The 72089-nt window shown below is 36.4% G+C and overlaps 1 protein-coding gene across 1 annotated transcript; it reads right to left on the bottom strand.

The window, feature by feature from the left end:
* Nucleotides 1-44376: 44376 nt before the first annotated feature.
* LOC107030197 lies at nucleotides 44377-48935 on the bottom strand. The gene is made up of 2 exons (XM_015231566.1): nucleotides 48823-48935; nucleotides 44377-44692 (listed from the first exon to the last, which is right to left on the bottom strand). The coding sequence occupies exons 1-2, from the start codon at nucleotides 48933-48935 to the stop codon at nucleotides 44377-44379; spliced, it is 429 nt and encodes a 142-aa protein (XP_015087052.1).
* Nucleotides 48936-72089: the final 23154 nt, after the last annotated feature.

Below are 72089 nucleotides of genomic sequence, written 5' to 3'. Positions count from 1 at the left end.
GTTCTTGGGAAACTAGCGTCTCTTTTGTCTGGTTTTTGCTATCACTTTGGTTGACTTTTGGGGAATCGGGATTCAAGGTATGTCTGATGAAGTTATTCGTCCTAAAAATGATAAAATTATGTATTTTAGGAAGTAAACGATGTAGTTTAATTTCCCAACACATATGGGAAAGGGCCAAAATGATCCAGACTGAAATTTGACGAGTGTCACCTACTAATGATGTGATGGGCCATCGTTTGACCTACCAGCCATTTTTAGGTGTAGTATGTTATACTCTACCTCATATTTCTTGACTAAAATGAACAAAACTATTTACTACAAGCTTGTATGTTTGCAAACTCTTTGGTTTCGGAAAGACTACTCAATTATCTTTCACTTGATAAAGCATGGGTGACCTAGTTCATTTTCTGCTAAGCTATATGATTGTTTTTGAAGTTGACCCAACCTCAATTTTCCTCAAATTGGATTCTACCGCTCAACTATGGTCCATAGACTCAACCATTGTAACAACCCTAAAAATTGATAAGATAAGAAATGCTTAATGTGTCAAGAAGGCCTATGATTAGACCAGGGTTCACACGGATTGATGCGCGTTGAACCAGACCTCAGAACCCTTGCTACAGCCAAGCCAACTAACTTGGGGAGTTATTTGAGCTTGGAAAGTTTGGATCCAATCATGTAGGGCTCTCGAATACGAAGATTTACTCGAAGGAGTCTTTACCAGACTTAAAAAAAGGAAATCTTAGGTTTGGAGGGTCTAGGGGTAAAATGGTTTTTTTCCAGGCTAAGGGTAATATCGTAATTACCCTAAACAAATAAATAATTATTTAATTAATAAGTTTGAGGGGAAATTTGGTTAGAGAGAGCTGAAACTGACCTCTTGAAGTGAGGTCTTGCTTCACCCGGGTTCGAATGTAGGTGGAAGCAATGAATTAATGTGATTTTTATTTAAGCTATTGAATTAATATAATTAATTAATAATTATTATTCATTAGCTGATTTAAATAAAATGAAAATCAGATTTTTAATAATTAAGAAACCTTATTTGACTAAGTCCTAAACTAGACTCTAAGCCTAATATAACTCCTACTCTCTCTCACGTTTATCTCTCCGTTCAAACGCTCAATCTCTCTGGCTCTTTCAAAAAAAAATCTCTGCCAAAATAAGATACAAAAGCATAAAAATAAATCAAGTTCTTCACACTTGAAGAAGTCACACGAAAATATAAGAAATCAAGCTAAGGGAACACGCTAGAAAAAGAGAGGGTTTTTCCGTCAAAAGTTTTGTGTTGAAAACGTGGCTTGGACGTGACTTTTGGAGAGGGTTTGGGCAGCAAATTCAAGGTTTGAATGTCAAAATAAGGAATGTGTTTTCTTATCTCTTGGTCCCTTTCCCAAGAGACCCCTTAAGGTTTAGAATATTCATTCCGAAAACTAGGATTGTTCCCCGTTGCATGTCCCTATCACTAGCTCCCATTGAATCATAGGTTGGTTATGTTTGCCGGTAGAAACTAGGGATAAAACGTGTTTTCGTGATGATTATGTGTTTATATGTATATTTGGATTATGTGACTTATGTTGATGTTTCCGAAAATGTAACTACGTGTGTATGTGTGTGTTGCCGTGGATATTGTTCATGCTTTTGGACTTGAAATGGCATAATAGTTCTTTATATTTCATGTAAACATGTTGATGTAAATGTGATGTTCATATGAGTTGAAATGTGGCTGATTTGAGGGATAATGTCTTGGCTAAACGAATACATGAAGACGCACCTAAAATGTTCTAAATGCACTACGAAATTCCCCAAAGAACTAAGGTGTAACTTGATGAAAGGATGCTGAAAAATTAAAAAAAAATTCCAGCTTCTATTGATGAATTTCGGTTAGCAAAGAGGGTCCAAAATGTTGATAAAAATTAATTAAAACAAGTGAGGTCATGTAGGATTGAAACCGTGACCTCACCATGTTAAAAACTGTGAAAATAAAGAAGTAAAAGGGAATGTGATGAAGGGGATTCGAACCATGGTATTGGCTGGAAAATGAAACTTAAAAGAAAAAAAATAAGAAATGAGAGGAGTGGTATTTGAACACACCACCTCTCAATCAGATTTAAGGAAGAGTAAAAGAATAATAAAACAAAATGTGAGGCGTGGGAATCGAACCAACAACCTCTAGGCAGTGAAGTAGAGTAAAGAAAATGAAAGAAAAGAAATGAGAGGCATGGGAATCGAACCCACAACCTCTAGGCAGTGAAGGAGAGTCAAAGAAAATGAAAGAAAAGAGATGTGAGGCGTGGGAATCGAACCCACGATCTCCTAGGCAGATTTAAGTAGAAAAATTAAAAGAAATTAAAGAGGGCCTGTGGGGGTTCGAACCCACAACCCCTCGTCCAAAGGAGAAATTTAAAGGCAGTGAAAATAAAAAGTAAATGAGGTTGTGGTGGTTTGACCCCACATCCTCTTAGTTACATTAAGCAAAAAATGAAGAGAGAAAGTAAGGGAAAAATAAAATGAAGGCATTGGGGCTCGAACTTGGGTCCCCAAGCCGTATGGATCAAACGAAAATGAATAAAAAAAAGTGTAGGTTTGTTCAAGAGATCTGAAAATCGGGTTCCCTTGCCCCAATACCGTATAGATGCATAAGTCATACCTGAATTAAATCTTCAAGAATAATGCTGCCCACTTAGATCGAAATCGAGATCTTGGCATACATACAAGATGCATAAGTTTGGTACTACATAATCTTAGGAAGATATGAATCACATAAACGAACTATGAATGAAGCCTCATGGTTTGTATGTATAGACCCATAAGACTAGCATACGTTTAAAAATAAGTGAACCTAAGATGTATGTAATGAAATGATGTAACCCTCAAAAGGTTATGTACGAGTGTAAAACACACTAAATGGCCAAGTGCATTGGCATAAGATGAAATGATTATTATGTAATGAAATGGTGAAACCCTAGAAGGGTTAAGTAAGAGTGTGAAACACACAAACGGCCAAGTGCATTGTCATATGATGAAATGAACATTCACGTAAAAAGGGGTGGGTTGATTATGAAGAGAAAATGTGCTAATGTTGATGAATGTGGTGACAACATGATATGAGGCTAATGTAAAAGATGAGAGCAATCTCAAATGAGCCAAAATAAATGTTACCAAAACGTACTCATCTATGAGAGTGTAAAGTTAATGAAGAGACCAGTCTCAATGAACACTCTTAATGAAAGTATTGAGATTAACACACTTAATACTAATGATTAGATGATAAATCATCTATTGAGCTATGATGTCCTCTTACTAGAAGCCAGCTTCCATGACGTATGAGTTGAATGTAATGGAACATTATACTGAGCAACGACAGACTAGCTATGAGCGGTGAATCCTTCTTTCGGGAAGGGGGGAGGTTCACGTAACTCTCATGAGATGAGAGTGTCCGGCATGCCAGGTATGGGTCTCCTTATATCTCCTAGTCTTCGAACACATATTGCCAATATAATGATTTGGCGGGGTTCAATTCCCATGTACGCTAACATATTTTGGGTCACTTTGGCCGGTGATTCCACCTCTTTTCAGTGTGTGGTTACATGACACTGGATTTGATGATGCTCACATGATCTATGTCGGTTAAAGTTAATGTTCCCAATTAATGAATGAGGCCAGCCTAAAATAATGCACATAATGAAACGAATGATACCAAAGGTGTTAGGATAGGATAATCAAGAGGTGAGTTAGATTCAAGTAATGACATTAGGTCATTCTTGGTCATTGCACAACGAACCTGATGAAAGTCTTAAACTACATCCTAGGTATAGCTGGTGTTTACACTGGCCCATGAATGAAATGAAATGAAGTACGTATGAATGAATGAAGCAGACTCTATGTTTGCTAAATCAGACTTCCTAGTTGAGGTCCCATATGTTGAGCCCTCATTTTTGGGAAGTCTTAATGTCAAGTCCATGATTCTATGGTCTCATGGCATAAAAATGAATGATATGAACAACATTATGTTTTATATGAATTATGATATGTGCTATGTGTACGTTGTTGTGTGCTGTGTGCAAAATGTTAAGTATGATGATGCATGTTACTCTCATGGAATAACTTTACTAATCAAAATTTGGAAAGTCATAAACTTTCCTAATTCAAATTTGGAAAGCTCACTCACTTTCCTAATCTCACTTTGGCAAGTCCACTAACTTAACTTTCTACAATAATGTTGTTAGGAAAGAGATATTTTTACTCATGCATGTCCTTGGTGTGTGCTTTCATAAACCCATACTTTGTACAAGTGTATACTAACCCTATACAACTATACAATTGTAGGTGTAGGCATAGGTGGACACTAGAGCTTACAGGTGGACGTTGCAACGATCCAGACGTGGAGCTTTCATCTGGACATGGTAGGCCCTCATGCTTTCGAGGCTGTCTACTGTTATTATCTAGCTTAGATGTTGGTTTTAGCTAGTGGAGCATGTTCCATTAGTTTTTCATTTCCCATTTCATTCAGACTTTGTATTGGTGTCGTTTTGGCAAAAATACTTTTAATTCAATTATGAATTGTTTCTTTCATTTGATTATCTCTATATTAGATTGTTAATTTGTGAACGTGTATGATGTTAAGTTCAAAATGTTTATCATTAATTGAGAAAACAAAAAGTTCAATTTTTCTACTAAAATTGACCTAGATGAAGTAAGAATGACGTATGTAGGCTTGTCTGCGACCTCTGATAGGTCAACGACGCCGGTATCGTCTGGGATCTAGATTCCAGTCGTGAAAACCATGGACTATATACGTAAATAGTGGGTAGGATCAGAGAACATATAAATCTGGACCCCTATGATAGAGCCATTATAGGGTTCTTCAGCCAATAAATTGACCGTAGTTCAAGGACATAAGTGTCATCTTTAGGTTATGAATTCCCCTAATTCTTTGACTGAACCACGGGACCCCACCTACGGTATGTGGTTCTACCTATGGTTCGTGGGGGGTTTCGATTGGCTTAGAAACCAGATTCTAGAAATCTACATTTTTCTACTTTCATGAATCAGAGGTGTTACACTATGAATGTTGTACTTTATGGTAGTTATGTGATGGTAGGGTAATGGTTTGTTATTTCCTATTGTAAAAGTTCTAGTGTGTTTATTCCATCTAACATTATAAATATGGATGAATTTGGAGAGAGAGGTCCATAATGCACTGTCCAATTTTAAAAGTCTTTCCATAAGTGTTAGGTTTCAAAGATAAATTTAAGTATTGGTTTCCATTCTCAAACTTATGGTCAAGTAGAGCGTATGATTCAGACTTTAGAAGATATATTGAAAGTCCGTGTGACCGATTTCAAAGGTTATTGAGATGATCACTTACATCTTATTGAATTTGCTTACAACAACATCTATCACTCTAGTATCTATATGGCTCCTCATGAGGCTTTTTATATGATAAGATATAGATCTCCTATTGGATGGTTAGAAGGTTGAAAACAACGTAAAGTCATATGATATCATATGAAGATGTTAGGACAAAAGAATTAAATTTTTGATGGAGTATTGGGTTTACATGAAGGTTATTATGAGACTTTTCAAGAAGAAGAAATTTAGTCCCCGGTATATTGCTTCTTACAATATATCCAAGAGGATTGGAAATGTAGCTTATAAGTTGGAGCTACTGCCAGAGTTAGGAGTAGTCCATCAGGTGCTCCACATTTCTTTGTTCAACAAGTGCATGGGTGACCCTTCACTTATCATACCTACTAAAAATATTTGTATTCAGGATAGCCTATTTTATTAGGAGATACCTATTGATATACATGATCATCAAGTTGAAAAGTTGAGAAACAGAGAGATAACATTAGTGAAAGTCTGATGCATGAATCAGTTTGTTGAGGAAGCAACTTTTGAGGTTGAGGACGTTATGAAGAAGAGATTGCCACATATCTTTTATTACGGAAAAATTCTAGGCCAAGGTAATGCCTCTTTATCTTGATATTCTATGTTTTATTATATTGTAAGTTTGTTTTCTTAGCTAGCTGTTAGATCTTTGCACCCTTAGTTCTACTTAGAGTGACCTCATTCGAGAACGAATAACACCTCATATTAGAAAGATCTAATCTTAGAAAAATGTAAATTTAAAGATCTAATTTGAGGTTTGTGCAAGTTAAATTTGAATTGTGAGATTTGGGTCAACATAAAATGAGTATGACTTCAAACAAAGGATAAGGTAGGTGACCAACGTAATATCAAATTGACGGTCATTGGTGCTTTTCCAAACACCACTGAGTTTTCTAAATTTCTGAGTTTGGATGAGGGTGACATACCCCGTTTGAATACAGTCTGTCTAGTTAAGGAAATTCATCCTAACTAAGGAGGGTGTTTTTGTCTTTTTTTACCCCCACTAGCCTAGACTTCTATACCTTTTAGGGGTCGAAACTGATTGGATTATGTTTTAGTCATTCCTAAACACACTTAGGATTTTAGAGAGAAGTTCAAGAGGAGAAATACAAGAAGTTCAAGCATACGTTCAATATTATTGATTCTTTCAATGTATGCAAGCTTTCATGGTGAAGGGATAGTTCACCCTCACGCAAATCATGAGTTTCCTACTAATTTCGTTCATCAGTTTAATATATTGAGAATCTTGATGAATTATTGAGGTGGGGGTATTATTTTTAGGCTTGTTATTGTAACGACCCTAAAAATGGATATGCTAATTAATGCTTAATTTGTCTAGAATGCCAAAGATTAGATCGGGTTCACACAGATTGATGCGCGTTGAAATAGACCTGGAAACCCTTGCTACATCCAAGCAAACTAACTTGTGGAGTTAGTTGAGCGAGCAAAGGTTGGGTCAAACCATGTAGGGCTCTAAAATACGAAGATTTACTTGAAAGAGTCTTTATCAGACTTAAAAGGGGAAAATCTTAGGTTTGGAGGGTCCATGGATAATATGGTCTTTTTCCAGGCTAAGGGTAGTATCGTAATTACCCTAAATATATAATTAATATTTAATTAATAAGGTGGAAGGGTATTTTTGTGAGAGAGGGCCGAAATTGGGCGCTTAAAGTGAAGTCTTGCTCCACCCGGGTTCGAACCTAGGTGGAAGCAATGAATTAAATTGTTTTTAATATAAGTTGGTAAATTGATGTAAGTAATTTATATTTATTATTTATTAGAGGATTTAAAATAAAAGTAAATCAGATTTTTAATAATTAAATAAAAACCTTATTTGACTAAATCCTAAACTAGACTCCTAATCCTAAGAAAACTCTTCTCTCCCACACTCATCTCTCTCACGTCTCTATCACTCTAACTCACGATTATCTCTACCAAATAACTTCAAAAAACAGTAGGTAAACCAAAGTTCTTTACACTTGAAGAACTCACAATGAAAATACATGAAAACAAACGAAATCAATCACGTAGGCAAAGAGAAGTTTGTCCGTTGAGTTGGTGTTGACTTTGAGGGGATTTGGACGTGATTTTTGGAGAAGATTTTGGGCAGAAAGTCGAGGTTTGAACTTCATAAAAGGTATGGGTTTTCTTACTCTTGGTCCCTTTCCCAGGAGACCCTTAAGGCTTAGAGGAATCTACTCGAAAACTAGGGTTGTTCCCGTTCTTGTCGAACTCCTTGACCCTAGTATCTCTTTGATCTCAATGTGAAATAGGTTAGAGATAATGTTGTTGGTATGTGTGCTGGTAGTTTATGTATGAAGTTTGATTTGTGTGATAATTTGTTCTTGATTATGTGTTTGGAATTGTAAGCATGTTAAGTTATGTCAACCGAAAGTATGTGAAAAATGATATGTTTTTATGGTTGAATTTTATGTGTCAATGTTTGTGTAAATCATGAGTTGTAAACGTGGTGTAATGTTGCTGGATGAAATGGTAATTCTTGATTGAATATAATCATAAAAATATTACACTTAAAGATCCACCGAATGATCCACGAAATGCCTTAAGAATTAACGTATGAATGATGATAAAAAGAAGCTGCAAATAGTGAACAAATTTCCAGCATTTGGTAGGTTGGGTTCGGCCAAACAAAATGGTAGAAAATACAATGAAAAATTAACGTAAAATAAGTGAGATCACTAAGGGTTGAACCCAATACATCATTACATGAAAACTACAAAAAAAACCAACAAAAGATTAAGACAAAAATGGATTGGAAGAGACTAAATTTCAAGTCTGCGTGAAATTGTAGTCTCGGCCAATTTTTAATAAAATGAGCTTCGATTAAAATTCTTTTTAAATGTGAGGTCATTGGGGATTGAACCAATGACATCACTAAATGAAAACTTCATAAAAAATCGTGAGAAAAATGCAAGGAAAAATAGATGTGGTGAGTGGGGATTGAACCCACAACCTCTTGAATGGATGAGAGAGTTAGGAGAAAAATAAAGGAGAAAATAAATGTGGAGAGTGGGGATTGAACCCACAACCTCTTGGATAGGTGAGAAAGTTAAGAGATAAATTAAAAGAAAAATAATGAGCTTTTGGGGATTGAACCCACAACCTCCTTGACTTAAACGAAAAAGGAGAGGAGAAAAAGAGAGGAAATATTATGGGGTTGATGGGGATCGAACTAGGGTCCCCCAAATCTGAAAAATGTAATTATCAAGTTCAAAATAAGATTAAGTGTTGTCAAAGGGATTCGAAATCGGGTTCCCTTTCCCAATTCCGTATTGACACATAAGTCATACGTAAGTAAATATTTAATGAATGCTACCTCTAAAGATCGAAATCAATATCTTGGTGTATCTACAAGATGCATAAGTTTTGTACCACATAATCTTGGGTAAATATATATCACTTAGAGAAGCAATGAATGAAGCCCCATGGCTTATATGTTTATACTCATAAGTCTAGCATACGTTTAAAAGTAAGTGAACCTAAGATGTATGTGATGAAATGATGTAACCCTAAAAGGGTTAAGTAAGAGTGTGAAACACACTAAATGGCCAAGTGCATTAGCGTAATATGAAATGAACAATGAACTGATCAAATGAATAAAGATATGATGAAATGAACAATGAAATGATGAAATCCTAGAAGGGTTAAGTAAGAGTGTGAAACACACTAAATGTCCAAGTGCATTGGCATATGATGAAACGCATTCTCGTAAAATAGGGTGAGTGATTATGAAAAGCAAATGTACTAATTTTAATGCATGTGGTGACAACATGATATGAGGCTAATGTAAAAGATGAGAGCAATCTCAAATGAGCCTAAGTAAATGTTACCAAAACGTACTCACCTATGTGAGTGTAAAGTTAATGAAGAGAGCAGTATCTATATGAACACTCTAATGGAGGTATTGAGATTAACACACTTAATACTAATGATGAGATGAGAAATCATCTATTGAGCTATGATGTCCTCATACTAGAAGCCATATTCCATAACGTAGGAGTTGAATGTAATGGAACTTTATACTAAGCACCAATAGACTAGCTATGAGCGGTCATGCCTTCTTTAGGGAAAGGCGGAGGTTCACGTAACTCTCATGAGATGAGAGTGTCCGGCATGCCAGGTATGGGTCTCCTTATATATCCTAGTCTTCGAACATATATTGCCAATGTAGGGATCTGGCGGGGTTCAATTCCCATGTACGCTAGCATATTTTGGGTCACTCTGGCCGGTGATTCCACCTCTTTTTGGTGTGGCATTTCATGACACTGGATTTCATGATGCTGACATGATCTATATCGGGTAAAGTTAAAGTTCCCAATGAGTGAATGGGGACAGCCTCAAATGATGCACATAATGAAACGAATGATACCAAAGGTGTTAGGATAGGATAATCAAGAGGTGAGTTAGATTCAAGTAATGACATTAGGTCATTCTTGTACATTGCACAACGAACCTGATGAAAGTCTTAAACTACATCTTAGGTGTAGTTGGTGTTTACACTGGCCCATGAATGAAATGAAATGAAGTACATATGAATGAATGAAGTAGACTTTGTGTTTGCTAAAGCAGACTCCCTAGTTGAGGTACCATATGTGAGCCTCATTTTTGGGAAGTCTTAATGTCAAGTCCATGATTCCAAGGGCTCATGGCATAAGAATGAATGATATGAACAACGTTATGTATTATATGAATTATGATATTTGCTATGTGTATGCTGTTGTGTGCTTTGTGCAAAATGTGAAGTATGATGATGCATGTTACTCTCGCTTTGTGCAAAATGTGAAGTATGATGATGCATGTTATTCTCATTGCATAACTTTCCTAATCCAATGTTGGAAAGCTCATAAACTTTCCTAATCCAAATTTGGAAAGCTCGCTCACTTTCCTAATCTCAATTTGGCAAGTCCACTGACTTGACCTTCTACAATCATGTTGTTAGGAAAGAGCTATACTTACTCATGCATATCCTTGGTGTGTGCTTGCATATACCCATACTTAGTACAACTGTGTACTAACCCTATACAACTCTACAACTTTAGGTGCCGGCACAGGTGCATGCTAGAGCTACAGGATCAACGCTGCAACTATGCGGACTTCGCGCATTCATCCAGTTTTGGTAGGCCCTCATGCTTTCGAGGACGCTTCCATATTTACGTCCTATCTTGGTTTTAGGATTGAGCTAGTGGAGTATGTTCCACTAGCGTTTTCTTTCCCATTTTGTTCAGATATTGTATTGGTGCCATTTTTGCTAGTACATCTTTATTGTTATAATAAAGTGTTCCTTTCATTTGATGATCTTAATGTTAGATGGTTGATGGTGAACAATTACGTATGTATTAGAATGTTTAGTAAGCATTTTAAGAAACAAAAATTTTCAAATTTTCTGCTAAAATTAACCTACACGATGTAAGAATGACGTAAGTAAGCTTGTCTGCGACCTCTGAGAGGTCAATGATGCCGGTTTGGTCTGGGGTCTATATTCCAGTCGTGATAAAGTTGGTATCAGAGCACTAGGTTAAATTCCAAGGATAATAAGTTCACATCCACCACATTCAGTAGTTCCTAAGTCATGGTAGTGAAGTGCACCACTATCCTGCATTAGAGACTGGATAATGCGTAGGAAAATTTCCCTTCTTCTAATATTATTGTGCCTTCTCTAATGTTGGATATCATAGTGTTAAGAGAGTATCTAACATCAACTCTTGAAGTTTCCAAAATATGAATACAAGGAGAAAAGAAGGCGTAGAGATAGGAGGAACAACTTCTGGAGTAAGTTAGGTTCCTTCCCAGGCTCCAGCTGCTGGAATAGAGATTCCTGTTAACCCATATGGGTTGACATATGGAGAAGTAAGGACAAATTTTCTACAGATGACCCAAGCTAGCAATTTACAAGCTCAAGTTATTGGGTTTGATTGATGTGGAGAAGTCTGAGTTGGCATCCTACCAGCTAAAGGATATAGCTCAGTCCGGGTATAAGGTGTGGCAGGATAGAAGAGCCTTAGGAGGGGTTCCATTTACTTGGGATCTTTTCAAGATGACTTTTCTAGGGCAGTTCTTTCCCAAATAAATAAAGGAGTCTAGGGTTGAGGAATTTATCAACCTTAAGTAGGGATCGATGTCAGTCAGGGATTACTCCCTGAGGTTTGTAAGACTTTACAGCCCAGGAGAGGCCACCTTGTAGGAAGTGTGGCATACTGCATGGAGAAGAATGTATAATGGACTCTAACGCTTGTTACAGTTGTGGCAAACCGGGTCACATGATGAAGGATTGTCCTAATAGGAGAAGTCAAGAACAAGGGAAGGAGAGAGTTCAACCTAATGGTCCAAGTGAAGAGGCTCCAAGGAGGCAACGATTCTTTGCACTCAAGTCTTGGGGTGCAGGATAAGGCTCCTCTGGTGAAGTCTGGGGTGTGTGGCCTTAATTAGTCTTTCATGTATTTGACAATGTATGGTGTTTATGCACTAGTATGAGGTTAATATAATTTAAGTCATCATGTTGGTTGCTGATTTGTATGACTTACATGTTTACTTAGGTTGTATTCATTGATGAGACTAGTTTAGGAAAGAGTTCCTTAGTCTATTAATGTGAAGCTACTAGTAGGTTTCAAGGATGTGCACCATCATGGTAATATGTGAATCAGATATTCACCAATGGGGTGTATTGAATTACCTATGTAGGCATACATTCTATAGATCACTTACTTATAGTTAGTAGAGAGTAGTGTAATTTGGGGACAAATGTTCCTAAGGGGGGTATAATATAACAACCTTAAAAATGGATATGCTAAGTAATGCTTAATACGTCTAGAATGCCAACGATTAGACCGGGCTCACACGGATTGATGCGCGTAGAAACAGACCTCGGAACCCTTTCTACATCGAAGTCAATTAACTTGAGGAGTTATTTGAGCTAGGAAAGGTTAGGTCCAACCATATAGGTCTCTCCAATACGATGATTTACTTGAAGGAGTCTTTACCGGACTTAAAAAGGGAAAATCTTAGGTTTGGAGGGTCTAGGGGTAAAATGGTCTTTTTCCAGGATAAGGGTAGTATCTTAACTACCGTAAATATATAATTAATTATTTAATTAATAAGGTATAGGGGCATTTTGGGGAGAGAGGGCCAAAATTGGGTTCTTGAAGTGAAGTCTTGCTCCACCCGGGTTCGAACCTAGGTGGAAGCAATGAATTAACTTGTTTTTAATTTAAGTTGGCAAACTGATGTCATTAATTTATATTTATTATTTATTAGATGATTTAAAATAAAAGTAAATCAGATTTTTAATAATTAAATAAAAATCTTATTTGACTAAATCCTAAACTAGACTCCTAATCCTAAGAAAACTCTTCTCTCCCACGCTCATCTCTCTCTCTCACGTCTATATCACTCTCACTCACAATTCTCTCTGCCAAATAAATTCAAAAAACAGTAGGTAAACAAAAGTTCTTCACACTTGAAGAACTCACAACGAAAATACAAGAAAACAAACGAAATCAATCATGTAGGCAAAGAGAAGTTTGTCCGTCGAATTGGTGTTGACTTGGAGGGGATTTGGACGTGATTTTCGAGAAGCTCTTGGGCAGAAAGTCGAGGTTTGAACGTCATAAAAGGTATGGGTTTTCTTACTCTTGGTCCGTTTCCAAGAGACCCTTAAGGCTCAGATGAATCTACTCGAAAACTAGGGTTGTTCCCGTTCTTGTCGAACTCCTTGTCCCTAGTATCCCTTTGATCTCAATGTGAAATAGGTTAGAGATAATGTTGTTGGTATGTGCGCTGGTAGTTTAAGTATGAAGTTTGATTTTCGTTATAATGTGTACTTGATTATGTGTTTGGAATTGTAAGCATGTTAAGTTATGTCAACCGAAAGTATTATGTTTTTATGGTTGAATTTTATGTGCAAATGTTTGTGTAAATCATGAGGTGTAAAAGTGGTGTAATGTTGCTGGATGAAATGGTAATTCTTGTATGAATATAAACATAAAAAGATTACACTTAAATATGCACCAAATGATCCACGAAATGCCTTAAGAATTAGCGTATGAATAATGATAAAAAGAAGCTGAAAATAGTGAACAAATTTCCAGCATTAAGTAGGTTGGGTTCGGCCAAACAAAATGGTACAAAATGCAATGAAAAATTTAATTTAAAATAAGTGAAATCACTAAGGATTCAACCGAAGACATCATTACATGAAAGCTACAAAAAAATCAACAAAAGATTAAGACAAAGATGGATTGGAAGAGACTAAATTTCCAGCCTGCTGGAAATTGTAGTCTCGTCCAACTTTTAAAAAATGAGCTTCGTTTTAAAAAAATTTTAAAAAAGTGAGTTTATTGGGATTGAACCCATGACATCACTAAATGAAAATTTCATAAAAATTTCATGATAAAAATGAAAGGAAAAATAGATGTGGTGAGTGGGGATCGAACCCACAATCTCTTGAATGGATGAGAGAGTTAGGAGAAAAATAAAGGAGAAAATAAATGTGGAGAGTGGGGATTGAACCCACAACCTCTTGGATAGGTGATAAAGTTAAGAGATAAATTAAAAGAAAAATAATGAGCTTGTGGGGAATTGAACCCACAACCTCCCGACTTAAACGAAAAAGGTGAGGAGAAAAAGAGAAGAAATATTATGGGGTTGATGGGGATCGAACTAGGGTCCCCCAAATCTGAAAAATGTGATTATCAAGTTTAATATAAGATTAAATGTTGTCCAAGGGATTAAAAATCGGGTTCCCTTGCCCTATTCGGTATTGACACAATAAGTCATACGTAAGTAAATATTTAATGAATGTTGCCTCTAAAGATCGAAATCAATATCTTGGCATATCTACAAAATGCATAAGTCTTGTACCACATAATCTTAGGAAAATATGAATCACTTAGAAAAACTATGAATGAAGCCCCAATGATTGTATGTATAGACTCATAAGTATAGCATACATTTCAAAGTTAGTGAACCTAAGATGTATGTGATGAAATGATGTAACCCTAAAAGGGTTAAGTAAGAGCGTGAAACACACTAAATGGCCAAGTGCACTGGCGTATGATGAAATGAACAATGAACTGATGAAATGAATAAAGAAATGATGAAATGATCAATGAAATGATGAAACCCTAGAAGCGTTAAGTAAGAGTGTGAAACACACTAAATGTCCAAGTGCATTGGCATATGATGAAATGAACATTCACGTAAAATGGGGTGAGTAATTATGAAGAGAAAATGTGCTAATGTTAATGAATGCGTTAACAGCATGATATGAGGCTAATGTAAAAGATGAGAGCAATCTCAAATGAGCCTTAGTAAATGTTACCAAAACGTACTCACCTATGAGAGTGTAATGTTAATGAAGAGACCACTCTCTATGAACACTCTAATGTATGTATTGAGATTAACACACATAATACTAATGATGAGATGAGAAATCATCTATTGAGCTATGATGTCCTCATACTAGATGCCATCTTCCATGACATATGAGTTGAATTTAATGGAACTTTATATTGAGCACCGATAGACTAACTATGAGCGGTGATGCCTTCTTTCAGGAAGGGCGGAGGCTCACGTAACTCTCATGAGATGACACTGTCCGGCATGCCGGGTATGGGTCTCCTTATATCTCTTAGTCTTCAAACCTATACTGCCAATATATGGATCTAGTGCGGTTCAGTTCCCATGTGCACTAGCATGTTTTGGGTCACTTTGGCCGGTTATTCCACCTCTTTTCGTGTGGGGTTTCATGACACTGGATTTCATGATGCTCAAATGATCTATGTCGGTTAAAGTTAAAGTTCCCAACGAATGAATGAGGCCAGCCTCAAATGATGCACATAATGAAACGAATGATACCGAAGGCGTTAGGATAGGATAATCAAGAGGTCAGTTAGATTCAAGTAATGACATTAGGTCATTCTTGGTCATTGCACAACGAACCCAATGAAAGTCTTAAACTACATCCTAGGTACAGCTGGTGTTTACAGTGACCCATGAATGAAATGAAATGAAGTATTTATGTTTGAATGAAGTAGGCTCTGTGTTTGCTAAAGCAGACTCCCTAGTTGAGGTACCATATATTGAGCCCTCATTTTTGGGAAGTCATAATGTCAAGTCCATCATTCCAAGGTCTCATGGCATACGAACGAATAATATGAACAACGTTATGTGTTATATAAATTATGATATGTGTTATGTGTACGCTGTTGTGTGTTGTGTGCAAAATGTTAAGTATCATGATACATGTTAATCTCATGGCATAACATTCCTAATCCAAATTTGGAAATCTCATAAACTTTCCTAATCCAAATTTTGAAAGCTCACTCATTTTCCTAATATCAATTTGGCAAGTCCACTGACTTGACCTTTTACAATCATGTTGTTAATAAAGATATATTTTTACTCATGCATATACTTGGTATGTGCTTGCATATACCCATACATAGTACAAGTGTGTACTAACCCTATAAAACTCTACAACTTTAGGTGTTGGCATAGGTGGACGCCAGAGCTACTGCAGCTATCCGGACGTCGCGCATTCATCCAGACTTGGTAGGCCCTCGTGCTTTCGAGGATGCTTGCCTATTTACATTCTAGCTTAGTTTTAGGATTGAGCTAGTAGAGTATGTTCCACTAGCGTTTTCTTTCCCATTTTTTTCAGACATTGTATTGGTGCCATTTTGGAAAGTACATCCTTATCGTTATAATAAATTGTTCCTTTCATTTGAGGATCTTAATGTTAGATGGTTGATATTAAACAATTACTTATGTAGTAGAATGTATGTAAGCATGTTAAGAAATAAAAAGTTTCAAATTTTTCGGTAAAATTAACCTAGACGCAGTAAGAATGACGTAAGTAGGCTTGTCTACGACCTCTGAGAGGTCAACGACACCGGTTTCGTCTGGGTCTAGATTCCAGTCGTGACAGGTGTTTTTAGGAAACTGGAGTATATTTTAGATTACATATGTTGGGTTAACAAGTCTATGGGAATTTTGAAAGAATCACCCGATTCTAGGTTGCCAAAAATCAAAGAGGAAGAATTTATCTATTTTTTGGGAGAATCTTGGGGCAATGTGCCACCCGTAAACCACGAAGCTTGCGCGCCGCACATGCACTGTGCCAAAAAATGATGCTCTGAAGATTAGGGGCTTCCGCCTTGTGCCATTCGATGCACCAAGATCGTCCGCACCATTTTTTCGTGGTTTGTCCCACCTAAGTTCTTTTAAAACATCTATTCTCTCTTTTCCTGATTTTACTTATCCAAACTACATCTAATCAATCAGAAATATGATATATCAAAATCATAATTCTTGAATTCACAATTAAAATTAAAGATAAAGTTAACGGTAAAGTTCTAGGAAGTTTTTTGAGTCAGTTGGGAAAGTCACTAACAAAATTTTAAAACTTTTTTTTAGAATTGAGTACTTGAGAAAATTAGTATTCTTAACAGTAAACGTTTTACATTTAAAGTGAGAAAGGAAAATTTTATTTCCAAATAAGTTCACAATGAGTCTTAAGGCACTATCTGTTTTAGGAGAACCTTTTGAGAAATAATCACAAAGTTTTAGGATGAGAAAATGTTATTAAACATACGAGCATCAGTTATATTATTGGGTGTAGTATTGAGCACCGATATGTGGACGAGATCAAACTAGTCAAAGTCCTCATAAACCATGTATGCCAATATAGGTAAACGGTCATACATTTTAGATGATTTCTTATTGCATTAAAGCATAGCTTAGTGGATCCACATAGTTCATGATGTATTTTACTCCATCAAGATATAGGAAAGTTTTGGCAGCATGAGTGAGATGTTGTATAATCACATAGCTCATAATAATGGTTTTCGATTTGAGAATTTCCCAACTAAGAGTAAAAGAGTGATTATATTATTTTTAAATATATTGAATTATTATCTACTGTTTGAAATACATTATTAAGATGCAAAATCATTGTTGTTTTTATATTGATATGAGTAGAGTATATCTTAGTTGAATATCCTTGAGTATCTTCGAGTACCATTGTATATCCTTGAGGTGAGTTGGATGAACATGTGGTCAGTATGTTATTCACTTTTATTAGTTCAAGCTTATGTCTGTGCTTTTGGTTTCCCCTTGCATTCTTTAAAGTTCCATGTACTAAGGCCATTTACCCTACATTTCTATGATACATATAAACGTAATCAGTTTCATCAACATGTGCTCCGTTCATATCACTTGCAAATCTAGATTTTATTTGTTGTGCTTCCTTGCTTAGAAGGGTTCCACATTGAATTTAAGTTGTATTAGGATGACGTGGATCTTGTCCCAACTTCCATAATAGTTGTTAAAGGCTTCTAAGAGAGTCAATAGAGTTTTGACGAGTCTTTTTAATATAATTGTAAAATGTTTAAGTCTTTAGTTTCCTCTTTTGCTAGTTCAATGTGTTCTTTAAATGATTTTGTGTTATCTATTTTGATAATTTTGAGTAATTTTTAATTTTTAGTTCATCTAATGTGAATTATGTCTTCCCTTGAGTATCGAGTCAGGCTTGGGGCATGACAAAGAGTAACCTATCTCCATATTAAGTTTAGCCATCAGTCGAGGATGAACGATTTCATGGGAGAGATATCGTAACACCCAGAAAATTTCTTAATCATAGCTAATATTATTTTTCATTTAGGAATAGAATTGCAAGAATATTTTTTTTTGTTTTAAAATAACTAGATGTAACACCTTATATTTTAAAAAGAAAAAGGGAAATTCGTTCAAGTAACCCCTTAGTTTTAGTTTTGGATTAATATTAATGGACCATATATTTTAGCACATAAACATTTAAATGGACCATGAACTAGAAATCCAAAGGTCTTTGAATCTTGTTTATAATGCTACCCAGTTTGATAAATTTCGAGTTGCGAGGAAAAAGTTTGGGTGGTGCAACACCAATAATAAAAGAGTGTTGGGACGACACACAAACAGTATTCTAAAATAAATCACCAATATTTTAGGCTTGGTGAAGCGCGCCTTTGTTCTTGAGTTGATTCATTAATGTCGTTATTTCATCACGAACCCAATGAATTGAGAATTTTCGACATGAGTAATATCCTTGAGTTTGAATTCTTGAGTTCTTAGTTCTTGAGTTCTGAGTATTGAGTTTTCTATATTGTTATTGAGATCCTTGAATTTATTTGTTCATGTGTATCTTTTACCATGAACCCTATTTTGAATTAAAAAATCTTGAGCATCTTTTGAAGACAATATATGTGTTTTAAGTTGAGTTTTGAGGAAATGGTAAAGTCATATTTTGAGTAAAGTTAGGGACTAAGTATTTTCAAATGTTTCATTTTTATATAATGAAAGAGTATTATTTTCAGAACATAGAATCTTTGATTTCTATACAAGTTTCTGAGTTTATGAGGATAGTTTGAAAAATTATCTCCAAGCAGAGAAAGAGCATATATTAATCATTTGAGCACACGTATATATTTATTGGGAGTAGTACTGAGAATGATATGGGAGGAGGCCTGACAACTCACATTCCTCATAAACCATGTAGCCAATATGTGTAAAGAATCATACTTTTAGATGAATCTGCAGTTCCTTCAGGCATAGCATAGAAGATCAACTTGGTTTAGGTGTTCTATACCCAGGCAACATATAATACAAATTTGGCAGCATGGGCAAGACATTGTATCATCATGTAGCTCATAATGAGGGTTGATTTAGAGAATCTCTTGCATAAATTTGGAAATGAATTTTAGTATATTACTTTGTATGTTAAGTTTATGTTTTATCGATTGTAGTTTTATCAATTGATTTAATAGTTATTCAGCTATATTACATACTTGTAAATTCAATGTGCTATTGTCATTCGAACTTGATCTTTTAAACATGAAGAGATAAGTTCTTAGGATCATTAACATTTATTTTACTTAGATCACTTTGCACTTTATAAGGTTACGTAAGCCTCATCGCATCCCGGGAAATTTACATTATTTTCTAGTCCACTGTTTTGAGTTGTCGTGGATCTTGTCCTGACACTTATCTTTATGTTGTAGAGGATTCAATAACATAGAGGTTTTGAATATTTCGGATTAAGATTTTTTTAAAAAAAAAATTGTTACATATAGAGTATATTCAAATATGTTTTGAGATTCTAAAAACTTTTAAAAATGATTCTTTCAATTTGATGTCTATGTATGTTTGAGTTAGTCTTCCGCTTGTATTCAGCCAAGATGAGGGTTCTCTAAATAAGAACCAACAATGGTTCTCGGGTGCTGGCAATATCCAGGGTGTAGGCTCGGATCATGGTAGAAATGATCCAACTTGTGCTTTTGTTAACCGCAACAAGTGAAATGGCACACAACATATATATTAAAAATTGGATTACTAAAATTCTCTTATAAATTCATAACATATATGAAAAAGATGTAAATATACACATTCATAAAAGGAATTTATCATATTATATTAAATACTATGGATATTGCCTATTTATTGTATGCACTTATTATGAAGTTGTAATTTGGAATAACTATATAAATTACCTAAGAAATATTTCGGTAACCCAAATTTTAAAATTTTCGCAAGGGTTTTTAAACCTCAAAACTCACTCAATTAAGGCATTATGTCAATTCCCAAAAGAAAACCCAAATCCTTTCTCAAATATTCTCTTTCTAGAAGGTGGAAGAAGAAGAAGAAGAAGATGATGATGATGAAGCTAGGGTCAAGGTCAAGGCTCCCAATAATTCAAGATTTTGTGGGCATTGTGACTAAGGTATGATTTTTATTCATGCATGGGATCCTTCCTCCCATAAAGTCCCCTAGAATTCCACACCTGGAAGAAGGATTTCCCCAATTCTAGTTAGGGTTTCTTTCAATGTTTTGGGTTATGTTTAATATTAATCCAATTGAGTGGATTATGACTATTTATGATTGAATTGGTAGGATTACATGTTTTTAGGATGAAATCACATGTACCCATGCATATTCCATTATTTAACCTACAATTGATATGATTTGGTTGATGCCATGAAGGGTAACTTTATCGGTTTGTATATCTCCTTATATGATTGATGAATTAAGACTAGAATTGCTTGAGATTGAAGCATATATGATGAAATATGATGTTAATTACTTCAGAATAAATCTTAGATAATGGTCATGAGAATTTCGGCTTTGATAGTAAAGCTATTGATATGAATTGTTGTTAACTGATGTTATTCTTGAGAAAGAGATACTTCCCACATGAATTGACTAATTATGAATTTATGAATGTAAACATTTTACTCACATGAATGTTTCTCGGTTGAAAGTATTGCTAACCTAAAATGATCTAGACTAAAAAACTATGTAATTGATGGGGCTAGAGGTGATTACCCTTGACCTCCATATGTATGGATGTAAGGTTATTCACATACTCCTTAAAATTGAACAAGAGGTGAGTCAAATACTCTTATGATGATGAATGGACATTGAGGCGAGTACCCATGATCCTTATGAAATGCTGTGGAGGCGAGTACTCGTGTCATATGATGATATTGTGGAAGGGAGTACCTGCGATCCAAGAGTAAGTAAGGTAAGAGGCGAATAACCATTAGCCTTTGTAAGTTAGGCATTGAGGCAAATTCCGATGTTTTTAAAAGTAAGTACGGATGATGTGATTATGTTTTGAAGATGATTTTCTTGGAGTGTTGCTAGATATTCCTTCCATGATGTAATCTTGACTAGAGGCGGATGACCTATGTCTTGGCCAGTGGCAGATCCAAAATTTTGTATCATGGGTGCTCAACTATTTTGAGCTCGACAATTGCTACATATAGTAGGTTCTTGGTTAATATATTTTTATACATTTCTAAATTTTGTACATAAATAATAATGTTGACGCAGAAGGTAGTGGGTGCTTAAACACCCATAATTGACTACATCGGTCCGCCTTTGCCTTGGCTAAGAATAAGTGAGGTTACTTAAGGAAGTGTACTTCTTTTAATATTATGTTCATTATCTCTTTATAATGCTTATGTATTCTGACTTATGTTAATTAATGTTTATGTTGTTTATGTTAGCCATCATATTTATTTACTTTATTATACTAACATATACATTTTCCTACATTCTTATCAAATGTAGGGTTCGGCGATATAGATTCTCACACATGGCTAGTTTTGTTTTCAATCAGGGAAGTGAATTTTTGTGAGTCCTTATTGTGTTCGAGGATGTGATCACCACTTGTTGTTATGCTTCTCCTTTTTTTATTGGACTATTTTATGGGTTGTGACCCAAGGCTTTATTCATGTTTTTAGATGATTTGAGACAATGTTGTTAGACTTTCGCTCGTTTTATAAAGGACTTTTTTTGTATTGAAAAGTTTTAAATTCCTGCTTATTTCTTTTACTTTATGGTATGATATTTTAAGTGTCTTGTATGAGGCCTCTTGAGGTCTTATAGGCCTCTTTATGTGTAGGGCGTACCCCCAGGTCGTGATAGTTGCCAAACTTGATTTGTAAAAACTTGGCAAAACATCTAGATAGCATCTCAGAGCTCATCATTAGCTACCTCTCTTAGGGTTTCGTTTCTTGTGCATTGTGTACCCCTTGGTCCTGCCGATCAACATATCTTCTAGCAGGACGACCTCAAATAGTTTTTCATGGAGGCATGATCTGGAAGATACGTGCAAGAATGAATTAGAAAAAAACATTTATAGAGTTCACTCTATTTCTCGAAAAAAGTATGAAAGAAGTGAGATAGTTCCTAAACGAAATACCCTCCTAATAATAGATGTATCTCTCTTCACACAGATAACTAAGACTCTACATAAATGACTTCATAAACACCCTAGGAATCCTAAAATTTGTGCTCCGATTTTGTGACACCCTGATCCTACACCATGGACGTAACATGCACTTAAGAACGAATTTATGCCCAAAATGAACCCTTGGCCTCACTCAACTCTGAGCGGATGTCTTATTCGGCAATAAATTAACTTCAAAAGTAAAGATTTAACTCAATGTCTAAAAATAGATACTCAAAATATTATAAAGAAAACATTCAACGGGAAAAAAAGGCAACTCAAGTCTTAAACATTCAATAATGGAAATGAAAAGAATCATCAACAATGTCTACTATGAAGCCTCTAACAACTATGATGGATGCAAGATCAAGACCCATAACACCTTAATATGATTGAAAGAAAATATAGAACCCTCAAAAGCAAGGAGGATCAGAAAAGAAAGTCTTGAATTACAAATGGTATCAATGGAACACCTCTTGATGACCCTGATTACCTGTATATGCATCATGAATGATGCATGCGAAATGGAATCAATACATACAATGTACGAGCATGTAAGGGAACTCTAAAGCACAAACATAAGCTTAAACTTAATAAAATGGAAGAACATACTCACCTCATCTTAACTCAAAGATACTCAAATAAACTCAAACTCAAATATACTCAACTTAGCTCAATATAAAGAAACAATAAAGATACGTTATAAGGAAAACTTTTAAAACATTAGATAGTAACTCAAATTAATTAAAAATATATTAGTAACTTTTTTAATCCTATTTGGGAGATTCTCTAAAAGACAACCATCACTACGAGCTATGTGATAATACAACGTCTAGCCCATTTTGCAAGAATTGTCCTATACCTTGACAAAGTATATGATATCCTAAAATATGTCGATCCACTAATCTATGCTTTAAAGGCAATAAGAAATCCTCTAAAAAGTGTGACCCTTTATACCTATATTGGCATACATAGTTTATGAGGACTTTAAGTTGTCAGAAATTGTCCCCATATGAGTTCTCAATACTACTCCCAATAATATAAATCATGCACAATGTTCTAAAACATTTCCTTATCCTCAAACTGGATCTCTTAAAATAGAGATAGTGCTCAAAACTTCTCATGAACTCATTTGGAAATCAAAGTTTGCTCCCATTTGTAGTGTAAAAACATTTGCTATTGGGAATACGTAGTTACTTTGTATTCATTTTATTAACATGAATTCAAAATATCCTCATGCTCATACGCAAGTATTAAAATAAATTATAAAAGTTAGTAAAATACTACTAAAAAAGACTCGGAAAGCTCTCTCAAACTTGACCATCAATCTTTTATTGAATTTGAAATGTATATTCAGGATTTATTATTCATGATATATAGGATATCTCGATGATTGATGAAGTTTTAAATAGTTAGTATTAAGAAAGAATGAAAGCTCTACTCAAAGGAACATGTACAAATCGAATAACAGAAGGGAAAGTGGGTTGACTCGCCTAAAATCGATTATTTTCTCCCAAACTCTGTTAGATTGCAATACCCTACAAAAATTAAAGAAAAATTACTCAAATATCCTCAAGAACAACCCTCAAACATAATCTCTCACCTTAAGAACTCATCAAACTACAATAATAAAGCTTGAAGAATGAAAATTTTAAGACATTTCATGTAGAACTCAATACCTGTATTTCATGAACGAATTTTAATCAAGATTCTCATTATTAGTGTGAGAATAAATGAACCCACTACTTGAAAGCTTTCATACCTCATAAGGATCAAATCATTGTCGAAATTCCTCGACAATCGCAAGAAACTTTAACGAACCCTTAAACTTCTCCTTTTTCTTTTCTTGAACTTCTCTCTAAAATCTTAAGCATGTTTAGGATTGTGAAAAATGCTCTAAATTAATTTATACCCCTATTTGGGTGAAAAAAGACATTCAAGGCTAATGTGGTAAGGAAAACACCAAAAAGACCCTTCGTGAGTTTTGATTAATTTCCTTAATCGTACAGGTTGAACTTAAACGGGAATATCTTTTTCATCTGAATTCAAACTTTAGCATACTTTGTGAACTTGGAAAGAGGGCAAAGAAATCTTCATTTCCACTATATGGGCCACCTAACTCATCATGTCAAGAAATTTAGGTTCGTTTGAAGTTGACACAGAACTCACATTTTAAGATTAACTTGCACAAGTCTGAATTCAACTCTTTCCGATTTAGTTCTTATTTGAAGTTATCCCTTTCTGAGACTGGTGGTGTTACAAACACCATCCAAGAGTTTCCTTGAGAATGCTTTAGAGGTACCCAACCATAAACATTATATCTATTTTTGATAGGACATGTTGATTCCCAATGTCTTGATGGCATGATTTGATCAAATCATAACCTCTGCAATCACAAAAAACTTCCACCTCCTAGTAAGCCTGGATGCACTCCATCAATTGTATGCGAAAAATTAGGCACACAAATTTTAAATCTTTGCAAATCCTCATCCACAATTAAAAATAACTTTTGTAGTATGACTATGTATCTACAGGAAATCAAAATGTTGCAGAAAACTTGATATTGTAGAAGCTCCAATTCAAAATTATGAACTTGTTTTATAAATACTCAGTGGCTTAGGACCTGAGTATGATTCAAATTCACTTCTATCCAAGTGCGATAAGAACCTTTGTCAAATAGAGACTTTTATAACAAGTTTCTCAACTAAGAGATCCTTCTTTAGTATAGAGAGCCTCGCCAAGTGATGAGTTTAAATATTGGAATCACTTAGGGCCATATTTTGATAGAATTAGTCTACATAAATTCATGTTTTGTCTTAATTGCTGATGAATAACCATGAGTTTCAGGTACTTTGAGTTTGAGAAAAAGTATAAACAATACTAAGCAAAAAAGATCAAAAAGGATGAAAATCAAAAGGAAATGAGTGCTTGATGATCGCCGAGTTGACTTGGCAAATCGCTGATATGTCTGAAGATCGCCTTTTGTTCCAGTGTGCTATGACCTGAAGGAAAGGATCAAATCGGCAGTGAAAAGAGGCAGTTGGGGCATCACTAAAAAATTCCGCAAAGTAATACTTTATCGCCAAGTGATATAGAATACAAAGATGATCGACTAAGCGCAAGCCGATGAAGTTGCCAAAGGGTGAATTATCAATTTTATCGGTGATTCTAACTAACTGTGCGGAGTTATATGCAACAACACTAATCTTTGAAAACTACAAATACTTGTTAAGTTTTTTAGCTTAGTATCGAGAATCATAAGACTATTATCTAAAAACATTAGATTTTCTCTAGTTTTAGTCATATTTTATGAGTTTTTGACCTCTAAGCTTGAGAGGGTTTTTGGAGAAGAACTTGAAGACCAAAATATTTTAATCTCCAAGGATTGGGACTTGGGTCTATTTGATTCTTCATTCTTGTCCTGTAAAAATACTTAAATATTCATACCCATTTTAATGCAATCTCATTTCGGTATAAATTTCTATCTATTATTCATAGCTAGTTGAAACCGCAATACTAGAGGTGTGATTTTCTTAATATGGATCAAATTAGTTGTTCGGTCTTGCTTGCTTATATTTTATTCATAGTTGTATTGTGATTTTGTTTAGTGTTTGTGTATGAGTCTTATGAGGTTTTAGTTACAAATATAATCTCATATATGTGTTTCAGGCTTGCTCTTGAGAAAGAGAGAGGTCGAGAAACTAAGACTACTAAATTTATGGCCGGTGGAAGTGGATTGACATTTGGTTCCACCGAGAGTGAGTGAAACCTAGTCTCACACCACACACTCAGATAGAGAGAGTGAGTGGGATAAGGTGGAGGTTGTGCTTCATGCGAAAAGTGGGAATCCGAGAGGAACTCATTCACAATGGGGTAAGTTTCTCAAGAGAGAACTTATCCCCCTTAAAGTCTAGACAAGTTGCAATTACTCTATGAATTTTCTATCAAAAGCATGTACCCAATAATCTCATTTATCATGTCCTCTCACAACCTGAGAACTCCCCCTTTCCTTCATTTAGACATCCTTGACAATTTCGCTGTTTTTACTTATTAATTGTGATGAAAACCCCATCGAAATTGACGCTTATTTCACCCCCTTTTAATATAATATGTTTTTATACGATAATGTTTTTAACTACGACTAGATAGAACTTAGTTTTACTTTTCTATTAATTATCACAACCACTACTTATGGAAACTACCCGAGACCTTGGTTGGGTTATTATACAACGATACAATCGTCGATACTTGCATTGGAAGTTTTGTCTTCGATGATGTTACCTATCAAAATGGCGTCAATGTCTGAGAGTCGTGTCACTTCATAATTTTTAGTATTGTATGATTTTTGTTCTTCTTTGTTTTAGTTTCACCAATTTAATGTTTAGATGTGTTTTTTGCTTACTTGTGTAAATACTTTAGAAAGCATGAGTGTTGGTGGTAGCCAGGTGTATCTGTCACACCCCAACTCTAGGTGAGGCGGACAAGTACCATATGAACACAAGTTTTACAAGTGACCTATAATTAGAAAGTAAGACTACTATGCATGTAGATCCGCCTATGCCCTTTTTAGTTGAAGATGATATGAGAAACGAAGAAAATGTAGTAGAAGCTAGTGGAGAGTTGGTGGACACAACAACGAAAAAAGTAGATGTATCTCAGAAAGTGGTCCCCCTCCCTAGACCTCCACCACCATTTCCACACTAATTGGTGAAGGAAACGGAAGATAGTAAATATCGTTGATTTATCACTATGTTGAAATAACTTTCCATCAATGTTCCGTTGATATAAGTTATGGAGAAAATGCCCAGATATGCTAAGTTTATGAATGATATGGTTACGAGGAACAGACCGGTGAGTTTTGAAGATGATGACAGAATGCAGCATGGTAGTGCTATTGCTACAAGGTCTCCTATGCAAAAGAAGGAATATCCGGGCACCTTCATTGTTCCATGTACGATAGGGATGCTACACTTTTCTAAGGAACAATGTGATCTTAGTGCGAGCATAAATATCATGCCTTTATCCATTTATAAGAAGTTAGGGTTGGGATACCTAAATCCTACTACGATGCAGTTATTGATAACCGATCAAACAATGAAGAGGGCCAAAAGTATACTCTATGATGTGCTTGTGAAAGTATCATCATTCATATTTTTGGCCGATTTTGTGATTATTGACTGTGAGGTTGATTTTGACGTCCCTATTATTCTCGGAAGATCATTCCTTGTCACTGGGTGTGCATTGGCTGATATTGAAAAAGGGCAGATAAAGTTTACGTTGAACAATGAAGAAGCAACTTTCAATATCTATAGTTCTATAAAGGAGAGCGGTGAGCTCCAAAAGGTATCTTATATATCCTAAAGGGTTGAGAGTGTAGCCGAAGTAAAAATTGAAGAGCGACTACGTGTTGAGGCTCTAGCGGCGGTCATCACGAACTTTGATAATGATGGTATTGAAGAGTATGATTCTTTGATGGCTGCACTTGAACGAAACAAATATCGGTCAAAGCCAAAGAAAGTGGAGTTAGATATGAAGCATCAGAGTCTCCACTTATGAGACCATCTATTGTGAAGGCCTAAAAATTAGAGCTTAAGTCTTTACCACCTCATCTGAGGTATATGTTCTTAGGTAGATATGACACTTTGCCGGTAGTCATTGCAGCAGAATTGAATGGGCACCAAGTAGAGTGCTTAGTAGCAGTGTGGAAGAGGTTCAAGTGATCCATTGGTTAGCCTATTGCAGATATTATTAGGTTCCCTCCCTGTATTTTTCCCACAAAATCTAAATCATCGCAGATCACAAATAGACTATTGAACAATCAAAGAAGGTTGATTCCACCTATGCAAGAAGTAGTGAAAAAGAAGATCATCAAGTGGTTGGACGTTGGGTCATTTATCCTATTACAAAAAGCATTTGGTTGTCACCTGTTCAATGTGTGCCTACAAATGGCGGGATGACTATGATACCTAATGAAAGGACTGAGCTTGTCCCGATGTGGTCAGTGACCGATTAGAAAGTGTGCATGGACTAATGGAAGTTGAATGCTTGGACTGATAAAGACCATTTTACCATTCTCATCATGGATCATATGTTAGACTGACTTGCAGGAAAGGGTTGGTATTGCATTCTTGATGACTATTCCGGCTACAACCAGATCTCTATCGCTCTAGAAGATCAAAAAAATACAACTTCACTTTTCTGATATGGTGGAAGACATATCAAAAGGATATCGTTTGGGTTATGTATTGCACCAGTGACCTTCTAGCATTGTATGATGTCGATATTTTCTGATATGGTGGAGGACACTATTGAAGTAATTCATGGATGATTTTTCTATAGTGGGTGACTCCTTTGATTGGTGCTTGAGTAATTTGATGAGGTGCTCAAAAGAGGTGAGGATTTTAATTTGGTGCTAAATTAGGAGAAATGTAACTTTATGAAGAAAGAAGGCATAGTATTGGGCCATCGTATCTCGGAGAAGGGCATACTGGTTGATCGACCAAAAGTGGAAGTGATAGAGAGGCTTCCTCCACCCATCTCTATCAAGGGTGTGAGATGTTTTCTTGGGCATGCTCGCTTTTAATTGGAGGTTTATTAAGATTTTTTCAAAAATTCAACACCCTTTATGAAAATTGCTCGAGAAGGAATGTAAGTTTTGTTTCGATGAATCCTGTCTGAAGGCATTTGCAGAGTTGAAAGAAAAGTTGTTGTATGCGCCCATTATTATTTGACCGAATTGGAGTGAGCCATTTGAGGTGATGTATGATGCAAGTGGGGCTGCACTTGTGTGGTATTGGGACAAATAAGGGATAAAACCTTTCACCCCTCTACTATGCGAGTAAAGTCCTGAATGAAGCCCAAAAGAACTACATGATAGCTGAACAGGAAATTCTTGCGATGGTGTTTGCATCCAAGAAATTTTGCTCCTATTTTCTTGGCACGAGGGTCATAGTGCATATCGGCCATTCTGATTTGAGGTATTTGATGTCAAAGAAGGATGCGAAGCCAAGGTTAATCAGGTGGGTATTGTTGATGCAAGAGTTTGATTTTGAGGTGAAAGATAAAAAGGAGATTTACAATCAAGTAACCGTCCACTTGTCTATATTGGAGGATTAATCTATGCGTGAATTGGGATAAAAGCCAGAAATTAATGATGCATTCCCACATGAACATGTACTGGATGCTTCTAAGGATCTGATCCAATGGTTCACTGACTTTGCAAACTATCTGGCAAGTGTTGTGGTTCAGTAAGATTTGACCTTCCACCAAAGGAAAAAGTTCATGTATTATGTGAAAAATTGATTTTAAGATAAATCTTACTTATATCAAAGTTGTGGGGATGGAATTATTAGCCGTTGTGTACCTACGGTTAATATGTTAAGTATTTTGGAGGTGTGTCATTCCTCGCTGTGGGTGGGCACCATAGTGGTATTCAAATTTCACACAAGATCTTGCAGTGTGGGTAATACTGGCAAACCATACCTCAAGATGCTCGTGAATTCGCCAAATCAAGTGATCGCTGCCAATGAGAAGGAGGAATTTTAAAGAAGAAAGTGCTTCCCTTGTATCCTGTTCTGGTGATTGAGCTATTTGATTTATGTCAAATTGACTTTATGTGCCCGTATGTGAGTTCTCATGGGATGAAGTATATTCTTGTGCCGGTTGAGAATGTGTCAAAATGGGTGGAACCAATTGCGCTTCCTAATAATGAAGGAAAGAGTGTCACCGCATTCTTGAAGAAGAATATCTTCTCCGAATTTGGTACACCTAAGGAAATTATTGGTGATGGTGGCTCTCACTTTTTAATAATTTTTTTAAAGGGATATTGGAGAAATATGATGTTCGCCATAAATTGGCTATTTTTTACCACCCACAGACTAGCGGGCAAGTTGAGGTGTCTAATCGGCAGATCAAACAAATTCTAGCAAAAATTGTCAATATTAATAGAACGGACTGGTGAATGAGGCTAGACGATGATCTTTGGGCCTACCGTACTGCATACAAGATTAGATAAAGCACTTCTTGGGAGGCAACCCAAGGTGTACCCTCTAGCCAACGATAGATTTTGGTTTTCCTTGTAACAATAGTCATAGTTTGGTTTAGTTTTTCTCATTATTTTATTTTTGTTCGTGTGCTAATGTTTCTAGAGGTCAGTATAGGGTCCTTGTCAAAAAAGAGTCCACAAAAACACAAAAACAATGGCCTAATTTGTTTTACATGTGTACGAGGCAAATCACAAATCTGGAGATAATGGTTTGGTATAGAGGTCTACGGAACCCATCGAGGGGCAATTGTTCAATCTACAAACCTTTGATGATGTTCATAGATCTCAGGCATGTTTTCAATTACTATAAGTCTAAAACTCATCGACTTTCCCTATTGACGAACCTTCGATGGATCCACGACCCGTCGACGGGGTTTCTAGTATCTAAGTCTGCCAGTGATCTAACCCGACCCGACCGGTAATATTAAAAGCCACCGCTTTCAAATTCCTTCCCTCTTTCCGTTTTCTTTAAAATTTCCTTCCTTAACCGTTTCATCCCACCATTTCTTCCATATCTCACTCCAAAATAAAACTCCCCATCTCCCAAAATCATCTACCCTATAAGATTCCTCACATTCGAAATACCCCCCCCCCCCAACTTCTCTCTTGTTCCATTCTCTAGAGGTTAGTGATCGAGTTCAGACGCGTTGGCTACTTTTTCAAAGTTCATATCACTAAGGGCACACAATACACCACTAAACACGACTGAGAAATGTACTTTGATTCCTCTTAACTTTGAATTCTCATTCATAGTTAAATATAGGAATGAGGGAGTGGATCTTGACCATTGGACTAAATTAAGTTAATTTGTATGATTGAAGTCACATAATTACTCCAATGGGGATTATAGACAGTGGCTGTGTAGCAAATTTAACGATCTAAAATGTTAATTGTCTTAGTTTATCTTAAATTTCTTACTTAGGGTTCCATGTTCTTAATGAATTAGGTTCGATAGTTGAACGAAATAGGAACTCTAGTAATGATGAACTAGTATTTGGTGTGTTAAAAAGCATGTTTAAATTAGATTGTGCAAAAAAGGAGTCACTAAAGAAACTAAAACATGCAACTTGATATAAGGCTGAATTATATTCCAAGCCTACAGTACGAGACCTCATCTATAGACAGTCGATCAACTGACGGTCCATCGGTGGGGTCTGTCTATTGAAATGCGCAGGGAAAAAAACCTTAAGTTCTAAATAATATAAGTGGACTACGGTTCGTTGATTGATCGATGAGCCGTTCTGCACGTCCGTTGTTTTCATCAGAGAAGTGTGTTTTCAACCCATCCAAGAATAATTCTAAGTGTCAGACGATGGATAAGATCTACGGACCGTCGATGAATCGACGGACCGCTGACGGGTCTTGTCGATGTGACGCTGGAGCAAAGATCTATGCATTTGATTTTTAAGTTTTGTTCTTTCCATTGTTTTTTGAGTGTGTAGTTATGTTTCTATGATACTAAGAACTACTGCACAAGTACCGAAGGCTCCAAAGAAGGACAATGCATATGCCAAGAGGGGCGAATCCAAATCGGTCACCCTGTCTCTTTGGTTGATCACAAAGACACTGAGAATGCAAAGAATCCTTCATATGTTCCTTGGGGTAGACACACTCAACCAGATGCATTCCTATCCACTAGAGGCACTCCCTGGAAGGTGAAACCCAACTTAGTCATAACCTCTCAGTTTGATGAGGAGTGCACACTGATCAATTCACCAACCGAGGCTGCGTCCAGTTCATAGGCGGGCTCAGCATCCACATTCGAGTATGCCTCAGCTTCAAATTTAGGATCGGCCCATGCCTAAGGGTAGCCACTGCCTCTAGTTCCAACTTTTAGGGAGCCACAAGATTAGAGGATCAAGAAGAATAAGCCATGTCTGATGAGGCCAATAGTTCGGAGGCTGCACCTGCACCCTGACTGCATGACCCCACCCTGGTTGCCGGTGAACCAAACTTGTGGTGCATGGAGGTGAAATGGAAGGTACATAGAGACTCCAAAATGAAAAATGAGAGGGGGGTGATGACCCAGCTGATCACTAAGGAGTGTCGTGTTCTAACAACGAGTTTGCACACAGTTCTAGAGGCGCATACACTCTTCAATCTCCACAAATTTGACTTGATGGCTCGGGACTTGCACAATTATAGCGAGGAGATCATCTGAAAGTTCTATTCCTCCTACGTTGCTACTCTCGAGGGTACATTGACAGGCGGGCAAGACCCGCCAAACAAACCCCTCTCACCTCTACAGTAGTCCCGGGATGCCGGGTTGACATATCTAAATCCACCATCCACCACTTCTTATACAGCCCCACAACCCGCTCACAGTGGACTCGAAAAACTTTAGAGTTCAATTACAAGTGGGGAATTATGTTGAGTATTGCGTTTGAGAGGAGTGAAGAGCAGCGTGGGGATGTTAAAAAAATGGTTGGATCAATATCTCGCGACAGATGGTCATAAGGCGGACTAGGTTATACATCCACGAGGGATGATTAAGAAGGCTACCTTAACTTTTGTGGACAAGTTTTCCTAGTTGTCGGTCTGACACCAATTATCACCATCAATATCTGACAATGTAATTACATGGGATAAAGCGGTGATGGTGGCAACACTAGTAGAGACACTAGAGATAGACTTCACTCGGATGATTATAACAGAGATTCACGAGAGGCCATTCAAGACCTCCAACACTTACCCCTTTTCGTGTATTATATTGCAGTTGTGTCAGGATGCGGGATTGCCAGTCTATCATTGCGATAGACTCTGTCGATCAGCGAGGACAGTGGATATAGGCCTAATAAAGGATGAGAAAAAATGTACTGGCACCCCGCAAAGGGCCTTGAATCGAGGTTCCCCCACTGAGCAAGGACTTGGAACACACGGTGGAGCTAGCACAAGGGGCTGACCCTACTTTACCATAGCATGTAGATCCCACTCTGACCTCTTCATCACATACAGCTAAAAGGGCTCCCATCTCATCTAGATCCACGTCACCATCTACATCATTGGTCCCTCTAGCTGGAGTCCAGAAGTTAGAGGCACACAGGGCTACCCTGCTCCACCACATACAACTTTGAATGTAGAAAATCCATTGATGAGGTAGAGAATCACATAGAGAAGCAAGTGGACAAGAAGGCAGAGCAGCAGATTCAGGAAGTTCACAAACGCCTTGATGCCTTTGAGTTGATTGTTCTAGTAAGACCAGCCCCTGCCACTGACCTCACTGCTATCCAGAATGATTTGTCCAGCCTATGTGTCGATGTTGATGCCATCTTAAATATGCGGGGGGCTGAGCAAGAGATTGATCATGCTGAGATAGCCGAGGACACCGTACTTGAAGCCTTGTTCATGGGACTTGCTCAGCCACAGCCTGAGCCACGAGTTCATAGCATAAGGCACCGCTCCACCCGTACCATTAAGGCTGGTGATGAGGTCCTTGCAAGAAAAAGAGAGCAAACGGAGCTGGAGCAGGCTAGGAGGGCTTCTTTAGAAGATGAGGAGATACGCCAGAGGAGGGCGCTAGAGATGGTTGTTGGGGCATCCAGCTCGATGCGTGAGCACACGACTTAGGTAGATGGAACTATTGATGGTGTTGTTGTATGATGTGTGGGTACACTGATGGTGGCCTAGTTGATGATCCTGCGGGTTCCAGGAAACCAGACCCACCCTCTTGTTAAGAGTTCTTCGCCGCTATGCACCACAGAATTGCTTCACCTACCACCCTGTGTCTTTGATTTCTTATAGAAGTAGGGACAATTGCAAATTTTTTTGTTTGGGGTGGGGTAAATGGAAAGTGAGTGCTCAAATTTCTATTTAGTCGACATGTCTTAAAAAGTACAAGTATAGGAGCATGAAACTTAAGCATGATAGCTAATAAATTTGATAACCCGTCTATTGTAGTGTTTGCATGTATATGTTAAGAAAAGTTGAATGTGTTGGCTCTAAACATGACATAAATAGGCTACAACTACATAATATTCAACTAAAACATGAACGGGGAAATCTGGTGATCTGATAGTGTAATGATGTGCCAAGAGAGTGTGAGGAGACATGAATGTTCAATAGTTGGTACCTAACTAGAACTTTCTCGGTTAGTCTTGTGAAGTGAATTTGTGTTAGAAGCTAGGAAGTGATCATAGGCCCTTGTTTGAAATAGCTCATATCTAGCCTAAAAGTAGTTGACCAAATGAAATAAGTGTCCCTTTTGATCCAAATATGTTAAGCCTATAATAGACCAATTTCTTTGATTCACTAATACACCTTCCCAGGGTCTTATGTTTTGTCCCTAGTCCCTCCTTGGACATGTGCACCTCGACTTAGGCCAAAAGCCTAAGTTGAAGGTTGCTAATGCAAAAAATGACCTCGTCTTGGACCTAACTCGACTTTGGGTATTTCGTACCTCAACCCATGGAAAAGTCCTGAGTTATGGGTTTCTATGATTAGTGAGTCCCAAAAATAGGTATGAGAAGAGTTGGATGTTGAAACGAAAAGCTTGAGTAAGAGAAAGATGTGATATGATGAAAAATCAAAGAACATGTGAAAAAGAAAAAAAATAATAAAATAGAAGAATTTTCTAGAGAAAAAGATGCAAAAGAAAAGTGAAAGTCACATATAAAAAAGTGAAACTAGGCAAAGAAGAGAAGAGAAGAGAAATAGAGGGTCAAAAGCAATGAAAAGAGGTAGAAAGCTTAGCGGTAATGTCAAGGAGGGTAGAAAGTCACTAAATGTACCCAAATGTACCACACCTGACCCTGAGACTATGTTACAAGACAAGAAAGTGCTACCGTTATCCTATAGTCTACTGTGGTGAACCTAAATAGCGAAAATAAGTGCAAGCCTATGGCGTAGTCATAACTGTATTTGAAATTTTTTCTGAGTGCAATGTCAAAACTAAGATCCTTGTACCCAAAATGCATAATAACTGTTTGAAGTATGAGGATTTCATTTGAAGTGAGGGCACTAGTTGCATTATGAAGAAGTTGGTACCTTGGTGAGAGGCAAAACAGTAAAAGTGTCTCTTGCCTGGTGAATTTGTGTCATGATGTGATCTACATGAGTTAGTTTGATCCTTAGAGCGTAGAACTTCACTCAATCAAAGAAAGAGTCAGGATTTATAGCCATGTGATTGCTATAGCTTAAAAGTGTATACTTATGTACAAAAGTCATTCTAACTCATAGTGCGTCGCTAGAGGAAAAATAACAAATTTAAGTTAAGGGTGTTGATGTGTCGTGATTTCAAAACATTTCTAATGCATTTCACTTTAAGATTTGTGTGTGTCTAAAGTCTTTTTATAGTGTTTTTAACAAGTTTTGTGTCTTGTTTTGCAGGAATGATGTTCAGGTGGCAATAAACAAAAACAACTGAAAATAGTGCGGATTTAGACCTACGGAGGCAATCGAAGGTTCGTCCTTCAATTTACTGACCTTAGGTGTTGACCATAGATGAGAAGCTCAGGACATTGAAGGAAAATCAGGGAAGTTCGACAAAGTGTGGAACCACGATAGGAAATGACGGTCCGTTGATTGATCGACGGACCATACTGGTGAACCTTCGTTTGGTTAAAAGTAGGTTCCATTACCTGATTTTGGAAGATTGTACATATGGAACTACGGAGGAGCATAGACAGCCCATAGATGGATCGACACCCCGTCGCCATTCAAGGGAGAAAAATATGTTCTAAATCCTGATTGACGGAAGCAACCTTTGGTCATCGATTGATCGACTGTCCGTCAGTTGGTCCGGCAATTGATGTCGCGTTACCTAAACCAAAGTTTCCTTATTTTCATTCTTTTTTCTTTAAAACTTTTTTTTATTTATATCAGTTATTAAAACCTCATTTTTGGGGTTAGCTACTATTAGTTTTTGTTCTACTTTGTGTTTTGGAGATTATTGTTGCAACTTTAGAAATTAAACAATTTTCGAATTTGGTTTGAACATTTTTTTGTGCAATTCCAAGAGGCATTTCTGGATTAATCTTCTTGTTAAAGTAAGTTCATGATTTCTTTATCTAATAATATGAATTGGATCTTGCTAACATGGGTAACTAAACCACAACTAGGGTTGTGGAAATCATGGGTAATTAACAAAGTATAACTAGCAATTAACCAATTCTCTAATAGTGTTTTTACATGCATTGATAATTCTTCCGCTTAGAAGTCTTTTTAACGATGCATTAGAGTTTGCCTTGTTGCTACTTGTCGGACCAAGGAGGTAGTTAATAAGAAAAAAAGTATCCACATAGATTTAGTGTGATACTATCTAATAGGCTAGTGTCGATTGGTGCGAAGTACTAACTAAGCCAAACATCGATTATGATGTCTAATATGAGGCAATGGTAAGGGTAAGTAAATTATACATGCATAGCTAGAGATACCTCACTTATCTCTTTGCATGTAATACACTAGGAAAGGATTGCTATTGCTAGGAATATTGTGTTATGAACCTGTGTGGAACACAAATACCTTAGTTACTCTCTCATCTTCATAAAAAACAAAGTTTACTTTTGTCTAATTGATAACTACACTGTTTACGAAATTTGATTCACAACCCCCCCTTTACATATTTGTTTTGGAAAGACATTGAAAAAATAGATATAATCGTGAATTAAAGTTAAGTCTAAATAATTATCCACGTGTAATTGACCCCAACTCATTAGATGGGTGTTATTGTTATAAGAATTTGATTTCATAGTGAAGGACTAAAAAGGGACAGAGAACCAAGTCGCCGATCATTTGTGTAGATTGGAGGATGAAGCTTTACTCGATCTTTGTAATAATGGAGAGATAAATGATATGTTCCCAGATTATATGGTATTGGCTGCTTCATATGACCTCATTCCTTGGTTTGCCTACTTGTTAATTATTTTGCAAACGATTTTGGTACCGCTGGATCTATCGTCTAACCAAAGGAAAATGTTCATGCATGATGTAAAAAGGTTCTTTTGGGATGAGCCATACTTGTATCGTAGCTACGACGATGGGATTATTCATCTTTGTGTGCTTGAGGTTGAGATTATGCGTGTTCTTGAGGCGTGTCATTCATCGCCTTTTGGTGGGAACCATAGTTGTGTTAGGATTGCGCACAAAATTTTGCAATTTGGATACAACTAGAGAATAGAGATGCAGAAGCTTAACTTGGATTGGGGCATTGCATCAACTCAAAGGGTGAATTAATTAAATTTTCTCGATGAGTTTCTCCTTAAAGCCTATGAAAGTGCTGCATTGTATTAAAAAAGATAAAGAAATACCATGATCAAAGTATTGAAAAGCGAGAATTTGTAGTTAAAGATCGTGTTCTTCTATTATAGTGTAAGTTAAGCTTATTTCCCCTAGGTTCAATTCCAAGTGGTCCAAACCATTTTTAATCAAGCATGTGTTCTCGCATGGAGCGGTGGAGCTTGAGAATGGTGAATGAACAAGGTTCAAGGTATATGGGCAGAGGATCAAGCTTTATTTGGGAAATGCAAAGAGTGTGGAACAAGTGATCGAGACTTATTGTCTTGATGAAGTATGAGTAATCAAGAGGCATGCGTCATGCCGCGATGTTACATCAAGCGCTTCTTGGCTGGCAACGTAAGATGTAACTTCTATCTAACTAAAGGTTTACGATTCCGATCAATTAGTTCTCTTCTGTTTATTTGATTTCTTGTACCAAAGAAGTTAATTGTTAATTTTTGGTTTAGTGTTGGCTAGATATATCATATGGTCGGTGTCTAAAAAGTGTACAACAAATACAAAAAATATGGTCTAAGGTTTGCAACATGTATAGGTGCGCGATGTTAAAAATCTGTAGAAAGTGGTCTGGTGTAGTGGTTTATGGAGTCAATTGACGATCCGTCATTCCTTTTAAGAACCGTAGATAGTGCCCGTAGATCCATTGTATGTCCTTGTAATTTTTCTAAGTGTCATGGTGAGTTACGGTCCAGACTTACGGATTGTGACTCGACCTTTAGACCGTAAGAAGGGTCTAGTAGAGCCAAACCCTAGTCTACCCGACCTGACCTGCATACTCTTCTATTGAATAACAAACATTATCAAATTCATTTACCATTGCTTTCAAAACCTTTCATCCATCCTTAACTCCCATTAATCCCTCTGATCACTCCTTAACTTCCCCAATTAACTCCCTCTACCACCAATACATCACTCCGCCAACTCATATCATCCCCAAAACTCCCAATTTAATCCAATTCACCTGAATTTGTTCTTACCCTACTTTCCCATATTACTCCAGTTTCCGTGTTTGACAAATTTGGTCCATTCTTAATTGATGTCTTAGTTTCACTGCACATTCACATCACTCCATGTCTCGTGTAAGATAACCGATTTCTTCTTGAAAACGTGAATGTTGGTTCATAATTAAATCTTTTTAAATTGAGAGTGAGTCTTGACCATGGATGGTGTATAATCCATAAATTCATGCTATTGTTTAATTAGAAACATATTTGGGATGATGGACAGTGTTAGTGTGGTCATACCGTAAAAGAACTAGATGATTTATGTGCGAGTTTTGACTTAGGGTTCAATAATGTGTCTGTACAAATTATAATTGAGGACTTGGAAGCCTTCGAATGACAAATTCTCATGGTTGAATGTTAAAATACTTTTTTATGGTAGGATATGTGCTTAAGTAATTTAAAAATTATGTCCATAAAATATGACACAACTTGTTCCTATCTCAAAATCAACCTACGAGGCCCACTCTACGGACCATAGGTCAAGTTTGTAAGTGGGAGTGATTAATTGAAAAGCTAAGTGTGAGACAACGGACATGGACAACGGTCCATAGTTTAACCAATGCACCGTTGTTCATGCCCATAGTTTCCATCAGAGTCCCCTTATCTAGTCCATTTTGACTTACTGCCTTACGATCCGTAGGTCCCTTTTGTAGGTAGCCACTATAGCTACTACCTAAAAAAATTCAGTTCTTGTTCAAACATTAAGTCATTTATGTTTTAAGTTGATACTAGATGTCACACCCCAAACTACCCCTGAGACACGGACACGGAACCTAGGACCACAGGTGATCCCAAGCTAACCCTACTGGCATGATCATGAGCATACTAAAGTTAATAAACTGATGCAGAAGCTAAATCATTATATAAAGTGATAAGATGGGGAATACACATATGTTAAAACTGAGATATATGAAAATTTATGAGTTTAATACAAAGAAGTTCTTAACTAAGTACTAAGATGAAACTAACTATGTCTGACAACAACCTCTAACTTACTAGAAATTATGGAACAGACCAGTAAGTCTAGCAAAAACTGAAACTAAAGGACTAAATTCTAAAAAGAAACTGATGACTTTTGTCCTCGGAGAATGAGGACTCACCACTATTGTGCTGAACTAGAGATTGGGAATCGATTTAAGCATGATTTGGATGCTGAGAGCCTGAACATACATCATAAGAAGATATAGTGCACGTATGCGTCGGTACTTGAAAGGTACTGAGTATGTAGGATAGAGTAAAGCTGAAATAATATATAAATGAATAAGAAATAAAGAAATGATATAATCTGAACTTGATATACTGAATGCCGAGCTAATTGGATGCAATGACCAAATTTATTACATATTGAGATTGAATACAAACTGAATTGTAAATATGATCAATGCAAAAGAGTCTACATAAAATATGGGAGCTACTAATAACGAGTAATATAACCACATGAGCTAAATGTGGAGTCCAATGTATATGCCTCACCAAGAGGACCCAATATACCCTGCTAGAGGTATAAAGGCGTGTCGGCATGATTTCTAAGATGATGCCCACAGAGGGGACTTAAAACCTACATGTCTAGTATTTATGGAACTATTTGGGTATGATGAACCCTAGTCCAACTCGGTATTATGCTACTCCCGATGAATTAAGTGATTAACATACTATGACTGAATTTCTGTAAATGCTGGATAGATCAAAATGAAACATGCAAAATGAGAATGCAACAATTATTCTGATAATGATATATTAATAACTGAGGCATGTGTCATTGAATAACAGGAATATCTTACCTAACAAGTGTAATTTAAGAACTAAATAAATACATAGCTAGGCTTATGAAATTCATGTGATAATATGAGTATTAACATGGTAATCTGATTTGGAACATATAACTAACTAATTCAAGATATATTTGTTGAAGTTCAAGAAACCCTAGGTCTAATCATGATAAGGGATTCAAGAATCTGACTGAAAACTAGAGACCTAATGGGTGAAACAAACCCACTAGTTAAATCCCACATATCTGGTGATGAAATCCAAGGAGAAATCTTTAGATTTTAGAGTTTAAACTGGTGGAATGTTGCTGCATTCTTGAACTAGGGTTCTTGACCTTTTTCTCCTCTCTTGCTTCTAATTTTCTAAGTTTTGATTTATCATTTTGACTTAGGTAAGTTCTTGTTATGTTTCTAGGCTTAAACTGACTAGAATCTGATGATTTAGGGCTTAAACGACGTATCTTATGAGTTAAATGAACTAGGAAAAGACCAAAAGACCCCTGAACTGATTGTTGTTGGACTAATCGACGACCTGGACTGACGGGCCGTCGTTCAATCGACGGTCCGTCATTTGGGTCTACTCAACAGGCCTTAACTAAAATGGTCATAACTTTTTACTTGGAGGTCGGTTTTTATCAAACTCGATGGCTATGAAAAGAAAATTCAATTATTTATCATTTTATATTTCATGGATAACCTCATTCATTTTGGGTTAAAAGTTATAACCATTTGAAGTTGACCCTATCAGCAATCCCCCCCTAACTAACTGCTAAGCATCACCTACGGTCAGACCTATGGACCATACATCAAACGACGGTCCATTATGGTTATTCATAGTTAATGTCAGAGGGTGGGTAACTTGAGTCTTAATCCATGGACACAGACCACAGATTGTATTCCGACTTACGAACCGTAGATCTATCTGTTTATCGACACTTAGGCGTTTTGTTAGGTTGAGTTTTCGGTGGAAAACGATGGATGCACAAAACGTGTCGTATATCGTACTATGGTCAGTTGATGCTAACCATCGATTTCCCCTGTAGATTTCTGAAAAGCTGATTTTCTGGTCTGTTTTGGTTTTGGGGTGATTCATAATATCCCCTTGAGAATATTCGTCCTTTGTAAAACCCCATAATTTTCCATGACCTATAGAGCTTCATATGTTTAATAATGATTTTTAGGCCTGTAACAATAGTAGAAAAGATAATTATAAAGTGTTAGAGTCTCAATGTCAAAGAAAGACCCTGATGTTCGGAAACTAGTGGAATTGAACTAATAGACGTCCCTATGTTTGGTGAAGGTTTGGGAGTGTCATATGAAGTATAAAACTTGTAAAAATACTTTAAATAGGTAAAATATACTATAAAGGGACCAAATATCCAGTAACAACTCACCAAGACCACTAGAAGGGTCCTTATGGAGGAGCCAAACATTGGCGAGCAAGCTACCAAAGTGTCTTGCGACAGCAAAGATGTGAGAGCCTTCACGCGTCGCACAGCCAGTGCATGGAAGGAAAAATATTCCTCGCGACACGGGGCTTTCATGAGGCTCACTTCGTCAACCCGTATTTCAGAAAAAATAATTGAAATTGCCCCCACGGCGTGCAGCCAATTCCTTGATTCGCTCGTGTTGTTTTTAAGTCAATTTGACTTCACAAAAAGACCCAATTAAGTGAGGGATCTTTTGGATAATTTAGGAGGTGAACTCAAAAATCACTCTCATCGCTATAAAATTCTCTCTTCCTTCAAACCTCCATTAAAGACCATTAGAGCTCCAAGAAAAAGGTTAAGTTCTCAAGTTTCCAACCCAATTTTGTGGATTTATAATCTCTAATGTATAATTTCTTTCACTAATGGGATTCTTTTCCCGAAGAGGTCCCTCCAAAAGATGAATTCTAAATCCCCCAAAAGTAGGGTTTTTCTTCTCACATGGGTCTTCTTTGAGAACCAAAATTATAAATCAATTGTGATGAATTATGATGTATTAATGTTGTTTAATTATATATTGATGTCTAATTGATGATTTCTTATGAGTTCTCCCTAGACCCAAGCCTTTTCCCAATTTAATGAAAACCTTTAATTGATATGGTGAATTGTGAAGATTATGAACATGTAGATTGACTATATTTTTGTTAATTATGTAATTGATTCTTAAATTTACCTTGTTTTTATATTAGTTATGCATTCTTGAGAATTGAAGTATGAAGGTTCTTGAAATGGGTAATGAAGTATGTTGATTGGTTTTTCTTGGATTCAATTATGTAGATAGTAATGTTTCTATGTCAATTGTGTGGTTGTGATGTAATTGATAAGTATTCCTCATCCTTAAACCGAAGACTTTGAATTAGACATGAATTATGTATGCATGTTATGATACGATTATTATATACTTGAAAGTAGTTTCTCATGAGTATAATATAGTGTTAAGTAAAAGGCTTATTCACTTGCAAAATGGTGTCTAAAGTGAAAGGATTGTTCTCACTTGTGATGACCTATGAGCTAATACGATACAGTATTTACATAGGGGTGTAACAGAGACTAATGTGAACTTGTATGATGAAATAAGATTGTTATTAAAGGGAATAGATGCTTATCACCGAAACGGCATGTAAATAAGATGGAGGTCTAACGTTTAGTATGTCTGGCCTCCCACATGGGTTTCCTTGCGTTAGTAAGTCCGGATTCCCAAATTATTTGTTGTCTCATGAGATGAAAACTCCACATATAGTAAGTAAACCTTTCTAGTAACAATCTCCTTGACCCTTAACTATGTTCCCACATAGGTCTCTAGCTTAGTGGATCCACCTAGATAGCTACATACGAATGTTACAGCTTAGTCAAGTGTTAACCCTCTCTTTTTGGTATGGGAGTAGAACACCAGATTTCGTATAGCTCACATGGTCTCATGTTGTTTATTGTACTTCTTTACCTAACATAAAAATTAATGAACAAGTTAAGTATGTGAACTCTTATTAGGTCTGTCCTGAAGGCTACTACATAGTGTGACGGAGGGTATGGGACTTCTCTTACACATTGCACATGTGGGATCCTAATGGATTGTTCTACTAGTGTTCTATAATGATTATTATTATGTTTATGATTATGTTGATAAGCTATGAGTAGTATTTATGCATTAAGCATGTCATGATGAATAATGAGAATATGTTTTAAGTATGAAGTGGGTTTCTTAATGTGATAATTAACCTTGGATAGGGTTATGTGGTTCTATCTTTGGCATTGCACAATTATTGCTTAGGTGGTCTACATTTTGGGTTGATACTATGCTGAATTGACTTACTATGCTTATTATATATGCATGTTGAGTTAACTTGATAGAAAGAATGATGTTGACTAAATTTTCCTTTTCTCGATGAGTTTTGTGTACAGAGGCCATACTTAGTACGTGTGATGTACTAACCCATATTTCTCCCTTTTTCCCAGACATTTTTTGGTTTCGGTCGTTGAAGAGTTCGTGACCAATTTGCAAGAAAGACTTGGATCTTTTCCCAAGTCATTGGTGAGTCCTCATGTCCGGGGATGTTGCCATGTTCCAATCTAGATATGATGTTTCTTTTGTTTGGAAACATTCATTCCTTCTATTATTTTTGAGACAATTGATGTAAGCATATAATGGTGTAATGTTGTTGTATTGGCTATGTCCAAACATTTGTACTCTTTTAGATGGTTTATATGTGAGATGAAACTTTAGATTCTTATATGATTTGTTATACTAAAAGAGAAGTCAATGTGAACTTCATATGTGAGGAGTCTATGTAAACTCCATAAATATAATATAAGAGAAGTCTAAGTACACTTCACTGCATAAAGTTTTAAATTTTTCTGCATTTTTACCTATGATGTTCTATGACGTATGCTAAGAGCTAGTCTTAGTCCTCTTTGAGTACAACGACGCCGGTTAAGACTAAGGGGTACTTTTGGTCGTTACATCGTCGAATGAAGAATAAACTAGCTGAAATAGAGGGAGAGAGTTTCAATCCATACTATTAAACATCGAGGACTGATTTTCTGACTGAATTGAGTTCCAAGAACATGCAAATACGCTAAAAATGCAGTATAAATTGAGGGAACATGATTCTAAGGCTGAATTCACGCATGAATTACTGAAATATTAAAGAGGAACTAATATAATACCTCAATATGAAGTGGAATTAGAAGGAAAAAGGTGAGGATACTCGGCTTTCATGGCTGCTTCTGCTTCCCAAGTAGCTAACTCCTCCACAGAACCTTGGCTGAACAGACTTCTTTGTTTCTCAACCTTCAAAACGTGATAGTCATTAATCTCAGCTGGTACATCCTTAAAATAAAGATTATCCTTAACCGCCACACTATGGAATGGCACTACAGAGGCTGGGTCACCTATACACTTCTTCAAGAGTGAGATGTGGAATATTGGATGCACTACTGCTAGTTCTCCTGGGAACTCTAACTCATATGCCACATTGCCAACCCTTTTCAAGATCGTGTAAGGGACTACATATCTATGACTGAGCTTCCCTTTCTTGCAAAATCTCATCACCCCTTTCATAGGTGACACTTTAAGGAAAACGCAATCATAAACTTAGATTTTTACTTCCCTTCTCCTTACATCTGCATAAGATTTCTAACGACTCTTGGTTGGCTTAAGTCTATCTATAAGGAGTTGCACTTTCTCCATAGCATAAAGGACTGAATCTAGCCCTATGAAAGTTGTTTCACCTTCATCAAACACACCAACATGAGATCTACATCTATGCCCATACAGTACCTCATAAGGGGCCATCTGAATGCTTAAATGGTTGCTATTCATGTAGGTGAAATCAATAAGAGGAAGGTAATCATCCCAACTACCCTTGAAATCGATCACACAATTTCTCAATATATCCTCTAGGATCTTAGCCAGTCCATCCGTCAGCGGATGAAATGTTGTGCTAAGGTTAACCTGAGTACCAAAACCCTTCTGAAATGACTTCCTGAAATGAGAGTTAAACTGAGGACCTCTATTTGAGATTATAGACAAAGGAACCCCATGCAACTTCAAACTTTCATTAATATAAAGCTTGGCATAATCCTCTGCCGAAACTATAGTCTTGACCGCCAAAAAGTGAGAAGACTTATTTATCCTTTCAACTATCACCCAAATGGAGTAATGTTTGCTGCGAGTTCGAGGTAACCCTATGATAAAATCTATATTAATCACTTCCCACTTCCAAGTAAGAAAGTCGATCTCTTGCGTCATACCCCCTGCTTTCTGATGTTCTACCTTAACTTGCTGGCAATTGGGGCACTTACTCACAAAATCTGCTATATCCCTCTTCATGCGATTCCACCAATAGACTTCCCGCAGATCACGGTACATCTTAGTGGAACCTGGATGAATAGAATATTTGGAGTTATGGGCTTCTGCAAAAATTTGTTTCTCAACTCACCCACATCAGGAACACACAATCTACCCTTGTAGCGAAGTACACCATCTCCCCTTTGGGAGAAAACCTCCACTCTCTAATTATGGACTGCACCCTTATGTCGAAGCGAGATTGGATCATTCTCTTGCTTTTCCTTAACCTCCACTACAAAAGACGATTCTGCCCCATTCTGAACTATTACACCACTTTATGATATGCTCATAAGGCGAACTCCCAAGCGAGCAAGCAGGTGAACATCATTCACTAGTTTCTTCCTTTCTTCCTCAACATGGGCTACACTACCCATAGATAATATGCTAAGAACATCTGCTACTACATTCCCCTTACCAGGATGGTAATGCACACTCATATGATAATCCTTAAGGAACTCAATCCATCTCCTTCGGAAAAGATTCAACTCTTGCTGGGTGAATACATATTAAAGGCTTTTATGGTAATTGAACATATCTACATGAACACCATACAAGTAATGTCTCCAGATCTTGAGTGCAAACACCACTGCTACAAGCTCGAGGTAATGAGTTTGATAGTTCTTCTCATGCACCTTAAGATGTCTAGAAGCATATGCTATAACCTTATTTTCCTGCATCAACACACAACCTAGGCCAACTCTGGATGCATAACAATAGATCACATAACCATTTGAACCCTCTAGTAGAGTCAAGACAGGAGTTGTAGTCAATCTAGTTTTCAATTATGCAAAGTTTTTCTCACAATCATCTGACCATTGAAACTTGACTATCTTCTGAGTTAGCCTAGTCAATGGTGAGGATATGGATGAAAGTTCTTCCACGAACCATCTATAATAACCCTCTAGACCTAAGAAACTTCTGACGTTTGCACCAGAGGTAGGTTTGGGTCGTTGTTTCACTGCTTCTATCTTCTGCGAATCCACTTGAATCCCCTCACTAGACACAATGTGACCAAGGAAAGCAACGGATTACAACCAGAACTCACATTTTCTAAACATAGCGAATAATTGGCGATCTTTGAGAGTCTGTAAAACAACTATCAAATGACTCACATATTCTTCCTCATTCCTAGAGCAAATGAGGACATTATCTATAAAGACGATAATAAACAAGTCCAAGTACTATTTGAACATTGTGTTCATCTAATCAAAGAAAGATGCATGAGAATTGGTTAGTCCAAATGACATAACTACAAATTCATAATGACCATACCAAGTCCTAAAAATTATTTTTGGAATGTAACTATCACTGGCTCTAAACTGATGATAACCTAATCTGAGGTTTATCTTCAAGAAATGGAAAGAACCCTGAAGTTGTCAAACAAGTCATCAATCATGGAGATGGGATACATATTCTTGATTGTGACCTTGTTCAACTGTTTATAGTCAATGTACATTCTGAGGGAACCATCTTTCTTCTTTACGAACAATATTGGTGCACCTATGGAGAAATACTAGGTCAGATGAAGCCCTTATCTAGAAGGTCTTTCAACAGCTCTTTCAATTCCTTAATCTCAGCTCAAGCCATTATGTAAGGAGGAATAGAAATAGGGTGGGTATTTGGAAGGAGATCAATTCCAAAGTCAATTTCCCTTTCTAGAGGTACTCTGGGAAGATCTTTTGGAAAAAAAAATTTTAAACTCACTGGCTACAGGAATTGACTCAAGTATTGGGGTTTCAGAGCTAGAATTCTTTTAACGCGAAAAAAATGATAGAGATCATCTTTCTAGCCTTAAGGTAAGAAATGAATCGTTCCATAGGTGCTAAGCTACTCCCCTTCAATTCTAAGATTAGTTTATTTGGAAACTAAAAACGAACAATCCTAGTTCTTCAATCGAGTAAGGCATAACACGAATGTAACCAATCCATGCCTAGAATGACATTGAATCCTACCATTTCTAGCTCTACAAGGTCTGTTGAGGTGACTTTCTGAGAGACTGTGACAGGCCAATTTCTGTATACCCATCTAGCTACATATGGGTAACCGACTGGAGTAGAGAATAAGAAAGGTTCTGAGAGATTTTCCGGACTGACATTGAATTGGACTGCTATGTAAGAAGTTATAAAAGAAAGAATGTCCACTAATTTAATAATGCATAAATATCAAGTTTAAACACTCGTAACGTACCAATGACTAGATCAGGAGAAACTTTCTGATCCTGGCGAGTCTGAAGAGAATACAACCTGTTTTTGCACTGACCGCCACCTGTACTAGTTGAGTTACGCTACTGAGTCAGGCGATTTGCTAGTGTTGCGAAGTTATAGACTGAGCTCTACCATTACCACCTCCTTCACATTGTTCAGAAGGACAAATCGTTAATCAGTGACAAAACTGACCACGCCCAAAACACCCTTCCTTGCTGTGAGGCACTCGCCTGGATGGTTCTCACTACACTTAGGGTAAGTGGGTTATGTATTGGTGCTTGAAACACTTCCCTGAGACTTAGAACCTGATGCCCTAACCTTTTGATCATACTTTTTCTTGGAGAATTGAACACTAAGCTGATGAAAGGGCTGGGGTTGAAAATTTCTGCTGACACTGCGAGCGATTTCCTTCACCCAATTTCTATTGAGAGTAGTCATAGTTCCCAGTCCTAGCCTTCTTATTCTCCTTGGCCTATTCCATAAGCTTATCACCCTCAACCTGCTGAGCATTAGTCATAAGCCTAGATATGTTCATATATCCCAGTAACATAGCATTTATGTACCTAGTTTACACAAAATCTGACACTCTATATAAGAACCTATTCATCTGTGCCCTGGAGTCAGCATCCATGTGAGGTGCATACCTAGAGAGTTGGTTAAACTCGAGCCCTTACTCTTGGACCGTCATGAATTCCTAAGACTTTGCTTATTTGAACTCTATTGGGAAAAACCTGTCCAAAAAGGTCTTACTAAAGCATCCCAAATAATAGGAGATGCATCTATATCCTCATTTTCCTTCCACTAAGTGCACTAGATATGAGCAACATCTTTGAACTGGTATGATGCCAACTCAACCCGATCATTTCCATTGACCTGCATCACCTAAAATATCTTGTTGATCTCACCTAAGAAATTTTAGGTATCCTCATTAGTTTCCGATCCTAAGATCTCAGACGGATTCATCCTAACAAAGTCACGGACCCTTGCTGCTGCTAATCCACCAATAGCATTCACAGGAGCATGAACCCGATTGTTCTGGTTGGACACAATCTGAGCCAACATCTGAATGGTGTTCCTGAAGTCAGCATTGGAGACTTCCTGATCTAGCAATGGAGGAGATGCATTTGAATTCTTGGCATTCCCATTCCTGGAATTAGCTCTACGAGGAGACATGATCTTAAACATAGAACATCGATTTAGAATGGAATTAGATCATACCTTACGCACGATAAGATTAACAAGAAAGTGAAAATTTTTCTAAAACACTTCATAGTCTCCCTCTCATTTGATGTGGTGCACTTCACACCCATGAAAATGACTTTACTTATTGCAGTTTTTCCAATACCCTAGGACACTTAAATCTGGTGCTCTGAAACCAAGTTTTTCATGCCCCGAGATACCCTTGAGATGCAGAGATGGGACATAGTACCACAAGTGATCCCATGCTAACCCTGCTGGTATGATCCTGAACATACTAAAGATAATAAACTGATGCATAAGCTAAATCATAAATTAAAATGACAATATGGGAATACCCATATGCTAAAACTAAGATATATGAAAATTTATGAGTTTAATATAAAGAAGGTATTAAGTGAATACTAAGCTAAAACTAACTATGTATGAAAATAGCCTCTAACTGACTAGAAATGCTGGGACAAACCCCAGCTAAGTCTAGCAAAAACTTAAACTAAACGACTAAATACTGAAAAGAAAATCATAACATTTTCCTTCAGAGAATGAGGACTGACCACTTATTCTGCTGAACTTGAGATAAGGAATTGATCTAAGCGTGATCTGGATGCTGAGAACCAAAACCTACATCACGGGAAGGTGTATTGCATGTATATGTCAGTACTTGAAAGGTACTGAGCACGTAGGATAGACTAAAGCTGAAATAATACATAACTGAACAAGAAACAAAACAATGATATAATCAAAACATGATATATTGAATGTTGAGCTAACTAGATGGAATGACCAAATTTATAACATGCTAAGACAGAATACTAACTGAACTGTAAATATGGTCAATGCAATAGAGTCGTAATAAACTGTGGGAGATATTAATAACCAATAATAAAATCACATGATCTAAATGTGGAGTCCGATGTATACGTCACATAGAGAGGACCCAATAAACTCCACAAGATGTATAAAGCCATGTTGGCGTGATCACTAAGCTAATGCCCGCATAGGAGACTTAAAACCTACATGGCTAGTAGTTCTGGAACTATTTGAGTACGCTAAACCCTAGTTCAACTTGGTATTGTGCTACTCCCAATGAATGAAATGATTTACATATTATGACTAAATTTTTGTAAATACTGGATAGCTCAAAACTGAACACGCAAATTTAGAATGCAAAAGTTAATCTGATAATAATGCATTATTAGTTGAGGCATGTGTAATTGAATAACTAATATATCTTACCTAGCATGTGTAATTCAAGAACTAAAGAAATACATAGCTAGGGTTCTGAAATTCATGGGATAATCTTACTATTAACATGGTAATCTGATTTGGAACATATAACTAACTAATTCATGATATTTTATTGAAGTTTTAGAAACCCTATGTCTAATCATGATAAGGGAATCAAGAATCTGACTAAAAACTAGGGACCTAATGGGAGAAAGGAACCCACTAGTAAAATCCCACATAGCTGGTGATGAAATCCATGGAGATATCTTTAGATTTTGGGGTTCTTGACATTTTTCTCCTTTCTTGCTTTGAATTTTCTATGTTTTGATTTATGATTTTGACTTAGGTATGTTCTTGCTATGTTTCTTGGCTTAAATAGACAAAAAATTTATGATTTAGGTCTTAAACAACGTATTAGGGGTTAAAGAAACTAGAAAAAGACCAAAAGACCTTTGAACTAATTGGTGTTGGAACAATCGATGACTTTGAATGACAGGCCGTTAATCAATCGATGAACCGTCGTTTGGGTCTGCTCGACAACTCTTCACTACAATGCGTATAACTCTTTGCTAAGAGATCAGATTTAAGAAAACTCGGTGTCTATGGAAAGAGAATTAATTATCTATCATTTCATAGGTCATGAAGCGCCTAATTCATTATGTGGTAAAAGTTGTGACTAGTTGAAGTTGACCCTATCAGCAATCCCCCCTAAATTACTTCTAAGCATCACCTACGGTCAGACCTGCGGACCGCACATCAAACGACGGTGCGTGTTGGTTATTCGTAGTTCATGTTAGGGGATAGTTACCTTGAGTCTCAATCCACGGACACAGACCACGGACAATAGTCGGACTTATGGACCGTAAATATGGTCGTGGATCGACACTCAGTCGATTTTCATGGATGAGTATTTGGGAGAGCTTCAGTGAAAAAGACGATGCATAGTACAGGATGTAGATAAGACTACGGTCTATCAATGTTAACTGTCGATTGCTCTGGCAGATTTCTAAAAAGCTTTTTTTTGGTCTGTTTTTTATACGGGGTGTTATACTAGACTCTTACAACTATTCCACAAGTACTATGGTACCAAAGAAGTCACCCGTCGCAAAAAGAGATCTAAATCCACTCGACCTTCCCGTCATTTGGTCTTCAATGACCTAAAGAGCGTGAATGATCCCGAGTACGTCCTCGACACAAGATGGACTCCAACTACTGCAGCTTGTGCTAATCGGGGCTAAATTAGGACAATGAATACCATCGTAGTAACTGCCTCCTAGTCTCATAAGAAGGATACTCTGATTGGCTCACAAAAAAGGTTGGCTTTTGGTTCCTTAACCAACTTTGCCCATGGTTGTGCGTCAGGCTCCACTTACGCTTCAATTAAGCAAAACTAAAATGCCTCGTCTGATAAGGTCACCAGGTCAAAAGTTCCCCAAAACTCTTCCCCTGATGCGGTATTTGTGAACCAAACAGCTAGTGCATCCATCAAGAATGGAAAATCTATCGGGACACTGAGATGTTGAATGCAAAAGTGAATCTAACTCGTACCATCACCGAGGAATGTAGAGTCCTCACGGGGAGTCTCAAAAAAATGCCGAAAATTCACGAGCTATTTATGAAGAACAAGTGTGAGTGGATGTCCCACAATCCCGGAATGTATAGTGAGGAGATTGTGCGGGATTTCAATGCCTCCTGTGTTGCCACTCTTTGAGGGTCCATACACTAGAAGGCCAACCAAAAAACAAAAGATCCCCTTAGCTCCACTATGGTCTTAATGGGTTCGTATGAATATCTCCTACACTACTATCTGTCGGTTTCTTTATGGACCTATCCCCGACAATAGTTTGGACGCCAACACAGTTGAATTTGATTACCGTTGGGAGATAGTAAAGTCTGGCGCTTTCATAGGGATTGTGGAAAAATAGGAAGCAGACATATCTTGTCTTCCCAAGCACATGGTCCTAGACGGCGAGTGGGTAGAGTGGGTTGCATCACCCTAGTTGGATATCAGAAAGCCACCCTAAAATATGTAGCCAAATTCTTCTAGCTACTTCTTCGGAACAGATTGCGCCGACCCAAGTCTTAACCTAGTCACATGGGATAGGGAAGTTAAGGTGGCAACATTACTTTCAGGGATAGAAATAAATCTCGCCAAATTGACACTAGCAGAGATTCATAATAGGGCATTCAAAACCACCACAACTTACCTTTTTTCGTGTATTATTTACCAGATTTGAAGGGATGCTAGAGTTCCAATTTGGCAAGGTGATAAGGTGGTCCATGGTACATAAAACTTGGATATTAGACTCATTCAGGATGAGGCAAATGTGGTTGCACCATGTTGAGGAGCTCGAGTAGATATGCCGCTAGGTAATGATGTGGTTGATCATGTAGAGCAAATCTAGGTAGATGGGGTGGCACCAACAGCGGATGCACCGGATTCTTCCTCATAAGAAGGTAGTTAGACTTCGAGTTCATCAAGAAACACTCCTTCATCTGAAGCATCGATCATACCACTGGCCCATGTCCTAAATATAGAACATAGAATGGCCACTTTACTGCAACTTTTAAAGTATTGAATGGGGAAGTTTATTGGGGAGTCTGAGGAACGTGCTGAAAAGAGGTTGGAGGCAACCATGGAACGTAAAGTTGAAGTAGTTCATAGGTTCACTCAATGCTTTTGAGGTGCCAGTTTTGGAGCATACAACCCCTGCTAATGATATGTATCCCTTCCAAACTAAGATAGCTAACCTCCGGGACGATGTTGATGTTATCCTGGCCACACTGGTTGTCGTACCATAGGTTGCACCTTTAGCATTTTACAATGATACTATTACGGGAGCACTTAGTGACGATGATGCGGGAGAGAGGCCTGAGTCAAAATGGACCAAACATAAGAAACACTAATCTAGTCATAAATACAAGATGTCAGAGGAGGAAAGGGCTGCCAAAAAGCAGTGCCGAATAGAGAAGAATGCAAGAGAAAAATCCATTGTAGATGAGTAGATAAGGCAACTTAGAGTTCGTGAGATGGGTATAGGGGAATCTAACTCCATTCTTAAGGCAGCATATGATAGCACCACTCAGAGTGCAATGATTACTGATAAGAGCACTACTGATGGTGACACCAAGTACAATAGTGGGATTCGTGAAGCTGGACCCACCTACTTGTTGATGATTCTTCGACGCAATGCGCCATAGTTTTGCTTCACCCAAATCTATTATTGTTTCCGATTTATTGTGCATTGGGGAAAATTACACTTATATTGTAGGGGTGGGGTAAATGGATTATGAGTGATAGGGTGAAGCATGAGTAACCCAACTCGTAATCCTGTCTTGGACGTTTTTTGCATGTGCTTTTTTCCCCCAATAGGCTATTTAATGTCTTTGGAACTGTCATGTTTAGTATGTGTAAAAGAATAAATAAGAAGAAAGCACGATCGCCTGAAATTGTTAAAAAAAATGATACCCATCTAAAAAGTTTTTATATTTGCTGAAAGTATGGATTAGAATAATTTGAATGTGTTGGATCTGGGTATGACACAAAATAGACTTATTTTATTGCATGATTTAAGCTAAAACTTGAACAAAGTAATTTGACGATCTAAAGATGAAACTAGGTGCCAAGTGTGTGAAAATTATAGAGGAATAAAATAGTGTGGTGACGATATAGAACTTGTCCGGTTAGTCCTACTAAGATAATCTATTATGCTTGCTAGGAAGTTATTATAGGACCTTATTCTGAACAGTCCACAAAAAGTATAAAATGAGTTTGACCAAATGAAATGAATTTTCGCTTCGATCCAAATGCTTTCATCCTAAAAGAGACCAATTCTTTCTAACTATCTAACTCACATTCCCAAAATCTAATGTTTTGGCGCCGGTCCCTCCTTGGACATGTGCACCCCGACTTACGCCAAAAGGCTAAGTTGAGGGTGGCTAATGCAAAAGTGACTTTGCTCTTGGCCCTGACCAGACATCAGGTATTGTGCATCTCGACTCGTAAAACACCATGGGTTGAGGGTTGCTATAAAAGAGAAAATATAAAGAAAATTGTGTGTGAAAAGAGTTAGGTGTTGAAAAGAAGATAAAATAATAAGTGAAAAAGAGGATATGACTTTGCAAACAAAAAAAGGAACTGAAATGCATGCAAAACAAAAAAAGTGATCAAAATGAAAGAGTTACAAAAGTGAGAGTCACATCTAGTGTTGAGAAGATTCAAAGGAAAGAAGAGAAAAAGTAGTAGGATGTCAAAGATAGGGAAAAAAGAGGTAGAAGGCCTAAATATAATGTTAAGGAGGGCCGAAAGTCACAAAATATTCCCAAATGTGCCACACCTGACCCTAAGCCTACGTTACAAGCTAAGAAAGTACTATAGTGATCTTAAAGTCTAGTTTGGAGAGTCGAGGCAGTGAAAATAAGGGCAAGCCTATGGTATTGAACACTACTTGTACTTGAAAATTACTTCTGAGCGTGAGAGTTTGATGAATCCCTATACTCAAAACTTTTTTTACATTTTGTGAAAAGGGGTGAGTTCTATTGAAGTAAGTACACTAGTGACATTGTCGGAAAGTTGATACTTTAGGGATAACAAAACAATGTATGTGGTGTGTTGATTGGTTTTTATGTGTCATGTTTGAATCTACACAAATTAGCTAGTTTGAGTCTACGAGAACAAAGTTGCACTTAAAATAAGAATTATTATGGAGAGACACGTAATTTCTTGGGTTTAAAGTGCTTTTTTCTATATGAGTGTCATTTAGAGTCATCAAATGTTGCTTTAGGACAAACAACGAACATAAGTTAAGGGTGTTGAGGTACCTTGAGTTTACAGAACTATTGATACTTTTCACTCATGATTTGGGTATGTCTGAGGATCATTTTGTGTTTGTTTTATGTGTTTTGTAGTAATATCAGGAAATAAACTCAGGTGCAGAGATTTGAAGAGATAACTGATAAATTGCAAAAAAAATCACCCACGGAGGCACTTTCGGGCCGTGTAATAAGTTACAAACCATAGGTGATGATCGTGGGAGGATCAGGCAAAGGCACTTTGGGTGCTCAGGGAAATATTACTAATATTGCTACGTGTGGAACCACGAGGGTGAATTATGGACCGTTGAATGACTTACGGTTCGTATGGCAGCTCCGTTGAAGTGATCTCAAATGTGGTTCTAGTGCATGATGCTAAAATATTCCAAGTATAAAGTGAAAGAGGCTCTTACAAACCGTCATCTCAATGATGGTCTGTCTTTTTGGGCCGTAGAAGTTGAGATATCTGAAGCTGGAAAATTGGCTAAGTATGGAGCCACGGAAGGGACCTACGGACAATAACTCAACTTCCTAACCGTAGGCAACCTGTAGAATTAATACGTGTCTTGCAGTTTATTTCCTTATTTTATTTCCCTTTTAATTTAGGATTTTTTTGTAAATAGGGCATGAAAACCTCATTTTGGGGGGTTAGATACTATTACATTGTTTTAAGTTCTTATCTTAGAGATTAACTTGCAACTTTAGAAATTGTTAATATTCTCTGTTTGTTTTGAAGATTTTCCCAATTAAAGATGAATTCTGGGTTTATAATTCTTCCTCTAAAAATATGAATTTTGTTCTAGGTAGTATGGGTAACTAAATCAACAAGAAGGGTTGTGGGAGCCGTGAGTTATTAACAATGTATGAATAGTAATTAAGAAATCTTTGAATAGTGTTTTGCATGCATTGATAGTTTTTTCGTTTAGAAGTGTTTTTAAAGAGTGCATGCCTTAGAAATCTCCTTGCTACTTGCCTAACCAAGGAGGTAGTTAATAAGAAAAGATTTATCAACATATATTTAATGTGATACTATCTAATAGTCTAGTGTCGATTGCTGCGAAGGTGAAAACATAGTCATACATCAATGCGACGTCTAATAAGAGGTACAGATAAGGGTTAGTAAATTATACTCACGTAGGCGGACCAAGGTGTAGGGTGAAATTATCTAGATGCTGGACCAAGGATTTAGAGTTACATAACTTATCACTTTGCATGTAATACACTAGGAAGGGTATTACTAGGATCACGCGTTATTAGCTTATGTGGAACAGTGCACCCTAGTTATTTTCTCATCTTGATAACAAATAGAAGTTAACTCTTGTTCACTTGATAATCACATAATTGAAGGAATTTGATTCACTAACCCCTTCCTTTTTTACTTACTTATTTTGAAAATACCTTGACTTAACAGATCTAATCATAGGTTATAGTTAAGTCTAAACTATATTGCTCATGAGATCGACCCTAACCTCCAAGTTAGGTTATTTACTTGATAACGATCTCTTATACTTATTTAGGGAGGTATAATTTGAGAGTATCAGTTGTGCCACGACGTTAACTAAGGCGTTGTTTTGGAGGCAACCCAAAACCTATATTGTCTTATGTCTTTGATTTGGTAAAATAATAGTGTGTTGGCTGTACAGGATGAAGCATGGGAAGTCTAAGGAAAACTGGAGTTTTACAAGAAAAAGTATCATTCGAAGAATTCTTGAACAAGTCGTCGACCTCGATCCAGTCCACTGTTGGACCCAAGGAAATGCTAATCTAGCGTCTATAAAACTCGGCGAGCCTAAGAAACTATTGGTGAGTCACCAACCTGTTCGGCGATCCTAATCTGCACTGCCATTTTGATTGCCAACATTGATTGGGAGTTCTGTAAAACTCCGCGAGGTGTGCGACAACTCGGTTGGTCACCGAATAGTGGGGGGACCATAACTAACATCACCGAATGGACGAGAACTGGATGGTCTTTAGAGTAAAAGGTCTAAATTTATTTAACTCCTCAAGTATCCATCACTTTTCATTCTTCAAGCTCACACTTGAACGTCTTGTTTTATATTTTTGCACCTATATTGTATTTTGGTTGATTGATTTGTGCTTGGATGTGGATTACATTGCAACCCTAGCATATCATAGCAATCCTAATAAGCACAAGAGGTTGGGTTCCCCACCCTAAGTCCCTTTTATTAAATTTTTTTCTCAAGTATAATAGCATTATCTTGTTGACGTCTGTTGGGTCTGTTATGTAGGATTAGAAGGTTTGTTGCCTGATTAACTTCTCAAATTTTGCTCGTAATGAGTAAAATGTTTAATTTCTAAAAAATTGTACCTTCAAATAGTTGAAAAGTGTGGGGTGTGCATAATAATTTTGGGTATAGGCTTAGTTTTAATGGGTCGCGATTTGATTTTGTTTTCAAGGCTTGCGGGGTTTAATTTCAGGTATAGGTTGAAAATGGGCTCATTCAGATGTTTGGCAAACTGTGTTGAGCTTTCCAAAGCACTCGGCGGTTCACCTTATGTCCCCATCTCGCCCTTAATTACATGTTAAATGAAATAATTATGTAACTTCCAGCAAGAAGTCTCAAGTCGCCGAGTGCATTCGGTGCTTTTCTAAAAGGAATCTTATTCGCCCTTTATCTAGACCCTTGCTTCATTTGAGAACTACACTCGACGAATCGCCTAAGTTGATACACTTATTGTCGATTTTTTCAGCGCAGTGATCCTGTATTTGAACTTTCATATTCCTTTTCGAATACTTCCTAACTTTTTATCAAAACTTTGAAAATATGGCTAGATCGAAGGTAGTAGGGAGAAAGCTGCCACCTAGGAACATAAGAACATCAAATTTCAGGAACAGCTTAAGGAAGGCAATAAGTGAGAAGAAAGAAGGAATTTCCAGTAGAAGATCGCCCGTTGATCCTAATGTCTCATCGTGGGCTCGAGGGTTTGTTAATTTGATTTATGTCTTTAAAGTATCTCACAATGTTTAAAATATAATTGAAGCAAATATAGTGGCTGAAGCCGAGGTCGTAGCATCCAAAGCCGCTGAAACCCAAAAGCAGGATGGTGCAACGCAGAGCAGTAGTACCCAGATCCAAATTTATGCACCAGGTACGGAGGCCCCGATAGAAGGAGAGACTCCGTAGACAGGATCCCCACTTTACCTACCTCTTTGTCTTTCTCTTTATTAATTGTTGAATTTTTGTTATTTGAATTTGAGGACAAATGATTTTTATTTGTGGTAGGGTGAGGCCCACCTTGTGTTTGACTACTATTTTATTTGTGTTTTGTGAGAATATTTGGGTTGTTCTACTTTAGATTGTGTTTTATTTTCTTTTTGTGGATGCTTAAGATTATGCATGGGTCCCTTTTGGTTATAATTGAAAAATGATTTTGACACTTTCAAAAAAAATTTAAATTTTCAATAATTTTTTCCACCTCTTGTATGTACTTCAAAGTGTGGTTATTCTTAGGCGAATTGAAGTCTGGGTTATGAGCAATACCGATGACTTATATAGTCCTCACAATCGAAATAACATGAATGCACGACTACAATGAGGACAAATGAAGTTATATGGACAATATGTGAATTCTTTGTATCTCGTTGTGATTATCCAATTGTAAAATTGATTATCTTGTCATGACTATTGCACACTAGCAAAAGTGTGGAGTCTTGTTTGACTTTAGTGTTGAATGCCTTGTGTGATAATCTTACCTTGAACCATGTATGACAACACCTATAATTTTCCCCATTGGTCTAGTTGAATTAGTAAGGTTTTCTCTTGACATGATCTTAGGCAACTTTATAGAGTGTGAACCAATCTGACATATACCTATTTTTTGACCTACCTTGTGACTGTGTAAACCTCTTTTGAAGACCCTTTGAAGCTTGACCTTTCTTTCTAAGAAACTTGAAAATAACATAACCTATATTAACCCTTTACCCTGAATCATTTTAATTTTCTCTTACTTATAGGCCAAAAGCCTAAGTTGGAGGTGTATTGAAAAGAGAAGGCAAGTCAAGAAAGTGTAATTCTGTCTATCCATTGTGTAGAGATAATGGAACCCCTCCATATTAAAAAAAAAAGAAGAAGAAATGAGAAAGAGATAAGATAAAAAAAATGAAAAGAAAGAGTTGTGAAATAACTTTGAAAATTACAAAAAGAAAAAGGGGTTCCCGGCACATCATGAAAATAAAGGGATGACGTGTGAGCAATAATGAACTTGATAAAGGAAAGGAAGTATTATGAGTACCACATTTCATGAGGATCCTAGTCATTGAGCCTAATGACCATACATTTAAACTCAACCCCATTATAAGCCTTTAAAAGACCTTTTTGATCTTGAGAAAGTTGAAACAAACAAACAATGATAGGGAAATAAGGGCAAACCTATGGGTGAAAGCATGCACTGTTTTCTTCTTTTTAAGAGTGAGTGTTGTATCTCATTCCGAACCTTAAATTATTAAACATCATGTGTGTGAGAATGGAATCATCATTTCTCTAAGGGCATTTGAATACTTTGGGTAAGCTTGAACTTGCATTTGAAGCAAGTATTGCGAGCTTCAGAATGTTTGGTAATGGTGTGTCACAACTTGAATATTTGGGTGCATAATTCATCATTGCATAAGTTAATTGAGTCTTGTTGTGCACATTCATTAATAAATCTTGTGTGGAACAATTTGAAACATCCTTTTTGAACTACTGAATTTGAGATTTACTTGAGGAAAAACAAAAGTTTAAGTTGGGGTGTTGATGAGTCGACATGTGGGACTCATTTAGGGCTATAATTTTATAGAAATAGTGTCCTTAAATGCTTGTTTTGTCTCAATTAATTATGAATAACCTTAGTTTCAGGTACTTTGAGTTTGAGGCAAAGCATGGACACTACTTTGCAAAAAGGAGCAAAAAGGATGAAAAGAACGAAGAAATGAGGGCTTGAGGATCGCCGACTCCACCTGGCAAATCGTTAATAGGTCTGAAGATGGCCTTTTGTTCCACTGTGCTGAGCTTTGAAGAAAAGGAACAAATGGGCGGTGAAAAAGAGCAGTCGGCGCATCGCCAAGAAATTCTGCGAAGAAGTACAATATCGCCTAGTTATCCAGGACATGAAGATGCTTAGAATAAGGGAAAAACAAAGATGAAGTTGCAAAAGGGAGAATCACTGATTTGATTGGAGATTTTGACTAACTGCGCCGAGTGATCCGCTGCAACACTAATCTTTTGAAACTATAAATACTTGTTGAGTAATTTAGCTTTCTATTGAGAATTTCCAGAGTATTATAAAAAATTATTAGATTTTCTCTAGTTTTAATCATATTTTATTAGTTTTTGAGCTCTAAGTTTGAGAGGGTTTTTGGAGAAGAACGTCAAGACCAAAAGGATTTCACCTTTAAGGATTTGGACTTAAGTCTCTGGGATTCTTCATTTTTGGCCTGTAACAAGATTTAAATCTTCATGCACATTTTGATGCAATCTCATTTTTGTATAAATTTCTATCTGTTTTTCATGTCTAGATAAAACTTCAATTCTTGGGGTGGATTTTCGTTAATATGGGTTAAATAAGTTGTTGGGTCTTTCTTGGTGATAGTTTATTCGTAGTTTAATTGTAATTTTGTTTAGTAGTTGTGGATGAATCTAATACGGTTTTAGTTGCAAATATGATCTCATAAATGTGTTCTCTAATTGCTAGAGAGAGAGGTCAAGAAACTAAGGCTACTAAATTGATGGCCAGTGGGATTGGGTCGACAGGAGGTTTAACTCGAGAGAGTGAACCCTAGTGTCACACCACATACTCATCTTGAAAAAGTGAGTGGGTTAAGGCGGAGGTTGTGCTTCATGCACTTTATGGGTGTTTGAGAGGATCCCATTAGAAACGAGGTAATTAGTTCCTCGGGCGAGAGTTTATCTCCCTTAAAGTCTAGTCTAGTTGCAATTACTCTATGAATTTTCTATTAAAAGAAAGTACCCAATAATCTTGTTATCTTACACTCCTATCATATCCCGAAAATTCTCCCTCTCCTTGATTTAGAAATCCTTGTTAATTTAGCTGTTTTTGCCTAGTACTTGTGACAAAACCCCCATCTATGATTTACGCTTGTGCACCCTTTGATTTAATATGTTTTTATATGATAATGTTTTTAGATACACTAGTTAGAACTTAATTTTACTTTTCTATTAATTCTCACAACCACTCCATGTGTAAACGACCCCAACCCATGATTTGGTTACTATAATACGGTACGATCGTCGACACTTACGTTGAAAGTTGTGTTTTTGATGACGTCACCGATCACTAAGCAACACCCTCCATAAGTGTTGTGATGGCATAAAGGTCCTCCTTGGTAACTTCTATACCTGGCAACAACATTCGAGGACGAGTATGTCGTCCAAAAAATCCAAGGTAGCAACCTGAAGCACCCACCAATTCAAACTAGTGTACTACTCTGCCTCCTAAAAACCACCATCCAATTTGCCATTTATGTGGTTAAATCAGGCATAATTCCAATGTATATCGTTCATTCTCTCACAACCACTTGGAAGCCAAGGAAAATTATGCTTCAAGTCCTTAAATTATTTATTGTAGAGCCCCACATCACATTACCAAATACACGTAACACACTAGTATATTCAATTAAATGCATCCAATAAGAAAATTTACTTTACAACTACTTTGTGTTCCCCAACTGTTAAATGTAATTTTATATTTGTGTCTGCATTTTTCAGGACAACCTGACATCCATCGATTCTTTTTCTTCTTTTCTTATAAAGGATTTAACCACAGAGGCGGTGAAGGTACGTGACAAAAGTTGATATGGAATTTATGAATGACCCACTAGTGAAGGACAATGCAATCTGAGCTATCAAATAAATTTGATGGAATATGACCAATCTTGGCATAGACGATTAGGAAATCCACATAAAAGAATTATTAAAACACTTTTCCGTAAGTTTTCAATTTTTCCTTTTTAGAAAATTGTTATTATTGCAAATCTTTCCCTTTTAATAAAAGTCATTGGCTACTTTTTTTAAGAATACTTTACAAACCAAACCCCTTTGCAAATTCTTTTTAGCGATCTATAGGGGCGTTCACCAGTTTTGTCCATTGATAAAAAATTTTACTATGTAATTTTTGTGATCGGTTTAAAAAACATATTTGACTTTACACTATTAAATACAAAGTGAGGTTAAAATAATTTGTTCAAAATTTAAACCCCCTATTGAAGAAAATTTGCATAAAAAAGGTCCTTTGTGTGTACATTGATGGTGATGGTGAGTTTGAAGGCCACAAGACATTCCTTCATGCTAATGTCGTTTAGAACTTTGTTTCACCCTATATACATCGCACGAGTAGACATAATTTTACGTAGATTCCACCACATTATAGAACCAGCCAAACAATTTTACATAAAGGCTCCATGTCGCCAATATTTTAGTCTTTTGTTTGTTAAAAATCAACATAATTTGTTAACATATTTCCTACCCCAACTCTTGGTAATGATTCTCCAAACTAAGGATTGTGACGAAAAATTCCCAATAACCATGTTATTTGGACATTTGGCCGCCTTTGTTCCTCATGGCTTAGGCCATAAGAGACACAAATTACATCCAAGATCTACTACTGGTGTTAATTCTAATGTCCATCACAATTATCAATGTTATGATCATTAGTCAAAAAAAATCATGCAATGTTATCTTTTATGAAAATGAATTTCTCTTTTCTAATAAGTTTTCCTTCCTGAAGGAAAAACTCTTTTATATTTAAAATGGAATATTCTGCCAATATAATCACATGACTCCAATCCTTCATATGTGCCCTCTTTTACCTAATGTAGATCCAGTCCCAACCCTTGTTCGGTACCCACCTCCTAACCCATCATACAATATCAATCCATAGTTTTCCACAACCATACCATAAAACCAACCACAAACTATTCATTTCCCTATAACTCATTCTCAGAATAACATCATTATACCAAAGAAAGTATTTGATTATCTTGCCATTATATCTACTGAATCACTTCCCACCCAATAACCTAGCCCAAAAAGTGCTTACAGGAGAGAAACTATAAAAATTTGGTTTGATGCCTTAATGACGTATCTAACTAGGTGTTTTATCGTCCACTTCACAAAATATGGTTGATTGCAAACGACTTTATCGTGTAAAAACCAAAAGAAATGGAAGTGCGGATAGGTTTAAAGATTGTTGGTTGCGAAAGATTTCTCTCAACATCCATGTATAGATTATCACTATACCTTCATCCCAATGGTTAAACCTATTACTGTAAGACTGGTTTTATCACTTGCAGTTTAGTAGAATTGGCCCATACACCAGTTGTACATGAATAATGATCTTCTTCAGCGTCACCTTGACGAAGTTGTCAATATGGGCCAACCTCCTGGGTATGCTCATCCTGACTTTCCTCATTATGTTTGCAAACAGAAATACATTTATGGACTGAAGCAAGCTCCTTGCACGGTGTTTCTATTTGAAGCAGTTCCTCATCTAGATGGGATTTCAAAAATCCAACTCATATTCCTCCCTTTTTTCTTTTATTTTTAATCATAATAGGATGTTCGTTTACATTCTTATACAAGTTGATGACATTATTAAAATTGTTTCCAAATCATATGTTATTGAACAGGCTATTCAAGGTTGTGCATCTCAATTCTTTTTCAATGATATGGGCCAATAACACTAATTTTTAGGTGTTGAGATCCTCCGAACACAAGATGTAATCATAACATCTCAATCCAAGTCTGTGTCTGATCTTCTAGCTGCCCATAATTTATCTTAGTGTAAATCTGTTTACACAACTAGGAGTTCCTCTAATTTTCTGTTCCATAAAGATTGTACACCTTTTCTAGATGCCACCTTGTATCGTCAAGCCATTGGTATGATTTACTGTGTTTCATTACCAAACCTTACATAAGCTTTGCTATCAACAAGTTGTCTCAGTTTATGCATGCTCCTACTCAAACACAATGATCTTCTGTTAAACAACTTCATTGCTATCTATAGCATACCAATATTTACGGGTTACAAATGACAAGCAAAAAATTCTTCTAGGTTATTTATTTATTCTGATATGGATTGGGCAGGTGAAATTAATTATAGGATTTCTACTTCTTTAGAAATTCCTTACTTTTGGGAAAATCCCATTAGTTTTTCCTCCAAGAAGCAACGTATTGTATCTCGTTCTTCTACTAAGGTCGAGTATCATGTTGTAGCTTCAGCTCTTACCAAAGTAAATTGGGTTCAAAATGTTCTTTTAGAACTACATGTCATTCTTCAAGAACAACCAATAATCTAGGATGATAATGTTGGAGCCACTTATTTCTGTTAAAAATCATGTCACGCATAGACGGATGAAGCACATCAAAGTTGATTTTCACTTTGTTAAAGATAAAGTCCAGAGAAACCAAGTTTACGTTAAGGATATACATGTTGTGGATAATCTTGGAGATAAATTAAAAATATATTTGTCTTCTCTACTCTTTCACAAATATCAACCCATGTTTAAGGTGTTGATTTCACCTTGAACTTGAGGGATTCGTTTTGCACATCATCCATGTAATAATGCATAATCAGTTGTAGTGTATAGTTAGCTATTTACTGCCTACTAATACTAATTAACTACACTTCTTCCAATTCAGAGTGTAGGCAGTTGCTAATTAGTATAAACCTAATGATGAGTTGGGTTCGATCCAACTGGGAGTGCTATGTCAAAGAATTCAAATGAATTAAAGAAGTTTTTTCAATGCCAAATGTAAGATTACAATACTAAAACCTCAATTACAAGCTCAAATCTTCTCCAAGAGTACTCAATAATATAGAAAAATATAAAAAGCTCTCAAAACACCGTAACACACTCAGTGTGATCTCTTTTCTCCTTTCAAAAATAAATTTATATGTTTCCAAAATTATAGCATGGAATCAAATCGGTGATATCAGTCAGGGTCGCTTAACGACTCGATGATCCGCCAAAATGCATGTCTTATCTCCTTTTAGCTTAACTCATACGTCCAATTGTTCTGGAAGATTTGGCGAGTTGGTTTTCGTTGCCATTCAGTTTGGCGCATCATCGAAATGTATTTTAAATCTCCAAGTTGGCTTGATCCATGGGTTACTTTGCTGGAAAATTTGATGAGCTGGATTCTCACTCGGCGCTTCGCGAAGTGGCTTTTGTGAGATCCAACTTCTCTTTTCTTCAGCTTTTCAAACTTTTTCATTCCTTTGTGCACCGTAATGTCCTTCTGTTAGCATCCTTTTAGTCTACCAAGAGTTTACACATGGGAGATTTAATGTCCTTCTGTTAGCATCCTTTTAGTTCTTTTCAGTAGATTACTACAACTTTTTAAGTATTTATGTTTTCATTTTCTTTATAGCAGTTATTGCAGCAATAAGTTTATTCCTCCACTTTCTCATAAGTTGTAGTAGGCAGTAGGCAGTTAGTTTCCTTACAAATCTTATGTGTTATGGAGATGAGAAATATATTATTTTGGATATGTGGCCATCAAACAATTGATAATGAAAAGGTTGTCCTTTGCATTCATAAATCGGGATAAAATCATCATCTTAGCTAAATCTAATGGATTAGGCAACGCAAACTAAGTTGATATATAATCCGCAAGACCACTAAAATAAAGTTCGATCTTTTGCGATTATGTGAGTGTACCAGGCCGGGAAACTAACTGCTTGGTAATCTGCCATAGACCCAATCTTGCGCACCTTAGCCAATTTTCCTAACTTTTGACTTCTAATTGGTGGCCCAAAATGAAAGTTACAATAACGCTTGAACTCATCCCTAGACGATTCAGTCATATCTATCTCTAATTTAAAAAACCAAAATTGTGCATTCCACTCAAAATGAAAAGAAGCAAGTCCAGTTTTTTCTTCATCCCGAGTTTGTTGGTGTCGAAAGACATGGTCATATTTGTTCAGCCATCCAAAGGTCCCCCTTGTCCAATAAACCATAGAAAATCCAACTTTGTATACCTAGGAATAGTGGAACTTCCTCATGCATCGGATTTTGACCCTTCTGCCACTCCACTTTTACCTTTCCAACCCGATTTTGGCCAGTTGATTTGGAATCAACCTTCAAATTCACTAGATCCGTTGTGACTGAATCTAAGCAAGCATATATTGATTCCTATCTCGCAATATTGGTTGCACGTACCTATTAGAAATAAATTCACCGATTGTGCTAGTTGATGTTGAATTTGATCTCTCATAACACCCATCTATGATACCAAATTTTATGGTCCCCTTATATGGATCTGGTTATGAGGCGTTGTAGTGTGAAATTGAATGTTTTAAAATGAGTCTAAGTATAATTTAAACTTCACTTGAGAAGAGTTTTAAGGGGACGTATGGGTCCCAATTCATTATTTTTCATTGAGAAAAATATTGTTATTATAAGAAGAACATAACTAATTTTTAAAAGCAGGAAGTAAATACCACTTTTCCCCTAATGATGTCCTTTTAAGTATTAACCCAACTCAATGAGTTTTATAATATGATCATTAATGCATATTTTTTTGGTAGTAGTATTTAGCAACAGTTTGGGTAAGAGTTAAGATAACTCAAACTCCATAGACTACGCTGCAAGTGTACATAGGATCATACCAAAAATTGGGGGACTCGTGACCTTCCTCAAGAAGGATTATAGTGGATCCAAAAGTTGAGTCACATCCTATATTCTAGCAAGGTATATGGTGGTTTCTAGCAACTCGACAAAGATGTTGTTTCATTAGAAGGCTCATAGTAATGGTCGTTGTTTAAAGAAAATCCCAAGCCAAATAAGTATATTAATTTAGTCTTTTTCTAGGAATGCATATCTTATTGTAACGCTTTAATGATATAATTGCATGTTCATGCTCTACTTAAGTTAAGTTATGATCAATTTCTATTGCATTAAGCTTTATTGTATACAGTAAATTCTACATACCGACAACATTTTTGCTCAAGAATCATTTTATGATTCAAATACAAGTGTTCAAGGTCATAAATGTGGGCTTTGTTAAAGTCAAGCACAAGGAGATAGAAGCAAAAAATACAAGAGAATCCCTCCCTGAAACTGGAAGTCACGAGTATAGAGTTTTCTGTAGTGAAAGTACAAGTCCCAAAAGTGGACTACAAAAAAGTCGCCTCAAGGAAAAAGACAATCCAAACATAAATACGAAGGAGACATATAGATCCAAGATTTCAATATCTCAACCACATCTTTGATCTCAAAAGATGCTAAAGATGGCACGAACAATCACTATTGGTAGCTTGTATTAGAATATGCTTCACTAAAGATATGCAAAGTGTAGAATGCATACCAAAACAAAGATAATTAGTAATGATCATAGACCAACTAAGGAATACAGTTAATGATGATATGAAAAGATACAATCTAAACACAACATACATAAATGAGGGTATGACAGAAATGATACAAGCATACTCAAAGTAAATCTTTGTACATTGAAACTAAACCTTATTGGATCGTATAACTCTAGAAGTTAAACTAAAGTGCGAGTTTAAATAAAACCCAAAAGGACCCCCATAAGCTAGACATGTAGACAAAATAGAGAAGTCTACTAAGAGAAAAGTATTATGAAGAGAAAGTCGATCTCCCAGCCTAAGCAACCACAATATCGAATAATCCAATCATCTTCTAGGACAACTAGAAAGAAGTGACAATCAATCTAGGACACCCATCCAGCTAGTCCACTCCCAGCCCATCTAGCAAGAGTCATATGGGGGCATGTAAACTTTTAAGAGAATGTCATATCGCAAGGCCACCAAGCCAGGTAGTTCACCCCTAGGGGTGTATGCCTCTCATATAGCAAGACAAACATGGAGGTGTATCAACTTGAGGATCTTATACATGAATACTCAGTCACTGTGGAACAACGTCCAATCTGACAAAATTCAATAGAAGGGTCCAAAGCTAGAACAATCCTCTCCCAAATTTGTGTGAAGGCACAACACCTATGATAACTAAGAGACACAAACTAGGGGGGTAGGGTATATAAAAAGTCAATAAAGCTGCAAAATTTCCTAAACTAAAACCCATACTTTAAGCTCAAGTCTGCTACTCTAATCTATAAGCATCTAGTCCGTCGGAAACGATAAAAATAAGGTGGCAGGACCCGCAAGTACACCCTATAAATTAGGGCATTCTTGAATCATGGCACAACGTACTTGAATTCTCGAAGGTCTTGTAAAATCCCTTAGACAGCATTCGTTGCATAATATATATGAAAAATAGTGTGGAACTTTTACAACAATCGAATAGTACATATCTTTCATAGAAAATCATAAAGAAAGCTAAGTCTCAAGTCGCCATCTTAGACACACGAATATCTTGGGAAACATCCCATACTTTAACAATATAGAAATACTAAGTCTATTACAATGTTTATAACTATAAAAGCTAAACATATTGGTGTCCTTGAATAAATTGAGGACGTACCACAACTTTGTTTGAATGAATGCTAATGTCAAAGCTTCACTTTTACCCACTTCTCTCAAATGCCACCTACACCTTTAGAAGATAAAAACACATATGGAATTATCACATTATATGTACTTAGTAGGTGATATGCAATGAAATCATGATAAAAGGACATTTATAAATTACATGCTCTTTTTGAGGAAATCTTCATAACATAGTATAAGATACACCTTTAACACCAAAGATCACATATAAATAGCATTCCAAGTAATCCATATAGTAGCATTATCAATACTTCAAGACATAAGCATATAACACTCCTACTAAAAGTTACTGTAAGATTCACTTGAGTAAAACAAGAAGAGACCACCCATACACCCTCTTTAAATCTACTTAAGCAACCCCCAAAGCTACCCTAGGTAGACTAGTTTCATTCAATATACATTAACTCAAGTCATGATCATTCATTAAGTCATTTAGGATTCATGTAATCTTTTAGGAGGTTTCACATAATGGTCTTAGGAAGACATAGGGAACCTACACCCTAGCACCTTCAAAGCCTACTCGTGCCATGTCTAGATAGCATCCCATTCCACTAACTAAACATTGTAGAACTTATCCAATTATATAATGCATCCCACATGATGAGATTGGGCAATAACTGACATAGACCATACTAGCTAGGCATGGAATCTGAAGTCTTTCCTACTCCGTTGGAAGGTGTTCCACTTGCCAAGCGTAGAACTAGGACACATCCCATGTTGGCACATGGTTAAGGAATATCAAGGGTTTATTTGTACTCTAGTCTCATCTTAACTAGAGATACCCCCCAAGTATACTCACTCGGTGCTAGCCTTTGTTCTCATAGAGTAATTCAAACAAGGAGCATATGAAAAAAGTACCATATCTTAGTCACAACCAAATAATAATACACCTAACCAAAGAGGGTCCACTAGGGCTGCCATACAAATTACATATTAAAATAAGTAAATAAATTTATTGTGTGCATTTTCTTTGCACTAATATGTATAATATATAATTTGTACTCCATTTTTTATAAATAATTTCTAACTATAAATAAATTATCTCTTATAATCTTCATGTTGTTTCATTATGACAATTAACATATGACATATCTCTAACGAGTGACAATTAACTCATAATGACTTTCATATAATAGTGAGTTATACTTTTCTGATTTTGATTTCTACTTCTTACAAGTTTAAATTATGATAAAATAGTGTCATTCGTCGAGAGTAAAGAGTATATTAAATATTAGATTATGAATGCTTTACAACTTCAAAATAAGTTCAATTGATATCAATAGTTGAATTTTAAAAATAAATTACTTCATTACCTTGTTTTTATTACAATTTTGACATTATCGACAGAATATTGATTAAAAAAATACTATAAAAATAATTGTGAAAAACTTTAGTATTTTCATTTTAAATTTTGTTAAAGGGCGATAGTTACAAAAACTTAAATTTCATAAATATAAAATTAATCTAAAGTTTCTACTCACTCTATTTTGATTTATTTAATGTTTATTTGACTTAACATGAAGTGTTAAAAACAAACAAACCATATACGTTCATAAATCATCTTACTTAGAATAAAATGAATATTTTTTGAAGTCAAAATGTTATTAAATATATTGATACACCATTCTTTTAAAATTGACTACAAAAGAAAAATATGCCACATAAATTTTCATAGTGTTAAAGTTAATTATATTATATCCCTACTCTTTTTTATATTCCAAAAAATTCATAGATTCATGAGCAGAAATGCAGAAACATCGGTCACGATACTACTCAAAAAACTTGCAGACACATATCTCGTGTATGAATCCGAGAGGGAATATAGGTGTAGCTGAAAGGAGAGAGATGTTTCCAAGAGAGGATAGAGATGTATTAAAGAGGGGATAAAGATGAATTCGAGAGAAGATAGAGATGTATCCGAGAGGAGATAGTGACGTATACAGAGGATAGGAATATAGCTGAGAGAGAATTTTTGTATTTTTTTTAGATTATAGGAAACTTTAGAAACTATAATAAAATAAGATGTGAATTTTTGGTAAATTTTTTAAATTAAAATTAAAAAAATAATTGACTACATTGGGCCCGTGAACAGGCCTTCAATTATCTAGTTTTTATTATATAGAAGAGTGAAGTAGTAGGACGACCAAGGGTCAAAATGTAATTTTATTCTAACAAAAAATTATTAAGAAAGATAGTAACTAATTCTAAAAACATCTTTCTATATATGAAGCAAATAATGATCAAGGGTAAAAAGTAAGTTCACGCTAACAAAAAGCTACCAAGAATAATAACAAAAAAACTAAATATTTCTAGAAACATCTTTCGTTATTGTTATCACTATTAACTTATTTTGTTATTACTTCACTTTTTTTTTCTTTTTCTTTTCTTTTGTGAATTATCGTGATATATATTTATTACTCTATTTTACTTGCTTTGATTTAGTTCATAATATTTTTTATGTTCTTTATACTTGTCACGACCCAAAAATGGATGTGATGGCACTCGTCTTATCCCACCAAGACAAGTCAGCCTAAAACCCAAAATCTAACAAAGTGTGGAAGTAAATGACAATCCAACAACAATTTCTATTATGAAACCAAGTCATATTAATTCAATCCCCAAAATCAGGTTGTCACGTGCACAAGTCTCTAATGTAAACATTAGAATTGAAAAAAAATAGAAGTCTAAAATGAAGTTATGTTTCAAGTAAAAACAAAGTCATAAACTGGAGTAGGAAAGTTCGCTGAGATGACAAGCAGCTACCTCACAACCCTCCACAAGATGCCTCGGAAACGAAAAGAATGACAGGTATCACGAAGATCCGTGCTCTTAACCTACAAAAATTTGTAGAAGCAAGGGGTGAGTACCAAACCACGCGGTACCCAACAAGCAAACCTCTAAACACAAGTTATGTGAACAAAATACGGGCACTCCTTACACCCTATCTAAACCTCCACGCTAGAGTCTAACAGTTTACAATTTACCAAACACACAACTCAATAACCACACTCTATCAATTTACACATTCTCAATAACAACTCAATATTCAACAGTCACAAGCTTCACAGAGAAACACTCACATGATCAGCAAAACACGTGTTCAAGTTCATCAATAATAAAATGTGCAATGCCATGAGATGCAATGTCAAGTATAGTGATGCATGTCTTCCCTAACGATACACACCCGCTGTCTCTCAGTCCGGGACCCATGGGGGACATATCTGTCCATGCATCTGTCGCTGCGCACGACACGACCCTCGATAATTGTAACCTTCGCGGTGCGCGATACGTCCCTCGAAATATGATATCCATCGCGGCGCGCGATACGACCCTCGAAATGGTACATCCTCTTACCACAACCATGTCTTAGATACAATGCAAATTACATGCTCAAATGAAAATTAGGAGATAACCATTTTGATACCAAAGCGCAATTTGCAACAAGGAATACAACACCAACAAATAAGCAACAAGTCTCCAAATCATTCTCAACATCACACAAGGAAATACACGAATTTCATACGCTTAACAAGGGTTAGAAATCCACTTGCCTTAGCCAATCGAATAATTACTCTTGCACTTGAGCCTTCCCTTTCCGTT

Source organism: Solanum pennellii, chromosome 9 (assembly GCF_001406875.1).
Source record: "Solanum pennellii chromosome 9, SPENNV200".
Lineage (NCBI taxonomy): Eukaryota > Viridiplantae > Streptophyta > Magnoliopsida > Solanales > Solanaceae > Solanum > Solanum pennellii.
The sequence above is the reverse complement of the archived record's forward strand: the minus strand, read 5'-3'. Positions and strand labels throughout refer to the sequence as shown.

What these genes read in the sequence shown, in the direction of transcription:
- LOC107030197 (XM_015231566.1), bottom strand. Translation starts at nt 48,935, where the DNA reads ATGTCTCCTCGTAGAGCTAATTCCAGGAATGGGAATGCCAAGAATTCA. An exon ending in TTCAGGAACACCATTCAGAT is followed by an intron (nt 44,693 to 48,822) that starts GTTGGCTCAGAT and finishes GATCTTGAAAAG; the next exon opens with GGTTGGCAATGTGGCATATG.